Here is a 72,089-nt window from a genome sequence, read left to right as displayed (position 1 = left end):
TTGCTAAGCCACTAGTAATAATTTTTTACTGAACACGCCTATGTGTAAGTCACTTAAATACCTTATCATTTAATTTAAATCTCCAGGCTACCTGCAGGAAAGCATCACTACCCTCCTTTTACAGATGAGAAAACTGAGGTAGAATGACTAAGACACAGTATATATGGGAGTCAAATGCAAGATTGAAAACTGCTCAGAAGTACTGCCGTTCCATTGGCCCTTTTGCCAACAGAGTATCTGTGTTTTCACTTCCTGTGCCCCATGTACTGATCTTGGAGGTTCGATCCGATCTTTGGACTACACATTTCTGAACCCAGAGCACAGGAACCCATTTTAGTGCTGTGTGTACCGTACGAAATCATCTGTGTGAGACACTTTGTAAGCCAAAAACAGAGCAACAATGGGAAGGATGTAGAAATGTCAAGTTAAGTTTTTGAAGTTTAAATGTTTATTAATGCTCTTTGGGAACTGGCTGTTAAATATGACCATAAGGAAGGAAAAATCCCCCTGTCTTTCTGCCTTTCCAAGTCCCTCTGTATCACAGCTGTGAAATTTCAAGGGGGTGCGGGGAGGGAGTTTTGTAGAGAAGACATTTCAAAGATGGAATCTCCTGCAGGAATGAGGCAGTGTGGTCCCAGGGGGGTGATACCGAGGTTTTTTTCCTAATTGAATCCTCCTGTTGTTCATGTTCAGCCTCCCGGTATTGCTTTTGGGCTCTCCATCCGCCTCCCACTCCCGCCCCCAAGAGTGCAAAAACAACATCTATGGCACTTGATAAGATACATATTGGGTGGGATTCTTCCAGTGTTAAAGACACATTTCCTAGTTAAGGAATCTCTAGAAGCAGCTTTTCAAAGGACAGGCGTAGGCTCAGAGATGGATGAGCATACTGGATGTCCCTGGGGGTGACTGTAAGCTAGCTATCTAGACACACTCTGGTCACGAATCACTGAACATCAGTCTACCACCCCCGGACTTTTCACGGCACCTTTTCTCATTGTCTGAAGAGCCCATCACTCGTTAGAATGTAGGGTGGGTTTCCTTGTGCTCACTTGTAAAACACGAACACTCCCAGAAGTGGGGCTGCCACTCCCCAACACTGCGGTGCAAATGTATTCGGTCCATGTGCTTCCTTTCTAACACCTGCCTCTGCGCAGTCACCTCAAAAAGAGTTTGATGACAAAGCAGGTGTGGGGGGTGGGAGAGAAAGGAAAAGGAGCTGAGACACTGGAAAGAGAACAGAAGGTTCCTGAAGGGGAGGGTTCCAAACCATCCCGGGAAGTAAGGTTCTCTCTGTGTGTCAGAAGGCAGTCCTTCCGCCCAGGACTTTGCTCTAATATCCCACTGGGTCCTCTGCCCGGGCTCTGCATTCCCCTCTGGCTGCCACACGTCACCTCCATCCTCTTCGGGGCCACACTTTTCAAGATTCTGAGCTTTCTGACTCCACTGCCTCCCCTCACGTTCCCTCAACAGTGCAGGATGGTTCATTTGATCCCAACTGCTTCATTCAACTTACTTATTCCCATTTTGACTTCTCTACTGGTCCCCCGGTGTCATTTGTCCTCGCTGACCATTCTGTCCACTCTCTGTGTTTCCATGGTCACGTCTCTCCTGGTCTGCCCCCCCCATCCCCATCAGACCACCTTTTAGTTATTCATCTTAACCCACTTTTAGAGCTTGTTGATGGCAACGGTTGCATGGACAGGCCGTCATCCACAGCCAGTGCCCCCAATGTCTTGCAACAGCTGTCTGAAATCCATCCCGCAGCCTTCCAGATCTCCCATCGCTATAGACATCCTTCCACTGCCATGTGCCCTGAGGCTGTCCCGTGGCTTGTCGCTCGCCCTGCGGTTCATTCTCCACACAGAAGTCAGAGAACATCTCAGAAACAAAAACTGGATGATTCACTTCCAGGGCTTGACAACCTTCTGTATCATCCCAGCACATTTAGAACAAGAACAGACCCTTCCCACTGCTCCGTCCCTAAGGCCCACGTGTCCTCCGCAAGCCTCACTGCATGGCTTCTTCTCCCTGTGCACAGGTGCAGCACCACTGGGCACTTTTCCTCCAAAGGCTGAGTCCTCCCCCTCTCAGGCCTTTGCTCATGCAGTTCCCACGTCCTGGTCAGCATTCCCAGGCCCCACGCCTCAGCGCTGCCTGCCACGCTCCAACTCCCAGCTTAGCCACAGTCTCTCAGAGAGCTTCGGCCTGAGCAGCGATCTAAGACAGCTTTGCCCTCTACACCCCCTGTTATTATTGTGAATCACATCCCTCCATTATTTTCTTGATATTACAATCCGAATTTATCTCATTTAATCATTTGTTTGTATTCCATTTCCCCCAAACCCTCACTACAGTGTAAAGTCTCCATGTGAAACAAGTTTGTTTTTGTCACTTCTTTAACCCAGTCTACATTATGTATGGCACAGAGTTGTCTCTAAATGTATTTGATTGAATAAAAAAATATAAAAGGGGAGATGAGGATGTATGAAAGAAACAGACATGCCAGACTTGTCTTTTTTGAGGAGCCGGTACATACCAGCGGGAGCAGGGACTATGGCCTGAGGGCATCAAAATGGGTTGGTGTTGAATTAAAGACACAACATGGCCACAGGAATAGTCCTCCCTTCAAATATAAACTTTCAGTGCTTTGTTCAGGGACCAGAAATGCTAAATTTGAATGTTTGCTGGTATACATAATAGAAATGTGGTATTAAGAGCAAAAAAATAGCAACTCTGCACCCAGTATTCTCATCTATAAAACTGGAATATATGATCTGCTTTATGGGATTGTATAATTGTTCTAGCCTCCCACCGCAGGTTAGTAACAGAAGTGGAATGAGACGTCTGACTGACCTCATTCCTAGTCTGTTGTATATTTTCTGCCTGAATGTATGTGTGTTAGTGTGCCTGTAAGATACCACCTTCAAACAATGCTCGTGTATTAAACAACAGCTTAACCCAACAGGAGGAAGTGCGAGATTGCTCTACATCTCTGGATTCCTGCCCGCATACCTGAGCCAGGAACAATGAAATTTCTTATCACTGAAAACTCTTCTCTAATTCTTGAGACTTACACCAGATGGTATGAACAGCTGATTCTTCTTAGAAAATTGTTTTTTTTTTTTTAAAGGCAGAAAATAGAAGAAGACAAAAATATTTTTCCAAGTTTCAGGGTAGGAAACAAAAATTGTGCGGAATAGAGTAAAAACTACACATTAAGAAGACAAATGACAGAGGTTAAACTTGATGGGGAAAAGTATTTGGGGAAAGATGTAAGCGGCAGAGCAGGAGGTACCAGAGACCACTGGGCGCCAAAGCCAGCAACCAGAGGGTTGGTAGCAAATAGAGGATGTCGGGACACCATCAAACTCAGCAAATGCATGGACATCAGGGAACCTCCTTCCTTGCTCATTATCTCTACTTCCTTCTGAATATATTTGCCATGTAAAACCCTTTTTTTTTTGTTTTTGTTTTTTTTTTGCTTTTTGCTTTTTAAAATAAATGGTCATTTTCTAGTAACATAAGCTTTGGCACATCTCACTGAATGGTAATATAAAGAAAGAAGTGGAATCAGATGCTTAAAGTCTTGAGAACCAACATCTGCTGAGCACCTGCCTAGCACCAGGTAGCACACCAGGAAGCAGCTGACCTCTGCAGGTCTCTCACTCTCACATCAGTTCTACGAGATTGAGAGTCTTACCCCATTTTTCAGGTAAGAAGACCGAGGCTCCGAAAGGTTAAATTACATACTTGAGATGAAGTGATGAAATGGGATATGCATCCAAGTTTGTGCAATGCTGAAACTCAGGATCCTTTAATTTTAAAAGAGGTTCATTAAAGTAATCTGAACAAAACTGATACAGATGATTCTGAAAGAACTTTGCCCAGAGCTTTGCAATCTTCCTTCTCAAAACCGTCTCTACTTTACCATTTTGTGACTTTGCTTAGGCTCTTTGGGCTCCTTACAGAGATGTGAGGTCTGTGGTCGGAATGCCCACCAGCATTCCAGCCACATTCCCTCCATGTTTGGTGGAAAGTTGAAGTGCAGGGACAAGGCTGGGCAGCACAAGAGGTTAGCAAGCCATCAGCCAAAACTGGGCTCCAGCGGCCCATGTCTTGGGGCACCGCACTGGCAAGGGAACAAGTGAGTTACTCCTCTTCCAGCCTCCTTCAGGAACAGCGGGGACTGGGTGCCGAGAGCCAGCTGGGATCAGCTCCACAGCCAGAGGAGCTCTTCCTCAGACGACGCCACGCGGCGTGGGACGGCCACCTGCGCCTGGGGGTGGCCGGGACCGCAGCCGCCTGCAAACCTGTCCTCCAGTGCACGCTGGTCTCTCTAGTTTCCTTTCCTCTCTCTCCTCTTCTTTCTTCTTTTTTCTCTTTCTGTCCTATTTTCTTGTCCCCTCTCTCCTCTCTACATCTTTTATTTTCAGCCTTCTTGTTATATCCTTTTCTACAAGCTGCCTTTCCACCCTACTTCCCTCACTCCTTCCTTCCTTCCTTCCTCCTGAGCTTTCCTTCTTTTCCAGCCTTCTTTCTCTTATTTTTTCTTCCTTTAACCTTTCTGTTACTTTCTTTTCTCCCTCTGTCCCTCTCTTCCTTTCCTCCTTCCTTCCTCTTTTTCTGTCTTTTTGCTTGTTTTCTTGCTTTCTGAAACAACTACAGTGTTCTGCAAAACACATTCCCACATTTTACTTAAAAAAAGAAAAGAAAACAAACACATACAAAACATGAAAGGTCTAATCATATATATATATATATATTTTTTTTTTTTTTTAAAGATCCTAATGATCTTAGTTTCTTAGAAGCCATGTCCTGCTCTCTCTTCTATATCTCTTCCCTATGATTCTGGAAATGATTTAAGTTTCTCAGTCTCAGAATTAGGGGGAATCTTAGAGAATGTCTCCTTCCATTCCCAGCTGATGCTGGAATCACCTTGGCAATGCACTCAACAGGCATTCGGCAGATAGCAGTCAAATGGACTCAGGTGTGGCACAGAAGAGTCAAGGAGGTGAGGGAGCCCTCGCCCAAGCTTAGCACAGCATCCCGGTCACCTTGAAGAGCAGAGGCTCTACTGAAAGCAGCCGGCTCGAAGATGGACACCCACTTCTGATAATTACTTGGGTCCTTAGAGAAAGCTGAGCGCTATGAACATCATCGTGGTAAAGCAGTCTGGACATGCTAAGTGGCCCTAGGTTTTCTGTGGGGGGCCAGGGTAAGTGATCAAGGTGCTACTGTGTATCATTGAAAAGGCCCCCACACACCCCTCATTTTGAAGAAGAGCAGAGAAAGAGAAAGATATGTGTCAGTTTGTAGCTGAACCAGGACTAGAACTCAAGTCCCTTGACAGCAGTTTCTATCTGGGTCCATTGCATTCAGCTAAATCATATTATCCTCCTAGGCAAGTTGGTCTTGCCAGGAGATTTGGCTGAAGACCTGCTACACACGCACGTCTTGGCAGCCATCATCCTCGGCAACCCCACACATCACATCTCCTCCTTCTTCCTCTCCACCTCTTCTCCTACCTGGTCTCCACCCACCTGAGGCCCCCTTATCCTTGCTGATGTCTCAGATCTACAATGACATAGATGGCCTTTCTAGTCTAGTACCAATCAACACCCAACCAGATCCTCATCCTGGATATGAAGAAATGATAACAAGCCAGAACAAAAAGACAAGAGGCATTGCCCATCAGCACCAGCAAGGAACTCCAGAGCAAACGCTTATTCTGGGACTCCAGCGCCTCTGTGTAAAATGACAAGGCATTGGAGACTGCCATCGTTAACTCAGAGTTTCTGCAGGAGGAAGCAATGTGAAGACTCCATATTGCCAGCTTCATAGGCCTGGCTGTGAGTTTGGAGATTATCTACCCCAACACATTTTGGGATGTAAACACAAAGCCCAGAGAGGGAAATGACTTGCCCAAAAGTCACACATCATATATTGATGAATTGACACTAAAAACAAAGTCTGTCTCTCATTCCGGTCTCAAAGCACCCACCAGTGGGTGACATGCATAGGAGCCGTGAAGAAATGCTGGTTCCCTGTGCTCTTTGTCTTCTTCCTCCCTCTGTCTGTTCCCTCCTCTCCTTCCTCCTCATCAGATTCAAGCAAACTTGGTTTTTCTCCTGGGATTTTTCCAAATTTGGTTAGATTTACAGATCTATAATTGTCTCCTCTCACTCATGTCTATAAATGCACTCAAGGGCCTTCTGAGATCCTTTTTCTGACCCTCGTTTCTTACCATCCTAGACAGGCTGAGATGCTTATCACAGATGACTTCCCAGATCTTCTTCAAACCCTGATGAGGCCCCACAGGACCCTGAAAGGAGCACGGAGGAGCCAGATATGTTCCCAGTCTCGCTGCAGATGCCCGCATTGTTGGCACTGCCAGGCTGGGCTCAGAGGAAGAACAGGACGGGCAGAGAAAGAGTCAAGGGAGCTGGAGGTAGCAGGAGGGGGAGTTCCTGATTCTCAGTGCCTCTGTCAGGCTTTGTGAAGATGCCATGTGCAGTTGGGTTTGCCAAAGACGAAGGGGTAACACTGCCTATAAATCCCAGTGGACTGAAGCCACGTGAAAATCAGTCCTGGGCCACTGAAAGCAACAATCATCTTGGCTCCCTCTGCAGAGGAATTTCAGGTGTTCTTTGCCTCAGGGAAGTTGGGAGGGGAGCATTGAGAAGATTGTAACTGGGGGTGCAGGTCGTGAGGCACAGAGCGAGCATAGCTGGGCTTCGACATTAGAGAGACCTGATTCCAACCCCAGCTCTGGCACCTGCAGCCTGAGGAACCCCAGCACCCCAGCTGGCCTTAGTGCCCTAGGTCCATGCAACGTGGGCAGGCCTTGGGTAAATAACTTAATCTTTGCAGATTTTCTCACGTATCTAATGGGAATGACGGCACCTACTTAGCAGGATTGTTATAAAGATTAGAAATGATTAGCACAGTACAGAATAAGGGTAGCTGTTCTAATAATTCTTATGGCCATTATAGAGGAGAAAGGGAGGGCCATTTTACATAGTCCTCCATGGAAGTGGGATGATTTGGGGCAGGATACTCTCATAGGCCACTCAGCAATGGCAGAGTTAGTCCTTAGCTTCAGCCAAAGAACCTGCTGTACTCGTATTTGAGTTGTGTGCCTGAAGGGAAGCACCCAGAATGCTCACCAGATGGATGCTGTATAAATAGCATCTTTGCCACACTGTTATCACTTTCCAAATTCCCTCCCCAAGAGCTAGATTATGTCTGCACTTCTGGGTGCTCCAGCCTCTCACCCTGGCTGGCTGTGGCCCCTGGTCAGCCTTGAACATGCCCCAACGCGAAGGGTCCCAGGGCTCCATGAGCTGCATGTGGCCCCCTGGCTGTGGCCACCTCACCCATGTAGAGAGCAGCATGGGGGGATCCGGCAACAAGCCAAGCCGGATCCAAGTGTGCAGGCGCGTCTCCATCTGGCCAAACATCTTCTGTCTGGGACATGCCACCCACGCCATTCTCTTCTGACCAAACAGTTGGGCTTGCCATGATTCAGCCCCATTGCAGATCTGCACGGCCCGCTCTCCTCAAAGGCCTCCCAGGCCTGTCCAATGAGTGAGCAGGAAGTGTAGGCTGAGCAGCGTCCCAGCTGAGAGTCGAGAGCCAACTCACAACCCAGGCGTCCGAGGCACTTTCTCCTGTCATTACTATTAGGCTTATTAGCTTTGCATTGTCTTTGAGAGATGAAGTACAGGGAGGCACAGGGAGAAACAGACAGCTTGGCTGCAGGTTCTGGTTTTGTCGCTAGTAATTGTGTGACCTTGGGCATTTACTTTTACCTCTGAGACAGTTTCCTCATCTGTACAACGAAAATAGTACTGCCTGCCCATCTTACCCTGGAGGGTTGTTGCTAGACTCACACCAAGGATGATTATGGAAGCAAAGAGCTTTGTCAGCTGTAAAACACCAGTGTTTCATTATTCTAACTTACTAACCTCCTGTGGGGGGAAAACTTCCTTTTTTTTAATCCTAAAACTGCTCCTTTTAAAAGTCACTTGTATGTGGGTTAGAGCAGAGGTTGTGACAAGGGCTTGAGAGATTGGAAGGATGGAGAAGGCTGCAGGTCTTAGAATAAATGGAGACAAATTCTAGATTTCTGGAGTATGTTAAACCCAATCCCTTCTTTCCCATCTTCCCTGCTTCCTGCCGTGCCAGTACCCCTCTTCCAGGAGACTCTTCCCGAGAGTCTCTTCTGAGCCAGACACTGATGCAGGTGCCAGAGACACCATGGAGTGAAATCTCCAGGGAGCCAGGAGTGTTAAAGGGGAGAGAGAGGCAAAAATGAAACTCTGATGTGGTGTGCTTGACTGTAACAGAACCAGCACTGGACTCGGGAAGGCCGAGTAGTCTGGGACCTCATCGGTCTTGTGTGGAGGATCTCAGGGAACCCTCTGAGAGAGGCAAGCTCACCTCTATTTTACAGGTCAGGAAACGGATGCTCAGGAAAGCTGGATGACTTGCCCCAGGCTAAAAATCAGTAAGTGGTGTGGCCTGGACTCAACCCAATTGTGTTCAATGGAAAAGTTCATTCTCTTTCCATGACACCATTTTGGGCAAACTTGGCTGCACTGGAGGAAGTATGATGCTGTTAGAGATAAGGAAAAAACTTTTTCCTGCATCAAGATTCTTACAGCGAGGATGTAATAATTCTCTTTATAATCATCTAATTCACCTTCAAAGGACTTTAATTCCAAAAGCCATCCCTAGTCTAAGCCTTTATCTTAGATTAATTTAAAGATAAATAAATAAATAAATACTAACTAAAGTGGGGAAAGGAGAGTATGGCCTTTCTGGGTCTGGCTGCTGGTCTTTTCTATTCATACACATGCTAAAGACTCCAACAGGTCAGTACCTATAGGCTACCTGCAAATTCTTGAGCCCTTTGTGGGCTCTACCCCTCTCACTCCACTCTACCTAACACTCCCCAAACTTTCTCCCAAATTCACCCAACCAGAAGTGATCTCCGTTCATATCCCCCTGAGGTGCCAGCAGCTGTGCATACAAGGAGTGAAGGAAACAGCCTGCAGGGTCAGAAGGTCTGGACTCAGCTCCCAGCTCAGCCATTAATAGTCTGTCAACTTGAGCAAGGTTCCTGAGGTCTCTGAGCCTCTGTTTCTTTGTGTCTAGAATATGAACATTAACATTGACCCCATAGGCATATGCGAAGCTCAAGTGATGTGATTTATTACCGAAAGCTTAGCAAAGTGTAACGCATCTGATTGTTATGAGAATAGAGGGCGGCCTGCAGATACGCTTCTGATTCTGATGGGGGAACCTCTTTTTCTTTAAAGGAAGAACCTTGTTGAATGCCTTTAATTCTATAGCCTTCAGATCCGGCTCTTTTGAAACGATCATCTTTCAGACCCTTGCCCCTGAGGCTCTGAAAGTGTAAATCAATTCAATCTCAGACCTGGCTGCTTGCAATCAATGCCTAATTTTTCTTTTTCTTCTTCTGTTTCCTGCAAAATGTGTTTCTGTTTTCTAATGAAGATTCCCTTCTGATATTAGCTGTTTGGAGCCCAAGAATTCAGCACTTGGAATGAGGTTCTGTGAATACATGCTGGGAAATTTGGGCCCGGTATCAAGAATGGTTGCCTCCAGCACAGTCTAGACTGTAGACCCAGGCTCCAAGGGGAAGTGGTGGTAGCAGCACTGCCTGAGTCATTCAGGGACTGGGCCAGGATTCAGGCTCAGAGCAAGCAGCTCGCACATTGTCAGCAGTGCTTTCCAGCTGGCGGGTCCAGGCGCAGGATGACTTTACCAAGGCGGGCTTCCACCTCACATTTCTTTGAATCTTTCATTTGTATGACATTGCAACTAGCTGTGGTTTTCTCTGTACAGTTGCCCTGGAAGGTTTAGATGAAGAGAAGGAAGCCAATCTTTGCCAGTTTCTTCATTTTACCTGCCCAGTCTTTAAGCTCTCTAAGCTTCCATAGACATGTATGAAAGGCGTGGGAGGGTGGGCACGATGCTACCCTCTTGCTGGAAGCAGAATCTGCTATCTGGCACAGTTCACTGAACCCACTAGCTCCATGGTGTGTCTTAGTGAGAAAGTCTGTGTAATCTCCTTTCAGCACAAGGGGACTAGAAGGTCAGAAAGATATAGGTTTCATTACAGTGTCCATCACCTTAGGCTACAGACCAGACTCCCTTGAGCTTATGTCTTCAGCTGTCCAAAGTACATAATAATGTTACATATCATTCAATCCAAGATGCCATTATTTTATGCTGTACTAAGAAAGCAAAAACAATGCTGCCAATTAGACTGGCACACTATTAAAGTACATCCTGAAATCAAAGACGTTAAAGTGTTAAGAAAAAAAAAAAAAAAGAAAAAAGTTTCTTAGAACAAATAAAACATGGCACCTATCTCGAGGGTTCCTGTGAAGATTAATTAAGTTCATGCATCTGAAAGTGTTTTGAAAACTGTCAAGTGCTGTAGATACACTGTTGTATTTAATGCAGGCAGCACATTGCCATGGAAAAGCACAGGCTTTGAGGTCAGCCAGCCTTGGTTCAAATTCCAGCGATATCGCTTCCTAGCTGTGTAATCTTGAACCGTTTCTTTAACGCTTGTGGATCTCTATTTTCTACTCTACAGAATGGAAGTAGTCATTCCTGCTCAGCTTCTCCCACAAGGGTAGGATCACAAGTATGCACAGGATGAACTTACACTAAAAATTATTTATTTATCTGAAATTCACATGTAACGGGGTATCTTGCATTTTTATTTGTGAAATCTAAATAGGTTACATAGGCAGCCCTATGTAAACTAAAGGGATCAACAAATGTAAGGTGTAGGGTATTCTGGGTGGTAGGAATGAGATCCGGGGATTTTAAAAGGACAGGACTGAGTAAAGGTGAATGAATGGCAATCTGAGGCTAGGGACCATCACCAGCTTCCCACGGCGGGCTTGAGACAGCAGAGGGGCGTCTGCAGACAACAGACACATGAGACACTGCCTCTGAAGGCTGAAGCCTGGGATGGCAGGAGCCTGGAGGCGGATGCTCAGATCCACGCTTTGCCTGATGGTGTCTTACAAAAAGCCAGGAGCAACAGACTCCAAATAAATGTCTTTGAAAAAATGAAGATGACTAAGCGAGTAATAGCTGCAGGAAGAGAACTCAAAAGTTGCATTGAGTAAGAACGTGTTCCAATGTTTTTCAATAGACCAAGGAAAAGCTGTAAATTATTCATTTGTTATTTTTGTAAGGGTTTCAAATCTATGATATTTTTTTTCCTGTTTTGTCTTCAGCTTTTGTGTCCGCAAGAATGTTTCTTCTCCATCGTAAGTAATCTTTTGGCCAGGGCAGTCTCAAACCACACAGAAACTGTGAACTTGAAATTCATCTCTCCCCTCTCGGGTCCCGTTGGATGGAGTCCTGGGTAGACTCTGGGCTTAATACTACCACCTTGTTCTGAGGGGAAAGCAGTTTGTGTGGCGTTTGTTTATTTTGACTTTAGAAGTTGCTAAATTCAGGTCTTTGATATTTGACCATGTTTCTGAGCTATTGAAATAGACTTGGATTTTAGTCAGTAATGAATGAATGGCATTTGTGTTTTCTCAGAACACACTCATACCTATGAATTAGGTAGATTGAGGTTGTGGTTCCTGTTTTACCTGAGGGGATAGTGAGTCATATGCAGTGCTAGCCCAAGCTCCTGCAATGGGTTGGTGAGAGCTGGACTCTCACCCTGGTTCCTCTCGTCCTCACTAACTGTCTTGGCACTTCAGTTAAACCACCTGGAGCTTCATTGCTTCATCTAGGAAACACGATAAATACTGCCTGTTTGCAGGGGTATTTGTGAAGATCCTATGAAATAATATGTATGTAAGGGTATTGTAAACTGCAAAGCAGTATACCGGTATTAGCAATTCTTATACCTCTAGCTAGTTTATTAGCAGAACTATGAGAAGACTCTCAGCCTTCTTAGATGAAGCCTTTATTCTCCATTTCCAACATAGGCACCCTCATGCAGGTGGCATAAACAACTGTAAAACATAAAGTCTTGTTCTTAAGTAGGTATCTCTGGCCCCTTCAGTGGAGGCAGGGGAAGCAGACGGTGACTTTGAGATGCACTCTTACAAGGTGGGTGGGTGGAACAAATGTCTTTGACAACTGACAGACCCAAGAGAATGTCATAAAGAAAAGCTACAGAGAAAAAGAGATTCAAGAAAACTTTGAATCTTTCATTATTCCTTGTATAGTGAGGAAGATGGTTACTTATGAAGGACAAACTAATAGGAGTGAGGGATATTCAAAATCTTTCTCAGAGACATGTAAGTTTTGTTAAGTAAAACAGGAAAAAAAAAAGTATTTTGGAAATATAAGACTTTATTACCAGTTAAGACCAATTTCCAAAACCTAAATATGGAAAGCAATATTGTCACTTAACAATTAAATAAGCATATTTTCTAGAATCTATATTATTAAAATATGATCTAGATGTGGACATTTAGAGCCAGAAGAAATCTTTGTAATTGTATTCATCAGTTTCTGTTGCTTATAACAGAATACCTGAAACTGTGTCATTTATAAGGAAATAAAATTTATTTCTTACAGTTCATAGGCTGGGAAATCCAAAGTCCAGGAAACACATCTGATCAAGGCCTTCTTTGGTAGTGACTCTAGAGTGCCACAGGGTATCACATGGCAAGAGAGGTAGGAGCAGGAGTGAGAACTAATTCCTCACTCCCTTATGAAGCCATCAGAACCATGCCCATGGCTTCATGAATGTATCAGTCCATTCACAAGGGCACAGTCCTCACAATCTAATCACCTCTTAAAGGCCCCACCTTTTAAATACCATAATTAGGTTTCCCACCCTCAACACTGCTACAGTGGGGATTAAGCTTCAATGAGCTTTAGGGGGGACATTCAATTCACAGCAGTGATCATATAAACCAGGACTTGCATTTTATGAATTTTGAAAACAAAGCCCAAATAAGAAAAAGGCCACATAGCAAATAACAGGACCACATAGCAAATAAGGACTGAGCCAGAAACAGAACTTAGATTGCCTGGCTCTCAGGATCACTGATTTTTAGGTGCACCAGGATCTTTTTGCCTTTTCATAGGATTTTCATGTATTCACCTACCTGGAAAATAGAGGGATTACTTCATACTTGCATTTCCTGTCCACAGAATGATCATGCAGTAAAAATGTACTCGGCACTACCATCTTTAATGTCAAAATTTTCTAGAGATGACTTCTTCATCATGACTTTCCCAATCAAATTGACCTTATTTACAATGAGTTCTCATGGTTTTCACTTTCCTTATTGAGACAGAAGGAAACAATCCCTCTGAAGAAAAGATGGTTGTAGCTGGTCCTTTTTGTGTGTCTGAAACATCTAAATTGATAATTTGATCCTCACTCAGCACAGTCATCTTCCCTCAACAGCCTCCAGCTCTCTTAATAGCATGGTTCTGTCACTTGAATAAGATCTTTAAAAGATGCTGGATGCATGTGTTTGTCCAAAAACGCTTATAAAAGAGCCATCCATAGTTGCAGAGATTGGGTAGAAGAATTATCTGCTGGTTTGAAAAAAAAAATACATAAATACCTCATAGATAAAAGTATCTAAGACAAACTAAACTCAGATTTCAGTGTTAAAAAAAGTTTGTTACCCCTTGGCAACAAGCTGCTAACATTAGACAATGAGAATCGTGCACCCACTCTTTCCTTTTTTGCCTAGATTGCTAGAAACTCAAGACTAAGATCTTGTTCTCAGTGTTTATGTCTTTTCCCCATGAGGGTGTCTAGGAATAGTGTGATGATCGGTCCATTTTTGCCTTTTATATTGAGATCAGGGTTTTCTCTTTCCTGTGCTCTCTTTGGAGCTGCCTCAAATTATCTTTGCAATTAGTCAATACTGAAAAAAAAATACAGTAAGTAGAATAAAATAATAGGTTATCAAGGAATATATCTATATCAACTTACAAAAGAAAAACAAAGAATATAATAGACTTTTTGGTCCTCCCACCTGCACATTCTCATCCTGTCTTTCTATAAGACTATTCTGCCATTCTCTTGGAGTCTCATGGGACTGTCAATCATAACACCCTGTCCCCACCTCAGAGGTTGGCACCTGAGGACTGAATGATCAGTAAGAATGTCCTTGCACCCTCGGCTCCAGTGATTTGTTCAGAGACAAGGAAGGGATCCAAGCAGAACCAGCAATATTTTTTCCTGGGATTGCTATATAGGTATAGGGAGAGAAAATGTTTCTCTCTGCTGGAAAGATATAAATCTGAGGCTGCCAACAGCCATATCGCCTGCCATTTGGAAGTAGATGATGACTAATGAAGCCAAGCAGAGATCAGCATAATGGTGAGATAAAGAGAGGAAGAAAGAGAGAGCAAATTTGGATGCCTGTGTTTATGTTTTTGGATCTAGACTTATTTGAATCCATACAGAGGGGGAGAGCTATGTTGGTGTTTGAGCTTCCTGGCCTGGCGGAGCCTAAAACTTGATGTATCCAAAGATTTCCGATAAATTCTATTGTTTCTGTTGTTGTGGTCAAGATAATTTGAGGTGAATTTTTGCATTTACAGCTGAAGATTGTCTGAGTAATACAAGGAGACAGCACAAATCAGCTTAGTGGATTCTAACAAAATACCGTAATATAGGTATACAGATAGATACAGATACAGACGTATAGGCTGCTGTAACAAAACACCATTGTCTAGGTGGCTTATAAAATAACCCAAGGAATCCTGTCTTCAGATGAAATCTTACATGAAGTCTCAGTACAGAAACAGATGAAACACCATCTCTGTAGTTGACATGGGGACACATGGGAGGAGATATGTGACACCAACTTTAACTCCTTTGCAGCCTCATAGTAGACCTTGAGGCATCTCTGTGGGACCCTAGTGCTTCAAGTAACCAATTTAAAAACCATCCGTACAGTGTAGACTCTAGAGCTCACTGGATTGTAAACTCAGTGAGGGCAAGGACCTATGTGGTGTCTGTCTTGTTCACTTACATATTCCAGAACCTACACAGTGGCTGGTTGTAAGTGTGTACATACTGTTTATGTAGAATGAACGATGGAGCTAATTTCTATTTGTGTCTCCTTAACTAAGCGACCTATTTTCCTTCTTAAATATGAATTACTTCCAGAGCTGCTGAGAGGTTAAATTGGAACACGGTGTGTATGGTGTCTAACATGGTTCCCTTTGCCCCTCATCCCTCCAAAATTCTGTAGATGTCTGTTGCATTTAGTGGGAGGCACACAAGACCTGGAATCAGGAGACCTGTACTTTAGGTCCAGCTTCATAGCGGTGTGATTTTAGGCAAGTCCCTCTCTTCTTAGGGCCTCCATTTCCCCATCAGTAAAATAAGCTAGGCAAGCCCTGAGATTCCTTCCAAGTCTACCATTCCATGGCTTAGTATAGAGCAGGATATTGATGACTCATTTAGCAGGATAAACAAGTTCTCCCCATGTGCAGTCTGCTAAAGTAATGAGCGGAACTCTTTCTAAACAGAAAAAAATTTTCACACCAGACAGAGTCCAAAACCTCCGAGGGTTAAATGAGGGGAAGCATAATACTAAGCAGATGAATCCTCTAAAATAATATTGCAACACCTCCCGGAATCCCATCCCAGTTTCCATAGGATCTCTCCTGAGTGATTTAACTGCTGGGCATGAGGACACCTGAGGTCACCTCCAGTCCTGGCCCTGGACCCACCCAGTGCAGCACATACCCTTTGCATTTTGCTGCAGAAAGCTGCCTCCTGAGGAGACTCTGGATGAGACTCAACTGCAGCCAGTTTGTAATCTCTGTTCCTTTTTCTCTCTTCTAAGCAAATGTCTGTCCCAGAGGTTCCTAAGGTTCATAGGAAGCAAATTAAGATAGACTGAAAATAGCCATGTAGTATGTACTATTCCATGCAAACATCATGATAGACATATAAGGTAGGTAATATCATCCCCAAATTGCAGACGAAGAAACTGAAACAGAACTAATGTCATTCAGCTTCAAAGAGCTGGAGCCACAATTCAGACCAAGAGCATTCTACTTTGCTCCTGTCTTTTCAACCCCTGCCTTAACCCAGTCCACTCAGGTTGCTATAACAAAATACCATAGACCGGGTGGCTTATAACACAACAGAAACTAATTTCTCACAGTCTGGAGGCTTGAAGTCCAAGATCAAGGCACCAGAAGATTCCCTGCCTGGTAAGGGCCCACTTCCTCAAAGAAGACTATCTTCTCGCTTTAATTTCACATGGCTGAAGGGGCCAGGGGTCTCTCTGGGGTCTCTTTTATAAGGGTGCTAATCCCATTTATAAGGCTTCTTCCTCCATGACCTCATCACTTACCAAAGGCCCCACCTCCTAATATTGTCACCTTAGGGGTTAGGATTTCAACATATGAATTTGGGGAGGGATATAAACATTCAGCTCTTTACAAACTCTATTGTATCTGGAGGCACGTAGAGCTGTGTTGCTTTTCACTATATGTGGGAAAAACAGCCTTTCAAAAAGAAAGGGTGAAACTATTTTCTCCAATTGGTACAATAGCGACAATGTGAATCACAAGTCTCAGTGACAGCAGGCCATTGTGTTAGACCTGGGATCCAGAAGGAAAAGGAATCCAGTGGACAAAGTTCTGTTTAACTCTCTGAGCCAGGAACGTGAGATGAATTCACTCTGAAGGGCCCTACATTGGTTCTGCCCAAGCTGGGCTAATCTCTCGAGTTGCTCTGCAGCACAAGCACCCCCAAACTTGAAACTCGAGGCTGAGGTTCAGCTGTCAGCTAACCCAGCAGTAAGACTCACACATAATCCCTTTGAGCAGCTTTAAAAAAAAAAAAAAAAAAAAAAAAAAGATGACCGGTAAGGAGATCTTAACCCTTGAGTTGGTGTTGTCAGCACCATACTCTCCAAGTGAGCCACAGGCCAGCCCTTTGAGCAGCTATTTTAATCTTAGGAAATTAATCAAGGTTCATATCTAGAGGAAACATTTCCAGAGAGTCTTTCTAGATAGCCCCAGTCCCCATGGAATGCTCTCTTTCTGTTAAGCTTATATATTCTCTGACACGTGGCACAACCCATTTCAACGCTAAGAATGCACTCCTTAGGACCTTTGAGGGACAATAAGATGTGAGCAGGCAAAATCTGCGTCTTCGTTTGTGACTCGATTGATCCTGAGAACACTGTTTATCATATCCACTGTAGGCTCTTTAGAATTCCTGAGAAAAAAAATTCAGATTTCAATGACAGCAAAGTATATTTTTCCTGATTAATTAGTAATTTTTATTTACTCAGACATGATGCATTGTATAAGTAATTGTGTTTAGCTTTGGACAGTAGCTGCCTGGAACATACTGTAATCTCCTACCTATGGGCCTTCTGATAGCTCTACCTAAAAATCCCTCTTTGTGCCTCATACACTCTTACTCATCCTTCGGGACTCAGTTTGACCATGATCTCTCCCACTGAGCCCTCCTTTTCCTCCCCCAGGCTGGATGAGGTCCCCCTAACTCCTCCAGCTTCCCTATGTCACAGCAATTCTTGTGGAGCACTGTGACTGTCTAGGTCCATGTCACTTCCCCACTATACCTTGAGTTCCCCATGAACAGGAATTGTCCTTCATATCTGTATTTCCTGTACAGTGTGTGATGTAGAAGCGTTTACCAGGAAAATTTGCTGACTGAATGTCTGACTGAATAAATGCACGAAGAAAGGAATGTAAGAAAGGAGGGCTGTAGAAAACAAAAATGGAGGGAGTGCAGAACTAAGTTACGTTCAGCCCTACAGGTTACCACCTTAGATTTTTAAGCCATTTACTTTTTTCTCCTTTACTTTTTCCATCTTTGATTTCTATGCATAAAGTTATATATAATTACTTTATCAATAAAGAAGTGGAATAGCATAAGTAAATTTGTAAGTGTGTGTAAAATCTCTGCAGGATGACTTAGCTATGAGGACACATATGATGGCTAAAGCCAGGACGAGCCGCTCATGGAGGTGAATTGCTTGTGCACCCACCATGGGAGATAGGCTGCTGGCAGCAAATAGGCCACAGAGAAACTGAGTCAACAGCCTTCCCAGATAAGAATTGCAAATCACTAATCATCAGGGAAAATGAAAATCAAAACCACTTTAAGATATCATCTCACCCTAATCAGACTGACTATTATAAAAAAGACAGAGAATAACAAATGCTGATGATGATGTGGAGAAAGAGGAACACTTTTGCACTGTTGCTGGGGCTGTAAATTAGTGCAGCCACTATGGAGAACAGTGTGGAGGGTCCTCAAACAACTACAGAGAGAACTGCCATGTGACCCAGCAATCCCACTGTTGGGGATATTTCCAGAGGATTGGAAAACATCATGTTGAAGGCATACCTGCATTCCCATGTTTATTGCAGCTCCTTTTACAACAGCCAGGCAATGGAACCAACATAAATGTCCATCGATGGATGACTGGATAAGGAAATTGTGGTACATATACACAGTGGAATACTACTCAGCCATAAAAAAGAATGAAATTCTACCATTTGCAGCAATGTGGGTGGGCCCAGAGAAAATTATTCTAAGTAAAACAGCCCAGGTACAGAAAGAGAAATACCACATGTTCTCACTCATAACCGGGAACTGGATCCATAAATAAACAAATGTATAATAAAGAGAGACAGAGAGAAAGAAAGAAAATACAATCACAGTAATACGTTGAACTTTTAGAAAAGTAGAGGTGGAAAAGGGGGGAGCAGGGAGGGAGGGGAGCTAATGAGGAAATGTTCAATGAACGTAAAGACTGATTGCGCATTGTAATGATGAATAAGGTAACTATCCTGATCTAACCACCACACATTGTACCCAATTATTGAAAATCAATGTTGTACCCCATATGTATGTATAATAAATCATCTAAAAATAAATAAGTAAATAAACTTTTATCATTTCTCTGGGGTGACAACAACAACAACAACAAAAAGTACTGAAAAGCTGTGTCTTATATTAAAGATGCAACTTCCAGGCCTTTCTTCCCAGGAAAGCTATTTAAGCCAGTGGGAATATCAAGGGCTTTGAGACCATCCTTTGGAACGATTTTCAACTAAACAGCTCAAACTAAAGGAGAAAGCAGGGCCGGTGGTCAGGCTGGCCATTTCCCCTGCCCTTGATGTCTTCAGTTCTTATCTGTCACTCCCACCAGGCTAGTTCTGTCAACAGGTTATTTCAGAAATCAGCAAGAAAGTTATCAATATTCTAATTTTATACATGACACCTAGTCTCAGAGTCTAAGTGTGAGCCAAATTCACATATTAAGAGAGTAGCAGTGCTGGAATTTGAACCATGATTGTTTTCATTCTAAAACCCATTATCATTCTACATTACACTGCCTTTTAATTGACAAGAACTCCTGAAATCTCTGTGGGACTCAAAGATATGGGTTATTGAGTCCAGTGATCCGCTCTGGCAATCTGGCAGGTTAAGACTCATAGAGGCATTTCCCATGGAGTAATGTCAGAATTTCATCCGAGATGGATGATTTGTGTGTGGCTTTAAAAAGCATGTTAAATAACATAGAGTTTATATCAGGAAAAGAAGAGAAAGGCAGACTTAAAAAATGCAAACTGCAGAAAATAAAGTTTAACAAAAGTTTCCTCATAATGACAATAAGCTGAACATATATGCTTGGAGAAAAAGAATCAGAAAATCTAGCTAGATGGATCGGGCTCAGAGACTGTCAAACTCATCCAAAGGAGTACTGTCCTATGGGATGTTTAGCTACCAGGACCAGTGTCATATATACATGAGGCAGCACATCCTCAGGCCATATTCTAAGTAGTTCTCCAGATTTCATACTGATGCTGATGAACATTGTAAAAATCATATGAAAGAATCCTACTGACATTGAAATGACTTCTAAATGATTCTCCTAAATAACATCCTTGGCAAAAAAATATCACATTGCATCACCTCTGTGAATATATAGCAGTCTGGTAAGCACAGTTTTGCTCTTTCCACAAATATTTGTTGACAGCCAGCCATTGACCAGATCTGACATGAAAGTTCAGGAACAAATGTCACATGGCACCTGCTCAAAAAGCTCAGATATTTCAGATTTCAGTACCTTAACTGAAATAAAAAGCTTAGACATTCAATCAGATCTGGGCTGTTCTTGAGAATTTACAGCTTTGTACACCACCCTGGCTATCAGCTGGATTCAATATATTAAAAACCCCAAAGTCTCCCATGTTGTGTGTAATTGTTAAAAAGGATACTTTCTCCAACTCACCAGTTGTCCTTTGTTTCCCTCCCCCATGACTGTCCTCTCTCCCTTAGCATAGCCATTGGTACCGCGAGATCCTCATCCAGTGCCTGTGCTCTGAATAACTGCATCAGACATGTTTCTCTGGTTTGACCCTAGCCATGTCTCTGGCTTATCTTCGTTCATTCAACACACATTTGACCAGTACTGACTGCACCAGGACCCTCGGGGACCACTGGGAATATAGAGATGAATTCAAAAAGGACTTCTGAAAGATGTGGCTCCAGAGTGTTCTTGAAGGATGATGTGCTGAGAACAGCCACTGTATTTCTTTCCCTCCCTGACCTTCAGTGTCCTCATCCATATAAATGGAGGTCCATACTAGGTAATTCTTAAATTTCTTTTCCAAGTGAAGAATGTTTAGAATGAAACTGCACATTAAGGCACATAGAAGACTTAAGTGATAGTTATTATGGTTAATAAGGATGTTACATTTTTAAATCCCTTTTCATGCCCTAAGTCTAGTTCCTTTAGATAAATAGTATACTAGAAGTCAAAAGACCTGGCCCCTGAGCCTGGCTCTGCATCTTCCTGGAAAAGGATGCTGAACAGAGAGTATCAAGGGGCTGCTGGCCTCACAGGGCAAATCTCTTCACCTCCCAATCTCTGCTTCCCAGGGCACTGTGGGAACAGGAGTAGTGCTGCAGAAAAGGATACATGTCAGCAGTACGCATGAGCGGGGCGGGTCTCCTCCTCCTACAGCCCTTCCAGGCTCATCCCCAGGTCTCAGGCTGCCTTTCTAGCTTCCTCTAGGGCCTGAAGCCTTAATTTCTGCAGCCAGGGCAGAGGGAATGTCGGGCTCTCCCAATTCCTGCCAAGCCCATAGACCTCACACTTCCTTCCCCAAAGAGGAAAAGCTAGCCCAGGGATGTAACCCCATTGTTTCTCCTTCCTACGGGCTGGGTTGTTCCAGGAAGGATGTGTACTTTCCTTTGAAGTCTTCATTTATTATTACTTTTAATGAGGAATGATCAGAGACCCAGGAGTCCCATCGGCTCTGATGTTGTAATGCCTTAAACCTGTGTTTCTTCAACTAGCTCATAAGCTCCTTCAGAACATCAGTCATCCCTCATACCAGTCTCATGCAGAGGAAGTGATCAGGACATATTTAAATTCGGAAACCAAATCTTCAGGGTGATATTTACATTTTCCTAAGAATAATCTGCTTTGACCTACCCCACAAATGGTATGGATCAAGGTGGTGGACCCAGGAAGGTGTTGTTCAGATCCTCCTTCAAGAAAGGATATTTTGACCATGACTAGTTGGCCGGCTCCAGTGGTCAACTGTTTCAGGTCCATCTCAGCTTTGGAGCTGAGGCTGTGCTCTTCTCAGAGTGGCCCAGCCAATGACTGAGCATGATGATGGTGCAAGGCCCTACCCTCTAATGAGCAGTATTTTCTGTCAAGCTCCCTGTTGGGCTGATAGAGACTTCATCAGCTCTGCATCAAAGCCTGATGGCTCCTTCTACCCAACCCTGCTTCTTTGGTTTCCTTTCACAGGTATCTCTCTCCACCAGACCTCCTGAACATGTGGTTCCAACTTAACTTCTGCTTGGAAAAGGCCCAACTGACAGTGATACCAGAAGTAGGATGATCCAGAAAAGCAGGTGGTAAGATCCAGTCCCAGAATGGGGACCAGATCACTCACCACTCAACTGACATGAGGACCCCATACCAGGTGTTAGGTAGGGCACAGATAGTTCCTTCCACCTAAGGAACTGCAGCCATTTACTTGAGTAACTGTACACTGGGGACACAGGAAAACCTATATATAAAGGACCTTCGGACACAGGGCAATGTTGACATGGATACCGAAAACCTGCAGTGTTATCATGGCTCCATATAGCTTCTGGTCAGAGAGGAAAGGAACTACACTTCAAAATAACTACAACCATCAGCTAGCATGTGTTCATGGGAACCAGCAGCTATTTGTGGTTCTATATTTTAAAGATTCTTGATCAAGGGGACTAGGATAAGGGAGAATTTATTGACTTGGGAACATTCACCTTGGATATAAGATTTACCATCTGTGGTAGGAAGAATAGTGGCTCCCTCCCCCAAGATGTCCAAGTCCTAATCCCTAGCACCTGAGAAACATGGCAAAAAAGGAATTAATGTTGCAGAAGAAATCAGTGCTAGTAATAAGCTGACTTTAAACTATTCAGATTATCCTAGATTATTTAGGTGGGTCCAGAATAATCACAAGGCTTTTAAAAGTAGAACAGGGAGGCAAAAGAAGGGCCAGAGAAAGAGATACAATAACAGAAACAGGACCAGATAGATGCTGTGTTGCTGGAGGAGAGAAGCTAATGAATGCAATTGGCCTCTAAAAGCTGGAAAAGGCTAAGAAATGGATTCTCTTCCCTAGGGCCTTTAGAAAAGAAGGTGTCCCTGCTAACACCTTGGTTTTAACTCAGAGAGACCTATGTTTGACTTCTAACCTACACTATTTGTGATAATTTGTCACAGCAACATAGAAAACTGTCACACAGCCCAACAAGAATTCTAGGGGATGGTGCAAACACACTATTAGGGTCGTTTCTAGAAATCTGGAGAAAGCAGTGGCCAACACTGAGCCCAGCTGAAATGCCTAAATTATTTTGGCAAACAATGGATAAAGGGATCAAAGCCTCAGGGAACATGCATGCTGGAGTGGATATATTACGTGAGGCCAGGAGATCCACAGTGGAATTATATTTCATGGTGGCTCAAAGGCCACCCAGACCATCAGGAGTGCACTGATGTACCAGAGATATCTGGTACTGTAATGTGCTGGTGACAGGCATCACTAGGATCATGGTAGCTCTTTTCTAGAGGTCACAGCTGAGGATAAGAGGTTACTATGGGGTTAACTTGCAGATAGCAACAGAGAGCATGACACCCGGAGCTATATAGGTAAGGTGCTGGTAACTAATTGTCAAAACCCAAGAGGCCACGATTACCATGATGTCGGCAGGACATTAAAAAGAAAGTAAGAGGGATGAGCAGGAGAGACTGAGGCCATAAAATGACTCCAATAAAATTTTGCCCAGTTTCTGTATTTTAGTATGTTTTTGGATGCAAACCCATTGACATTAAAGGTAGCTGAATCCTCGGGAGAAAGAACTCTGAACACCACCACAAGTATATACTATGTTGATTCCTTAGTCCTTCCCCAGATGGAACTATAGCCATTTATTTGGTGAGTAACATTGAGCAAACAGGAATATTTAGACATGTTAAGGACCTCTGGACACAGGGAAGGACTGACACTGATACTCAGAAAACCAAGTGTCATCATGGCTCTCTATTCAAGTGGAAACATATGGGGGCCAAGTAGTAATGAATCCTTGCCAAAGTCCAGCTCAAATTGGGTCCACAGTCTCTGTAGATATACTGAATGGTCATTTCCCAAAATGTGTAATTGGATTTGACATACTTAGCAGTTATAATAAACCCCACATCGGGTCCTTGACTTGTGGAATAAGAGCCAGCATAGGAGAGAAGCCCAAATAAAAGACTCTGAAATTGATTATCCACCTACTCCACCCCCAGCCAAGAAAGTAAACAAAAACCAACATCGCATCCTCAGGCAGATGGTGGTAATTAGTGTCACCGAAATGAATGTAAAGGATAAAGGAGTGATTCACATTTTCATTAAATTTAGACATTTGCTTCCTGCAGAAACAAGATGTATCCTCAGCGATGCTTGCAGACAACCACGAGCTCAACCAACCATTAGCCTCAGTCAACATGCTTTGCTGGATGTGATATCATTGCTAAAACAGATTTAAATGGCCCCAGGTCCATGGTACGAGGCCACTGATTTGGTAAGTGTATTCTTTCCTGTCTAAATCATGAAATAAGGTCAGGAACAGTTTGCACTTACATGGAATGGACAACAATATATACTCACCATTTTTCTCAGCGCTGTGTTAACTCTACTGCATTCGTTCACAGAGTAGTCTGAAGAGATATGGACCATCTGGAAGTCCTATAGAACATCACATTATTCCATTGCACTGGTAACATTACGCTAATCAAGAAGGGTAAGCAAGGGCTGGTTAGCTTCATTAAGATGCCTCTAACTAAGAGGGTAGAAAATAAACCTTTAAAAGATTCAGGGCTTTTCCACTTCACCCAAGTTTTAAAAGACCCAATGGTCAAGCACATTATCTTCTAAGTAAAATATAAATGGCTGCATATTTTATCTCCTATTTCAAATAAGGAAGCACAATGTCTACTAGGTCTCCTTGGGTTCACAAAAGAATCAAAAATGGTAATAGCATCCATAAATATAAAGATGTTTGTTTATATTCTTTTAAATGTATTAAAAATAATCAATGATTACATGTAAAAACAATAACAATCCATTGTGGGGTTTATAACCTGTAGAAATAAAATGTTTGACAAAAAGAGTACAAAAGATGGGAGAAAACAGAAGTTTACTGTTCTAAGATTCTTACATAATATGTAAAGTAGCATAATATCGCCTAAAAGTAGACTGTTATAAGTTACCAATGTATACTGTAAATCCTAAAGCAACAGCCGAACTAAATAACAAAACAAATAGTTATAGCTGATAAGCCAACAAAGAAGATAAAATGGAATTATAAAAAAATGCTCAATTAATCGAAAAGAATGTTGTGAAAGAGAGAAAAGAAAAACAAGAGATGTGAAAAAGAGCAAATTCGTTGATTAGAGCCCAGTAATATCAATAATAACATTAAATGTTATTAAAAGGCAGAGATTATCAGATTGGATTTTAAAAAGCAAGAGCAAACTATAAGCTGCCTATAAGAAAACCACTGTAGGGCCGACCCCGTGGCTCACTCGGGAGAGTGTGGCACTGGGAGCGCAGTGGCGCTCTGGCCCGCGGTTTCGGATCCTATATAGGGATGGCCGGTGCTCTCACTGGCTGAGCGTGGTGCGGACGACACCAAGCCAAGGGTTACGATCCCCTTACTGGTCACAAAAAAAAAGAAAAGAAAAGAAAAGAAAACCACTGTAAACATAAATATATAAATAGGTTAAAAGAAAATTGATGGAAAAAAGATATATCATGATGGCACTAACCAAAAGAAACCAGGTGGCTATACTAATTTCAAACAATGTCAGGTTTAGAGCAAAGACTATTGCCAGTAATTAGGAAGGTCATTTTATATTTACAAAGGGGTCAATTCACTGAGAGAACTTAACAGATCCTAAACATTTATGTACCTTAATAACACAGCTGCAAAATACATGAAGCAGAAGCTGATAGAACTGCAAAGGGAAACAGAAAACCAACAACATCATTTCTCCATAATTGATAGAATGAGCAGACTGAAATTTAGCATATATCTAAATGGTGTCTGCTCTCACTATGTCTATTCAACATTGTCCTGAAGGTTCAAAACAGTGCAACAAGCAAGAAAAAGCAATTGAAGAAACCTAGATTGAGGGCCGACCCCGTGGCTCACTCGGGAGAGTGCGGTGCTGGGAGCGCAGCGGCGCTCCCGCCGTGGGTTCGGATCCTATATAGGGATGGCCGGTGCGCTCACTGGCTGAGCGCGGTGCGGGCGACACCAAGCCAAGGGTTGCGATCCCCTTACCAGTCACAAAAAAGAAAAAAAATAATAATTATAATAACCTAGATTGATAAAAAGTAAAACTGTTCATTTGCAGATAACATGATCATCTCTGTAGATAACAATACGGACTCTCCCAAAAGCTACTAGAATAAGTACATTTAGCAAAACTTCAGAATACTAGATCAAATTCAAAATTTAATAGTCCCATGGGTATAAACACGTGCCAAGCTTATCAAATCATATGCTGTAAGTATGTGCAGTTTATTGAATGTCAGTGGAACCTCAATCAATCTGTTTTAAAAAGACCTTAAAGAGAGACAGACAAACAAAAGGGATGAAAAAGTGGCAGTAGGGTGGAGGGACTCAGATTCTGACAGCTGCAAAGTAAGCCGAGAACCAGTTGAGGACAGAACACATGTGGCAAAGTATGTAATACTTGAAGTTCAAGTACACATACAGCACTCTTGCTTGCCCATAACATAGGACCTCTACTCCATAAAAGCATTATGAGAAAAGCCTCGTGAATATTCAGTAAATAGTAATTAAAGGTAGAGTCACACATGGTCTTGGGAGAAGGTAAGAGGAAGAATAAGGAGGGTTTTGTGCCAGAAAAAAGGGCTGAGCTGGTGAAAAGAATTTGCATGCTGATAAATGGGCTAACTTATGCCCACTGCACATATGGATACGACACGTACCTGGTGTGTACCCATTGCTGCATGTCACTTCTGGCTGATAAGCAATGGTGACAGTGTGATATTCAGAGTTCTCTTGATGTCCCCCCATCACCCCACAAGAGCACTAGTAGGAGCATCAGCCCAAACTATACTGCTTACAAACATGATAAGTATAAAACACAACTTTTGAGAGCAGAAACCACGTTTTATTTTTCTTGGTAGCCCTAGAGTCAAGCAATATCCCAGAATCACAGGAGAATCCCAGTTGTATTAGTTCCTAGAGTACCACAAACAGGGCAGAAATGCATCCACTCACAGTTGGAAAGGCAAGAAGTTTGAAATCAAGGTGCTGGCAGGGCCCCACTCCCTCTAAAGCCTCTAGAAGATGATCTGTCCCTGCGTTTTCCAGCTTCTGGTAGCCCCAGACATTCTTTAGCTTGTGGCAGCATCACTCCAATCTCTGCTTGCATCCTCACATGCTGTCTTCCCTCTGTGTGTGTCTATATTTCTTCCCCTCTTTTTATAAAGACACCAGTCATACCGGATAGGGCCCATCCTAGTTAAGTTTGACTTCATCTTAACTTGATTACATTTGCAAAGACCCTATTTTCCATATAAGGTCATGTTTATAGATATGAGCATATCTTTCTGGTGAACACAATTCAGCCCATAACGCCAGGAAATACTATGACTTAATTAAAGAATACATTAAAGAAGAAAATTTAAAGGTACTCTACTTTCCCTCTGTCCACATTCAGACAGGAGTGCCTAGAACACAAAACGAATAAAGAAGGGCTGGGGCAATTTCTTGAAGGTTCTTGCAGGCACGTCCTGGGCTAGGGGTCTGTGAGTTTAAGGTCAGAGACAATAGAGCTGGGAAGGCTTAGTCTGATGGGCCAGACTCTTTTCTCTAGAGTCTTTTACTCAAGCTCTGCATCTCAGCCTTGTCTGAGGCCTCAAAGCCTGGGTTCTTAGATTGGGAGCTATAGGGGGACCTTGAAGAAATATGCTCAGTGGTGCATCACAGTACCTTGGGAGGGGGAACCCCAGGGGCAATTGCCTACTGTTGCTAACTCACCTCTATGTGAGCCCTTGAATTTTAGTAGCTAAAAGCCGTAATATTGCTGAGACCATCTGTCCTTGTAAAAGCATTTGTGTATTACCTTACAGTTTATGCAGCATGGTAACTTACAAGAAAATAGTTACCTTTGCATAACCCTTTGTTTCAATTTTATATATGAGAAAACAGAGACTTGGCAAGTGAAGTGACTTGAGATACATCACCTAATAAATGACTGTAGAAGATTGAATGTCCCCCAAACTCATTGAAGCTTGAATTGTGTCCCCCAAGTTTTATGTATTAGAAACCTGGCCCGCACTGTGACTGTTAAGAGGGTGGGGAATCCTATTATGGAAATTGAAAGGTGGAGCCTTGAAGAGGTGATTAGACTGTAGGACCGTGCAGTAGTTAATGGATTAAAAATGGTGGTCAGGGGCATGGTTTGGTGGGCTTTAAACAGAGAGTGAATGAGGAGGTTTCCCTCTCTGCTCTCTCTGCTCTACCATTTTGCAATGTGATACTCTGCTGTCACTGTAGCCACTGCCAAGGCTCTTACCAGATGTGTTCCCTGGACTTCCCAGCCTCCCAAACTGTAAGCAGTAAGTTTCATTTTTCTGACAAATCACCCAGCTCCAGGTATTTTGTTATAAGCATCAGAAACAAACTAATACAGTGACAGAACAGGGAACTGAACACAGGAAGCAGGCCCTCACCAGACCCTCAATCTGCCGGCACCCTGACCCTGGACTGCCTAGGCTCCAGTACTGTGAGAAATAAATCTCTGTTGTATAAGTCACCCAGTCGATCGTATTTTGTTACAGCAGCCCCCGCAGACTAAGATAATGCTTACACTTTAAAAACTTTAGCAGTCTGGGTTTTTCTTTGGGGAAGAAAGAAGAAAGAGTCAGGTGTTCAAAGGATTTTGTCCAAATCTGGCTGAATTATGATTAAGTCCAGGGAAAGGTGAAAAATTCATTTAGCTTCAGTGATATTCTCGATTCCTCTCTATTCCCTTGAGTCTGGGAGCTACAGAAAACATTCTTAGAATGGGTGTGTGAGGGGCGGGGGTGCCCTGGTAATAGCTCCCATGCTTTAGTATTTAGGACACTGTGCTGAGAAGGATCAGCGAGGAACGGCTTTGGGGGTTGGGATATCTGGGCTCAGACACAGGATTTGTCATTTACTAGCTGATGTGCCCCTTCAGTTCATTTCATCTTCCTGAAGCTCACTTTGGGTTGATGTATGGGTTAAATAGATGTTGGTTCCTACTTGATCCTTCCTTCATCTTTTAGGCCAAGTCTTTGTTTCAGGTCTGGTTTCCTGCAGTGAGACTGTATACATACCCAGGGATTCAAGTGCACAGAATAATACAGACGTGACAAGGGTCACTCGTGGGTTCAATGAGGGACTCAGACTCCAAAGCTGAATGTCCTGGCCCTCGTTTGCTGTTGGGTCAGTGGACAAACTATCTGATGTGTATAAATGGGAGCAACTAAAAGCCACCCATAGTGAATAAGGATGTTCTGCTTAAGACTTTGATGTGTAACTAATAACTCATAATTATTGCAGATTATTATCTGACACCCACTGAAAACTGGTCACTGAGCTAGTTCCCGAAGAGGATGGGCTGGATCAGAGAAGAAGGCCACAGTGCAGAGGACCTAGGGTTGTAGAAGGAAGACTTAGGTTGATAACAAGAGCCCTGAAGTTTGTGGAGGCCATTGACTTATGAAGCTCTCACACACCTTGACCCTCCACCACCTGCTCCCTGGATGACTCTGGTCCTTTTTGGGTCTTTCCCTCTCTGGACCTTAGTTGCTTTATCAAAAAGTTTAAGTATTGGATCTGGTCAATGGTTTTCAAACAAATATGGTAGCAGAACCTTTTATGTTCCCCTGTGTAAATCCTCATTAGAACTACATATATAAAACTGATCACAGTAGGAGAGGGTCCCTCTTACCTCTCCTCGATGACTCCTAATATATCCCTAATCGTAAGTCACTATTGCAGCCTGGCCCAAGGCTAAACTCTTGACATATTTTAACTCAGTCAACCCTCACAACACTCACAGTCCTTATAAAAGTTAAGTGATTTGCCCACTCACAGCCAATAGGAGAGTAGAGATTCAGAGCCCAGGCTTACCACCTCCCACAACTCTACCCTCATTCCCCAGGCCCAGACTGGTAGGAAGGGTGAAGTTATCTATTCCCAAAGAGGTTAGAAAATAAAAGGTTTCCACTGGCTCAGTCTTCAGACATTAAGGAGGGGGTAGGGGAGAGCTTGCTGAATCTGGGTTGCCACCAAGGCGGAAGCTCCTTACATAGAGACTTGGAGTATGTGTGCCAACAACCCCCACCCCCAGCAACCACACATGCAAAGGTCAGACAGAACACAGTTCCAGCAGGCATTCAGTAAGCAATTGGCCCACTTTGCTCTAAAACAGGCAGGAAAAAAGCAGAGAAATTAGATCGGCTGATATGTGCCCATTCCCTAAATCCTTTTCTCTCTGGGCTCTGATGCAAATGGCACCTTTCTAGGACACCTCCTGACAGACCTAGACAGGAGCGGGCGTGCCCATCGCATGACCTCTGTGAATCCTGTGTGTTTCCCTCACCACTCACTTCTGAGCCTGCATTCATCAGGGGAGTTTCAGGATGGAGCTGAGCCTCTTGGGGTCATCGTGACTTCTGTTAAATGAGGTGGACGAAGGGTGGGATAGCTTGCACAGCCCATCCAGCCCTGAGTCTGTAAATCTCAGATGGAAGGAAGGGCCGTGGGGCAGACATTAGTTGCTGGGAATTGAGTGGTCTCTTTCTTGGAGGTTTCCAATCAGGTTTGCAGCACAGGCTGCCTCTCCTGGGAAATGCGTGGGGAAGCCTGGATTACTGGCACCTAGATAAGCCAGAGCTCTTATTACACTCTCCCTGAGAACCGCTGGGCTCTAACATCATAGAAAGAGTAAACAAGCTTTGGGATTAAACAGACCGAGGTTCCAGTTCTGGCCCCATCACTTTCAGGTTGCTTAACCTTGCACAAGGTATGCAACTTTCTGGGTTTATTCTCTAATCTATAATAGGAATGTAATATAATAAGAATGTAATTCATACCTTGTTGTGATGGTTAATCCAACGAGCTATTATATTTACATTGGCCAACACATGCCCAAGTACAATGAAAGGTAGCGTTGGCTTCTTGTGAACAGTTGTAGTGGTTCACTGTGAAAGAGTGAACACCGATGAAAATAATGAGTTCCTGGTTAGTGCGTGGTGGCCACAAATCATAGTTGGCAAAAAAACATCATTATCATTTTCCAGACCCCAGAATTTTAGTTAAATACGCACGATTTTATTGATTGAAGAGATTAGGACAAAAACATTAAACCAGATACAGGACAAAGCACCAGAGGCCATAGATTTCCACCGTGCATGTCACCAACCTTTCCTCCTACAACGTACTTAAAAAATAGGGGAGAGGGAAGAAAAAAAGGTCCTTCTTGACACAGCACCGTCTTCAGAATGTAAAAAAAAAACCTCTCTCCTTTATATCTTCCATTATCAAAATAGAATCAAGGGTAAATCCATGGCCGCCTTGTCTCCTGATTATGAATGGTGAAGCCGCCCTCCTGGGAACGTGGAGGACAGGGCTCCTGCTGAGCAGGCATAAAGCATCCAAGAGCCTGCACATACATGCCACATACTATAATGAAGCACAGATTCAAGTAACATTTACATACTAGAGTCCACGTGTTATCTACCCAAAAACATGACCATTTCACAAAACAGATACAGGCAGCAAAATCCAAACAACTGAGGTACTGGAAACACAAATATTTATGCCAAAAGAGTTCTGTATCATACAGCAATAGAAAAGCCATAATAAAAAAAAAAAATTGCCACTTAAAATCAAATAAAGCTATCTAGAGAAGCCAAATAAAAGGTTATTTCAGAGACAGAAATACTCAACAAGAAAAAAAATTATAAATGTTAACTACAGCATGTAACATGTCATCCCAAGTCAACCCGTAATTGAAGTACTGGCTTAATACATCACAATGTGACATTTTCCTTAATAAATAGAAGAGTTCTTGAAAATACAAAGGTGCGTATTGGGATAGAGAGCTGTTTTTATCTATATCAACTTAGCTTTCAGCTTATTATCCTTCCTGCTTGTCTTTACTGAGGGCTTTTGTCCAAACTAGAGGGCCTTCCAAGCCAAAAGGAATATCCTTCGTAAAGAAAACTAAATAGCTGCCCTGTATTTTATACATGTGGGACAACCTGCTTCGTTTCATGAGTTTCCTATGAAACGAGGACAAAACATCTAGTGGAGATGAGAGTGCTGCAAAAGCATCAGACTCCGGGAGCTTCCTGCTGTCTCCGAGCACTGCAGCCTCTCCGCAAAGAGGACGTGCCTGTAGTGCAAACCCTCATCACCCAAAGAAAAAAACTGAAAAAGGGGTTGAATTTCTCTTCTCCTTTCCTCTTCCCCTTTTTCTCCCCTTTAAACTATGATAGCAGTAATGCATCTGGAAGTTTGACTTCTAATAGCTTCCTGCCACAAACCAATTGACATAAAACAGAAGAGCTTGTTAAAGGACAGATTTTTTCCCCTTCAGGGAGCGAAGCATTAACATGTCATTTCCTGACCAGGATATTAAATAGTTTATTTAGAAGAAATGAATTGAAGAGAGCAATTAAAAGACACAAACCGGACTTTTGTTTTCCTTTAGTTTAGCACCCAGGTTTCATGTCAGTCTGTGTGCACCAAATTTTTTTAAGTGAACCCCATTAATGATCAAATAGGTGGTTGGCTTGTTTTTTTTTTTTTTTTTTAATTCCTCGGTGGCCAATTGTTCCTTCCCTGAATCATAACAAGAAGTTAAATGCTAACAGTGCGATGCCAAGATGTGTGTTTGAGGCAGAGTTTCAATTCTGTCAGAATCTGCAACTATTTTCGAACCAAACAAAAAGTGGGGTAGGTGGAAATGGCCCAACTGGCAAGGGGTGGTCTCCCAGGGAAGAGAAACTCCAGGGGGCTCCCGTCCACCTTACCCCAACCCCCATCCCACGTCTGTTGACCCCATGCTACAGGTTAAGTCAGCTCCTGGAAGGTTTGCCTTCTCTGAACCAAGAAACGTGTGAGTTTGAGTGTCTTTCCTGCTACCCCGCCAGGCGGTCTGTGTTCCCTGGAGGAACTTCCCGTGGCCCTCTCTCGCTCCTGGTACCTGCTATGTCTCTGTGGGGGGTGAGCAGCTCAGTTAAAGAAAGGGTCCAAGTTCTCTTCCATGTTGACATCTGGCACCAGCTGGTCAGACAAATCTTTAGCACCGTATCCTGAATTCGAGACGCTAAAATCTGTAGAAAACCAAGGATGGTCCAGAATCTCCTGTGAGGTCAGCCGCTCTGAGGGCTCCCGCCGCAGAATGCTTCGGATGAGGCACTTGGCCTTGGGTGACAGAGTCTCTGGAATGTTGAACTGGCCACGCCGGATCTTGCTAAAGAGAGAACTGGGCTCAATGTCATGGAAAGGGTAGCGGCCCACCAGCATGGTGTACAGCATCACGCCCAGGCTCCACACGTCGGCCGCTTTGCCCGAGTAGCTGCCGCTGGTGTTCAGGATCTCGGGGCTGACGTAGGCCGGGCAGCCATGCTTGTCAGACAGGGAGTCGTCGTCTCCCCGCAGAATGTAGGCATCTTCCAGGCTCTCCAGCTTGACCCGAGTCCTGCAAGAAAGGGAGGAAACATGAGCTCCAGAGGAGTGCACATCGTCATAACTCAGCTCCTGCTGTAATCATGGTTTCTAAAGACCCTCCCACACGCATTCCCTCGTTCATCTGACCAGCCAAAGACCACTTACTGGACACTTCTAGTCGCCAGACACCATTCCAGGGCTGGAGACGCACAGGTGAGCCAGACTGACAGGGTCTTTTCATAAAGCTTACAGTCTACTGGGGGATGCAAACCTTTAGTAAACAAACCGTAAATAGCGTAATTATTTCCTCTGTCTCGATCATGAGGGAACAAGAAATTATGTGATTTTCTCAAAGTCACATTTTAGTAACTAAAGGGCTTCACAGGATTCTAACTCAGATCTGATCAACTGAAAAGCCCACACAGATCAGCTCACAACTTCCGACGGACTTTTGGCTAACATGGTATGGTATAACACAGTCTGCTAAGACCTTTCACGTTAATTGAATTTTGGCCTCGCAACAGGGTTTTTGCTGATACGCAGGATTTTACTATCCCATCTTAACAGATTAGAATATCGAGGCTCAGAGGGTTTGAGTAACTTTCCCAGAGCCTTTTTAGCTGGGAGTTGGAGAAGACTTACTTCCACAGCTTCCTCAGCCCTGTTGCTCTTTCTGCTATACCAGCTGCCTCTGCTTAGGCCACAGGCAGAGGCACGGAATGTTTGAGCAAGAGAGGGCTCCCAGAACCTCATCCTTCCTCGTCCTTGCCGTGAGGTTGACACCCTCACTTCCAGTCCATCTTCCTTCCCAGACTTCCTGCTGAAGTTGTCTTCCGTCCTGCCCATCACATACTCATAGCCTGGTCCTCAACCTGGTACATATCATGTGACTTAGGTTACCTGCATCTTCTGCCTGTGCCATGCACCTGATTGCGCAGTGAGATTATGATCGCTCACGTGTGTGTGTGTACACGTGTCTGTGGGAATAGCATCAGGAGCCCAAGTCCTTCTCAAACTATTCGCCCTGTCCCCAGTCTTCCCCTGCCATTTAAGGACTACCATGGTGGCTGGCAAGAATGTAGGACTCTCTCGGGTGTGCTGGGGAAAAGAGGTCGAGACATTCTGCATTCAACTCTGAGTCCTGGAACCCAGCCTTCATTCTTACCCAGCAAGGCTCGATGTCACCATTGGGCATAAAACAAGTGAAGTGCTCAGTAAACAGTTTTGGAAATAAGCTGAATTCTTATATTAACTATACCTAATTTACTCAGGACCAGGTCACAGTGCCTTGTTCAAGGTTGCTCTGAAAGTCACTGAGAGCTGTGCTCCCCCCACAGCCCCATGCTCCTGGTCAGGCCTTGTCTCCTTAGCCCAGATGCTTCCCGAGAATTCCTGTTTTCCTGCTCTATCATTCTGGAGAAGAAAATTAGGAATTACTGCCTTCCAGGTTTTGAAACTGAAACCCTCCTCCTACTCTCCTGGCCGGAGTACCGCCCTGCAAAGGGACTGTAGTTTTCAGGCCCATGCACTCGGTTGATCCCAGCCCCCTGCACTGACACTGCGAAGGTGACGATGGATGTGGGGGAGCTGGAGCTCGGGTTCAGACAACACTTCCAAGGTCCATGCTCTTCCCACCGCTTGTCCCCTTCAGCTCAAAAGGAAACATCCAGCCTCCGTCCATGTGCTCGGAGTGGTTAGGAAGCTCACATGAGCAAAGACTAGGAAAGTGCTTGGGAAAACTACACAGGGCCGAACCCGAAGTCGGGGCTGGTGACTCAAGCCTGTCTTCTGCTGCTTCTCTTCCTCCCTCTGCCTGCAAGTCTTAGCCTTTCAGGGTGACCACCACAGCCACTAAGAAGGCCACAGAAGGGAGACAGTCTCAAATTAGCCAGGGGAGAGTTGCAGGAGCTCTCTAAAGCAAAAGGTTTGGTGAAGTCCTCGGCTGATTCCAAGATCTCATATTTGGACTGCAGGAGTTCCGCAGATCAAGGACCACTACTTTCCTGGGCTCATTTCCACTGATGAGCAGGAAATGGTGTGGTTGCAGGAAAAGGTGCTGGGCTAGGAGCTAGGAGGGCAGTTTCCAGGTCAGGCTCCATCTCCCACCTGCTGTGTGGCTGTGGCTGAATCACACAACCTCTCTGTCTCTCAGCTTTAAAGAAGAGCATTGGACAAAGCAGTCTTTTTGGTTTTTTAAAAATTTTTTCCTGTGGTAAAATATGCATAACATACAATGTACCATTTTAACCTTTTTTAAGTGTGCAGTTTATATACAATACATTCAGATTGCTGTGCAACCATCTGGACAAGGTGGTCTTAAAGTCTCTGCCAATTTTAACATTCTGGGATTCTGTACTATACAGCAACACATCTTTTTCTTTTTTGTTTGCTCATCCATATTTTATTATCTACAGTACACATGTTCTTCTCCTGCCCCTATAGCTAATGTTCTGTAAATATAGGAAGGATGTAGATGTGCTAATCTGGAATTGAGCTGATTAAAAACAGATCTCTTTCTTCCTTTTGCTTTTTCTAATCTAAGGTGGCAGGCGGAGCTGACCCACCAGCCTTACTAGATATTCTAAGATCGGAAGGAGGTGAGTTGGTGAAACTCAAGGGACAGTGAGGACAGGAGGGGAAGGGAGTGGATCTGGAACCACAGGTACAAGTGGGTTTTTTCAACAGCAGCCTCCACCCACCTACCCTCAGCCTGAAAGCTCTTGTCTAGTTTCAGGCGCAAGCCAGGCTCATCAGTCCCAATTTCACTGTCTTGGCAGCAGAGTGGCCATGGGAATAATTACCACTGTGGAGCAAAAATAATAATAATGAGCCCCCATCTGTGTGATGAGGGGTGGTCTAGTGGAAGCAGCAGGAGCCCTGGGATCAGAGGATTCAGGTTTGGGGCCAGGTTCCTCTGCCAGAAATCTCCAGTCGTGTTTCAGCCCATGCAGTGGAAGCTGATGTCTTTGCCATAGCTGCACAGTGACCACCACGGCCCCTCGACTGCCTCTTCAGCCACACTCCCAGCTTCTATCCCAGCCTCTTTGCTGTCCCTCAAATGCACTTCTTGGACACGGTCCTTCTGAGGGCTTTTGCCATGTTGTCCCCCTATCCAGAAGGCTCTTCCCCCAGTTATGCAAACAGCTCACTGTTTGCAGTTCTCTGCACCAATGATCTTTATTAAAGAGGCCTTGCCTGTCCATCCTACATAAAGTAGCATCTCCCTCACACACCCCTTATCACCATCAGAAATACTACACACCGCCAGGAGCTCATGGGCGTGTGGTTGAAGTCACTTTGTACATAGAGAACAATACTTACTTTCGCTGCTGTGCCTTGATCACCAACACAAGTACCTGGCACAGAGCAGACTCGATACAGAAATGACAGAGACAGTCACACTGTCAACCCTCAGAGCTTCCATGTGCTCATGTGGAAAGGAACAAGGGCCCCAGCTCTGCCTACCTGGCCAAGGTAAAGTGGAGGTCAAGTGAGAGATCTATGGAGACATTGTCAATTACAATACCAGGTGCCTGTCAGGGTCAGGGTAGGAGGTAGGTATGCATTCTGGTCTTTAACTGCTCCTGGCTCAGCCCTTTCAGGAGACAAACCTCACCACCTCAAGCTCTTCATGCAGAGCCAAATCTGAAGCACTTTTCCTTCTTATCCCCTTCCAGATCTCAACTTTGGATTTTGACTCTCTCCTACCCCCCCCCACTCCACCTCTAGGCTGCAGTGTCCCCACATTCAAAGTACCCCTATCTTTCTTCCTAGAACCTATTCCATGTCATAGACAAGGGCCTTAGAAAATGGTTAAGACCCCATATTGTCATTTAATACCCCCCCCTTCCACCTGGGGTTCACCTTTCTCCTCCCCCAGCTTAAGAAGAGGGTTCAGAAGCTACGAAGACACTTAATAAATTTGAGAATAAAATAAAAAGACCATTCCACATGCTGCCGAAGTTCGGCTGCCCCTGAGCTGATCTTTCCGACACTTCAGTCTCCTTTCTCCTTGTAGAGGCTGGGGCTTTCATGGGGAGGGTCTGGGTCTGCTAAGTCACATTTGGTTCAGGGTGTGCTGCTGTGGGGGGGGCGGGGGGCAACTACAGAAACCAGACCTGTTCAGAGAACAAAGCAGTGTCATGAAGTCATGGAGACATGGGTTCAATTTCTGGCCTTGAGACTTACTAAGTACCAAATGTCAAACACCTATGTCCCTAATGCATGCTAAGCATTTTCATATATGTCCTCTTTAAAGTTTATGAGATAAATTTCCAAGGCAGGTATATAACTCCTTTTTATGGACGATGAATCTAATGCTCAGAGAGGATGAGCGAGCTCCTGTGGCTGGCGAGGCTGGTCATTGGCTGGTGCTTGCCCTTCTCAGGCCTGTCCCCACCTACCCCAGCAACTGGCCTGGCAAACCAGGGTCAGTAGGTCGACGGGCCTCCATCAAAGTGGGCAGCACGTGCGTGCCTGGGGCCAGGGAGAGCCGGCTTTGGGGCAGGAGCCCGCTCCTTCTTCATAGGAGGAGACGGGGAGGTAACAAGAAGCTGGAGAAAAGACGGAGTGGGAAATGCAGCACTGGCAGGGCTTCTTGTGACCTTGCCTCCTCCTCAGAACATCCTGGACTTGTTACATCATTTGCAGGCAAGGGTCAAGGCACTTCATCTAGATTATGTCTTTAAACAAGGACTTTTCAGGTTGCACGCCACACTGGGGTAGCAGAGGGAATTTGGACAGGCCGGGTTGGATTCCAGCTCTTGTCCCATGGACTTGCTCTGCAACTGCAGGGGAGCTGCTGAAGGTCTCTGGCCTTGGCCTCCTCCCCTGGGAAATGGGGCTGCCACCCACATCTCTCAAGACTGTGTATGGAGAGTGCCTAGCGGGGCACTGGCACATGTCAGAAACAGGAGCAGAAATGAGTGAATGATCTTTCAACTTCTAATGTCCTCTAAAACAGTCTGGGGATCAGGAATTCTCCAGGCAAAGGAGATGACTTCCATAAAAATCAACGGAGCCTCTGGAGACCTAATAATTCAAATGCCCCACTAACCACTCAGGCATTTAAAAGACATTTATTGAGTATTTACTCTGCTTGAGTTACCAAATGAGGCTCTGGGAATGTAGACATGACAAGGAGCACCTGTCTGCTTAGGTTTCTGGAGGATTAAATGAAATAATGCAAGAACAGTATCTCCTGAAGAGCCCAGCAAGGCAGATCCATAAAAATGTTGGTGACTATAAGTACCGATCTTGTTATTAAAATGAGGCCCCCATCCTCAATCCCAGACTCTAGTGGGGAAACCAGGTGAGTGGGCACAGATGCAAGCCCCAGCAGAATGGAAGTGGGTGTGACTCGTGACCGTGTTGCCTCTCGGGCCCTTTGCACTGCTCTTCCCCTGCCTGGAATGTTCTTCACCCACCCCCCACGGGCCCAGCTCAGTCCCCTCACTTCATTCAGTCCTGACTAAGGTAATCAGGATGGGCTTCATGCAGGTGGTGGTATATGGTCCATATAGAATAAAGATAAGTGACAAGCGGGGAATGGCGTGGCAATTTTTGTGAATGGAAAGCTGTAAATGTCCGTGGTTATCTCCTGCAACTTCTCAGGGGGAGAGACAACTCCCTGCAAGCCATGAGCCTGGGGCAGTTCGATTTAGCCAGAGAGACTGGATTCCTGCATGCCTTTTGCAATCTGTCCCTGGCATAGGAAGGGAACAGCCTGCTTTGCTTTCAACCTGCTGAATGAACAAGGCTTACACGTGGGCAGCCTGTGTACTCAGTGACGGCCCAGCCCAGTGCCAGGCCTTGTGTCACCAGATCCCAGTGCCAGGTAAGGACGCCAGAACCAGCAGTATGTGGTTCCTCTCCCGGTGTCTGTGGAGCAGCACAGACCATCCCTGAAAGCCCTGATCCCCCTACCCACTCTCAGCACAGGCTTGCAAGCTCCCACGGCCCAACTAGCAGTGTGACCACCAGCTCTGTCTCCCTCAGTTTCCCTTCCATAAATAAGAACAAACAGCCACACAGCTTGAAGCTTCTAGCTTCAGACTCTGATTTTAAAGTTGCCTCTAATTCTTAAGCTATAGTGATTACAACACTTTCTGTATGACATCCTAATAAAAATGATAATAATTAAAGTAATAATAATAGCAATTATGTATTAAGCATCTACTAGACACTAGGATTTTTACAGCCTACATCTTAATTTCACATAACAGAAGTGAAAGACAAGTACCACCATCTGTGCATACTTTCTAACTAGGGAAACTGAGGCACAGAGACTTAAATGTCCTAGGCCATACCGAGGGTAACTGAAAAAGCCTGAGATCCGAATCTATGTCAGGAGGATTCTAATGCCATTGCCCTCTCCAAAATACATCCTGGCACCAAAATCACAGGTTTACTTAGTGTCAAAGAAAGAGACACTTTAGAAGGGAGACCCTGAGGTGACGGAGACAAAGTTGGTGCCGGGATAAGGAGCACCAGATCACACACAAAACCATCACATAGGTCATCTAATTGCTATAGCTCAGGAGGTAGACAGAGGTGGCTGGACCTACCCATTTCCTAGATGAAGAAACTGAGGTACAGAAAATGGATGTGACTTATCCACATCCACCAAGCAAATGAGTGTCAGAGTTGGGATTCAAAACCAGCTTTTTCACCTCCAAGTTTAGTGCTCCCTCCACAATATTAGAAATGGCTTCCACAAGCAACTTCTGCTTTGCTTTTAAATCTTTAAGCATCACCCTGGGCTCTTGGCAGGAAGAGAGCAGGGCAGGGTGGGCGAGGGTGAGCCAGGGTGGGGCGGAGCTGGGACTTCAGCCAGACAAAGTGGGCCTGGCAAGGATGGGAAGTCCAGTGGCCTGAGGTCAGTGAAATCCAGAGAAGTCATTGAAGGTCGCCTGGTTGCAGGGGTGGGAGAGAAGGAGAGGAGGGGCTCCAGGCAGGCTAAGAGTCAAGCAAGAAAGGTCAGCTGCGAGCCAGGTCTGGCCTCTCTCTGCCTGTTACTGAAAAAATTCCCTTGGCAGCCAGTCCAGTTGTGCAGGCAAGGGTCCCCCCTGGGGCGACTGCTCCAGGGGGCGCAGGGAAGAACTGTCCAGCAGCATCCTGCTGATCCGGCAGCCCCCGCTGCAACCCAACAGGCCACTAAACTATGCCAAATAACTGTCACTCCTTTAGTTCTCTGTTTCATACATGCGTAGATTTTTCCAACAGTCACCTCTGAGAGCCACCTCTGCACCAGGTCCTATGGATTCAGTGAATCGAACCAACTCCTACCTCAAGTGGCTCACAAATTAGCAGGGAGAGCAGCAGGAAAGCCAGCAAGGGGAACATGCCAGGGAGCAGGGCGGCAGTCCATAGGGAGGGAGCTAGTTAGTTTTGAGAGGTGAAACAAACCTTCCACTGCCTCAGAACACCACGCAGTCTGGGAGGAGGGTGTTCCCGCAACGACCACTGCTGCTTAGAAAGATGAAGGAACTTGCTAAGAAATAGCACAGTTGGGATGAGAAATCCAATCCGGCTCAAACACCCAGGTGTTTTCCGCAGCACCTGCTGCCAGCCACGATGGAGCCCCTGCGTTGTCAGCATGCAGGCACATTTGCACACCCGCTCGCCATGGCCACTGGACAAACAGGGGAAGCCATTTGCTTGGAACGCCTTCCAGCTCCCTCAGGAAGACACCACACCAATGCAGTCTGCAGGCCGCAGGGGCTTCACAGAGGAAGTACGTCCTGTCACCATAGGAACAGCCAGGGAAACCCGAGAAAGACAACTCCACGCTGATGCTGATTGGAATTCCTCATCAATACTCCATTTGCTGCTAGCTCCCTGCATTTAGATGTGGCTCCCAAAGGAGCGCTTCTCTCCCAGATCAATGGACTCGCCTCTCAGAAAAGCTTCTGTAGGCTCAGTGCTGGCCAGGAGAATCCAGAGGTGCTACTTAGACTGATTCAGGGTCTAGAATGTTCCTATCCATGCCTCAGTGGTGAGGCGGGAGCAGGGCTCAGGGAGTGCTGTGGGCACATCTGTCCATACACATTGGGCCAGACCAGATGGGGATGCTCCACTTGGCAGAGAGCCCTAAACAGGGGCTCCCCACAGATGGCTCAGGCATATACAGAACAAGCCCAGAGTCAGAAAACCTGGGTTTTGCTCCTGGTTGGGCCACTAACATGTTTGGGACCCTGAGTAAGTACCTTCCCCTCTGGTTTCCTTTATCTGTAAAGCTAAAAGGGTGGAGCTTAAATCCCCCATGTACCCACCCATGCCTTCAATCCCACTGCCACGGTCCCAGTTCAAGCCGCATCACCCTGAAGTTGATTCCCAGCTTCTGGTCTCACCATCCAAGGTCCAGCCTTCACGTGCACATCCGGAATCAAAAACCTGGCCCTGTACTTGCCTTATAGAAAAACCCTTCCGTGGCTCTCCCTGGACTTCAGGTCAAGTTCGAGGTCAGGGTCATGTATCCAAAACCCTAGACCTCTGCATTCCTCATCTGTGCCCTCCCACATTTCCCTCCCCACGCACAGTGCCTCTGTGAGTCACGGCTTTGCTTATGCTTTTTGGACCCTCCCCTTCCCTACGGCACTCAGATCAGCCCCATGCAGAAGCCGAGAACTTCCCTAATGGATTCATTCTCCACACCCTGTTCCACTGGAATCTTCAAAACACTATCACACTGTCTCTTCCAGTAGGTAAGGGCTCTCTTGTACTGATCCTTATACCACTAATGCCCGAGTTAGGATATGGTGGGTGCTTAATACATGTTTGCAAGACAGGGTGATTCCCAAGTCTGAGATCCCCCAGCTCCAACATTCTGTCTGGAGGTCAGGGCACCTAGGCAGGATTCTACTTAAGAAATCCAATGTATAAGTCCAAAGAAATTTCAAATAGGCTGGACTCTGTTCCATCATTTAGAGGAACTCCCAAGAATGCCGAACAAAGGACATTTAAAATGTGTTTCCATCCACTGCCTTCCACCTTCAACACAGCTAGGGGATTTTTCTTACAATATTTATGCCTCTGGGCATAGGGGGCTATTCATACCTCCATTTCATCCGCTGTCACACATTCACTACATACTTACAGGGCTAAGTCCTTTGCTAGGCATGGGGAATAGAAAGATAAATGTATCCCATCTAAGAGTTCTGTGGGGGAAACAAAACCCACCCCATAAAATAGAACAACAGGACATATTGGGATTACCCATGGGATTGGTTAACTGGTGGCCCAGTCAACGACTGCCATGACTGTTCAGGAAAACGGAGTACTGAGCTCCACTTGGCCTCTGGCTGGTCAGGTGCTCCGGGTGCACACATGTTGCCCATTCTTTCCAAGGGTTGGGCACAGAGGTAGTATTTTGCCTGCTGTCACTTTCCTGAAGCCAACCTAGTATTTGAGAGCCTAGGCTGCAGACAGTCGTGGCATAAACCCCAGGTCTGCCACTCATTAGCAACAAGATCCTGGGGTTCAATATTTTCATCTCTACAACAGAGATAATAAGAGTCCCTAACTGATTGGGTTTAAATTAGTTAACTTAAATATAGTAGCTAATTAGAATTAAATTACTTAATTAAAGCAGTGTAGTTAGAACAGGGCCTAGTACATGGTAGACCCTAGACATGATTTCATTGAAATGTAAGTCTCATGAGAGCAGAGTTTCTGTCTCATCTGGCACTGTAGTATCCACAGCACCTAGAAGAGTGCCTGACACATAATAGGTGTTCAATTATGTGTCAGGTTGTTAGGTTATGAGGCTCAAAGCCGTCAGATGACAGTCGATAGCAGTAATGACAGGTATGTTTCTAAATCCCTGCAATGTACTGGGTACTGTTCTGAGTACTTTGCACACATTATCACTAATCAACTTCAGGAAGGTAAGCCAAGACCACAGAACTATGTGGAAGAATCAGAAATCTTACCACTGTGTCTTCCACTTGGTAGGCCCCAGACTAGCCCATCAGAGAATTTACTAAATACAAGTAGTAAACAGCCCAGTCAGAGACCCCGCTGAAGAACGCCTATCATTTACAATACTTCTAAATATAGAACCCAGAGGAAGCTCAAGCTCTCTCCTCTGTAATTGTGATTTAAAAGCCCTTTATAAATAAAATTACAGCCTGCCATTGACACTAAAATCAGTGTCTTAAATAAATGTCACTTTGCATAAATCATTAAATCAAAATGGGAATGATGGGTTAATTTCTCACTTGATGTAGAATTTTGAAAATCGCTGTCCTTGAAAAGGTGTCTCCATGAGGGATTCATATGTTGGGTGGGCTCCTCTTCTAGGCTATGACCTACATGCTAATGACCTCTCCTTATCCTCGCCTCTTTCTTCCTATTGTTAGAATTCAATCTGAGCTGCTCCTACCCAATAAAGGAGATTTTTATTCACTCAACAAACAGCAATGCCCACCATGATGCAGAAGCAGTGAACGTGAGACAGCCTCTGTCCCTGGGAATCTCCCAGTCCAGACAAGGACAAGGACAGCCTAGAGATACAACATGAACCATCAGAACAGAGCAGATCAGTTGCGATAGAGAAGAGGAGGCGATGTGGAAGGGGGACTACCCACCCACCCTGGGGAGCAGGAAAGGGTAGGCCCGCCTTCTTAAGGGTTGGCAGCGCCTCAAGTACAGAAAGGGGTCAATAAAATAAGAGAATTCCAGGAGCTTTCTTTATCTGCTTAAGGCAAAAAGTAAGGTAAGGTACTGTCTGAAAATACAAGGAGCCTACAACTTGGAAAATGTACATAGCTATTAATGAAGGAAAAGCCGAGTCTGGTCTCCTGGGCTCCAATGCCTGATTTCTGTACTTTGTTAGATACTGAAACCTCCACAGAGGCAGGAGCTACTTGAAGATCTAGAGGAGCCAATACAGATACCAACACGTGAGAAAGATAGCCCTGACATCCCCTGTGGGGGAGGGAAAAGGCCTCCACCCAACAAGGAGGTGCCAGTCTGCACAACTGGGCAGGTGGTTCTCATTACATCGGAAACCCCAGGGCTGCTGAGTTCCTGCAAAGGGTCCCCGCTTCCATCCTGCTCAAGCAGGCATTGATCGGCTTCCACAAAGCAGAGGAAATGAAACCTGCCACGTCAAGAGATAAAAATCTTCTAACCAAAGAAGAAACATGTAACAAGGCATGTTTCTAAGTTCACATGGGGTATTTCTGGGCAGAGAAATGTCAACACTTAACTGAAACTGGAGGCAGAGAGAGGGGATGGGGGGAGTGACAAGAAGATTTGTCCCAAGGGAGAAATCCAGCTGGGCCAAACCAAACAGAAATTGCAGTAGGAACAATACCCCTCCCACTTTCTCTAGGCAGCCCAAGGGTGCACCAGCTTACAGGGCTGTTGGCATTCTGAGTTAGTCGGGGAACTGGTCTCGTGTGACCACAAGAGACATGACGTGCAGAGGAGGCTAGGCTCAGCAGGAGCTGCCACTTGCTTGATTATGTGCCAAGCATTGGGTTCAACTGTGTTAATTCATTTAATTCTTTGAGGAAAGTTTTCTTGTCATTTCCACTTCACAGTTGAGGCAATCTGAGCACAGAAATTGGATAACTTGTCAAGGTTAAGTTTCCTAATAAGCGTAAGAGTGGGGATTGGAATCCAGATAGGGAGTCTGACTTTACATGGAAGTAACAGGCCTTCCTGCAAGCTCAGACCTTCCTTTGAGGTTCGAATTAAAACACAGCCTCTAAGAACAGGCAGATCAGGCGGGTCACCCCAATGCCACAGCAGGGAAAAGTAGGCTGAGTGGGGGGGATGGGACACAGCCTTTGGGGATTTGGGTGCTATCTTCTGTCAGATTCAGGGCCCCAACCTGCACTCTGTCCTCTACGATTCACACACACCATCTCAGATTTTACTATAGGAACTGTAGCTGCAAAGGGTATGTCCAGGGTGAGTCCAGTTGAGTCTGGAGATTAACTTCCTCAAAATGTTGCTTACCACCTGTGGGTCCTGAGGTTTTACTCTTTCAACAGTGCAAACAAAGGAACCAAGGCTCTGCCCTGCAGAAACATCCTGGGAAACGAGGAGGAGCAGCAGCACGGGGCTGCGACACAGTGGCCAGTCCAGGCTTGGTGGGTGAGACCTTCATGCCGTGGATAAACTCATGGCCTTCTCCTGCATACATCTGGTCGACCTTCTAGCCTTTCTTGCATACATCTGGTCGACCTTCTAGGCTTTCTGACCTTCGGTTTCCACATCAGATGCACTTGACCTGCCAGTCACCCTCTTAGCATTGATTTGGTGATTATAGTTAAACAAAAGAAAAAAAGAGGAGGGTGTGACCTAAATCAGAACCCCTACATTACAAGGCTGCCCCTCTTCACAGAAAAGGCTGCCAAAGAGATCACCTTCATTCTTCATAAACACCCTGAGTCCTGGGAACTGCTCACCTAGGATGTTACTATTTTATCAATGACTCTAAGCACAGCTGTCATTTAATGAGTGCCTGCCCTACCCTGTGAATCACAGAATCATCTCATTCAACCTTCATAAGCACCCTACAGGAATGTTATTATTACTTCTGCTTTGAAGAAACTGCAGCTCAGAACATTAAATGACTTATCCAAGATCAGGTAGTTACAAGTGGTAGATCCAGATTTGAATCTAGAACCCAAATCAAAGTAAAGCAGAGGCAGAAGAATCTGAGCTGCTGTCAACTCAACACAGCAGCAGAACACTGGCATCATGTCCGAACACAGCACTGGGTGTCATCTGTGTGTAATGTTTGCAAAGCTACCTGCTGGGTACAGGACTTAAGACACTGGCAGTTCCACTAAGACTGTTTCCACGGACGGCCGTGGGTGCAAAGTCGCACGTGGTGCACAACCTAAAGTCTGTGCATGAGAAGTTAGCCTGCAGGCAGGTCTCCTGATCACCAGGAGGAGCTCAGCCTGCACCTGCAATCATGGGCCAGAGCATCAGAGAGCAAGACCACATCCCCGAGAGAGAGAAGCCCCATGTGCAAAAGCGGTGTCTAATGATTTGAAGCTTAATAAAGCAGTACTTCCAGAAGTTTCTTCTATGCTTTTTTGTTTCCCCTTATGGGGCCAATGCATAAAGGGTTAAAAAACAGACCCAACCTGCACAGTTCAATCTTGCAAAAGACTTTAAAATTTAACCTGTTGTTTCCTCACACTTTTGATGTTGCAGAAAGAGAAGGAAGAGTTAGCTCTGCTGAGAGTGAGGCAGTTGGGATGGGAGGGGTGGCCGCCAGCAGCCCACCCAGGTGAGGTCCCACACCATTCCCACTATTCAATGGCTCCTGCCTCACACTATTCCCCTCAGGCAACGCCGGCGACCTGCTTCAGGTGGGCCCCTATGCAGGCCAATAAGAGACTTTCCTGCAAAACTCAATGCTGCCAGGCGGCAGAGAAGAAGAAACATGTTGAATGACAAAACACAAGTCTCACATTCTAGAACCAAGAGGTTAAAAAACAAAACCAGAAGAAGGAAAAAGGCAGCTAGGCACTGTTTCCCTCTCACAAAAATTTGGGTGAAAAAGTTGGGTGAAAAAAAAGAGTTCCTATCACCTTCTGATGAGAACATTTGGAACGTCCTCGAAAACAGAAGCATTCTTCTCAGAGCTGCCCGGACATAGACATTTTTCATGTTCTAAAACGGCAAGCCCACTGGGACCTCAGCATGGTATGGGGTGGACAAAGAGCTCTGGAGCGAAACAACAGGATTTCCAAGTTAGCTGCATCTGCAGACTGGCTGTGTGACTTTGAGCAAGGTTGCTTAGCCCCCGTGCAGCCCAGTAACCTCACCAGTCAGATGGGAGAGTCATTATTCTCCCCGAGGGCCCCACGGGGCTGTGACAAGCCTGGAGCTATCCCTGAGGCAGCAGAACTGTGTTTCCCTAGGTAACTTGATGATGACCAGCCAGCTGCCTAGCAGTCCCTTACCTTTTCTTTTTAATTTGGAAAATGCTCTTTGAAATTAAGAAGCATTTCGCTTTGACATGTTTGCCCCAGTGAGTTGTTTGGGTTTCACATTCACATTGGATACTCCTTTTTGGTTCTCTCTGGAATGGGTCATGCTCTTTCGCAAAGATCAAACAACTCCAGGCCGAATGCCAGAGACCACAGTCCTTAGGCTGGAAGCTTCTTGCACCTTCCCTGGGCCCCAAGACATCAGGGATTCTGGCTCTGCCACATCATGACCTTGGCACTCTTACACATCTTCTCATAAGGGAGAAGCAAGGCCTGGAAGTGAGAGCCCTGAACACTGACAGTGAGGCCTGACCTGTCCTGCTATGTGCTTCCAGCTAACCATGCACACACTGTAAGAAGGGCCCGTGCCTCTGGAGCCCTGCCTCCTGGCAGCCAAATGAGAGGGCTGAGGCTAGGACCCCCTGGAATCTCCGGGGTGCACTCCTGCTCCAGTGTTCTATGACTTGGGAACATCCCCGCCCTACCCCGCCTTACTTCCTAAATCTGTATTTACTGTGGGGATGCTAGCCTTGGACATGCCACACCTTACACTCACTGAGGCCTGAAAATTCCTCTGTAAGGAGGTGAAAATCAACTACATTGTATATCAGTAAATTAAAAAATTTAAAAATAAAAAAAAAGATGATGCTTGAAAACGCAGACCCCCCCTGAGAGAGGGCATTTGTCCTCACGCCCTCTGGCGGGCAAATGAATTTCTTGATAGCTGACTTACTAGAGAATATGGCCTTACTTCTTCTGCTCTTTCCTGTCTATAACTCTGAGATGTCACCATGCTGCACTTCAGAGTCCTCATCTATAAAACGGACATGATAATACTCACCTCTTCAATATGCAGAGAGATTAAGTTAAACTGTAACCTTACAGTAAGAGGTCAATAAATACCTCCTGTTATTTTTGTACGCAAAGTTATTAAATCTCAAAGAAAGATGGAACACAGATAGGTAAGAAAGATCCCTTTGTCAGTATTCTGCGAGGGGGTCGATATATATTCACCTTCTAAATGAAAATATTCAAGCAGGACGTACCTGAATGTTGTAACTTAAAAGTCCTTAGAGACAACATTAGAGAGCCATGACAACAGGAGGATGAGAAACGGCGGTGGGGGGTGGGGGGGAGCGGAGCAGAGACCAGTGCAACATTACAGAGAATATCAAAGGCAAAACCAGGATAAGAACCTGGGTTTCCAGGCTCCGAGGGCAGAAGAAGCATCTGAACTGAAGAAGACAGACAAGAAGACTCACCCACACTCTAGACCTCAGAACAGCTCCTACTCCTCCAGTTTGTTAATAGCTGTAAAGGCATCCACCATCAGAGACCAGGATATTAGCTGCCGCAGGTGCCTATAATCCCTTCTCGTGGGTAAGAATATGGAAAAACAACCAATCTCTGTAGGTCTAGGAAGCCCAGAGGCCCTCTGCACTTTGGATTCTCAGCTGGATTATAGACCCCCATGAAATTATTCCATTTGGGTTAAGTAACAACAGGCCCTTTTCCTCCAATAACTCCAAAATGCTTCCCAGACATCACCTTCTCAATTAGTTCAAACCATGGAGATGAAAAAAACCAAAGTGCACATCCTTAGATCTTGCTCATGTGGATGCCATCAGATTTCTATAATCAATAGCTTGAAAAAATCACAGCTAGGTGGCAAACTAACTGGAAGGCAGAAAGATTTGATTACAAGATCTGTGCCAGACACACAGAAGGTACTCAAGAAATGTGTGTTGAGTAAGCGGATAAATGAAGTGTACTAGCCTTGTAATCAGACTTAGCTAAGGTCCCTAAGAGCTCTGTGACAATGGATCCTGTGCCTCACTGACCTCTGTCCCAGGAGGGGATGAGGATGCTCAAAGCAGTCGTGAGAATCCCACGACATCATGTACGTAGAGTCTCCTGAACAATTCTTGAAATACAGTGAGCAATGAAATAAATTCATCGCCTCTATCCCTCTAAAGAAATCACATTCTTAAAGTGAAAAAAGTGCCTCATAAGAGTTTTTATTCAAAGTCAGCTGGGAGAGAAAGCAGGGCCCAAGCGGGGTCTGCTAAGTAGAATGTAATTTGTTAACAGCAGAACCGTGACTAGAACCCAGATGACCAACATCCTGTCCAGCTGTTTCCTAAAATAAGCAAGAATTTGCCAGTGCCACACATTTGCACTGGCAGTTTCCTCACCTGGAATGCCAATCTTTCCTACATTGCCTGTAACACAGTCACCTGTCAAGTCTTGGCTTCAAAATCGCCTCTCCTATAAAATCTTTCTCGACTCTCCAAGTCCTAGTCAGAACGGGCATCTCCCTCACCACCCCAGCTATCACATGACCTAGTGCATATCTCTATTTTGGGCCTGTAACACTTCCTTTATAAGACTGCTATCTAATTCATCTCGATATTCATAGTACCGAAAACTGTGATTAGTACATAATAGTATATGCTTAGAAAATAGCTATTAAATCACTGGCTGAATGAATGAATTATAAATGACTGTTTCTAGACAGAGTACCCTGAAGGTAGAATTTTCAAAATCCTGCCTTTATTGACATTGAAAATGCCACATAGGTTTGCAGTCACCTTCAGAGTTCATGACACCAAACTATTCACAGGGTCACAGAATATCCCAGTACCTGTCCTTTGAGCATTTGGTGACACCTTTAGAGTAGTAGCTATTTGTCTTCTAATGGCAGTTAAAAATTGCAATATTCACCTTCCTCTGTCCTCCTAAGTTTCCTTCCCATCACCTGGACAACAGGCAGCAAAAAATGTTCATTCCAGCCTTTCAAGCAAACTGCTAAGAGCAGCCTATCACAGCACACAGGTCTGGACAGGAATGGGCCTTACCTCTCTTCGTCCTTAAAGATGAATTTCCGCAGCTTGAGGTCCCGCAGCACCAGCCCCCCGTCGTGGCAGTGGGCCACAGCCGAGGCGATCTGGTAGAACAGTCTGGCCGCCTCCTCCTCCCTCAGCTTCTTGCAGGTACGGACAAAGGAATGCATGTCCCCATAGCTTCGCTCAAAGAACACATAGGCTTTGGTCTCACCCAGGATAATTTCGGTGATTTGGTTGATGTTGCTATGGGCAGACAGGCAAAAGCATGGTGCCAGGGACTCCTGGTAGCAGCTGATATCAAAGACCTAGGACAGGATTAACAAGACTGGAGTCAGAGGTGCCTCTTGCACAACCAAGTCACAGAATGCTGACACCTCTCACAGACATGGCTTTGGACATGATAGAAAGTGTTAAACTTAGGCCCAGACCATACCAACCCCACCTTTTACCAGCTGTGATGCACTGGACAAATCACTTGACCTCTCTGAGCCTCCAAGTCTTGATGTGTAAAATGGGCAAATGACCCTTGACTCACGGGGTTGGGAGAATTTTATGAGGAAATGAAGGTAAAAGTGCTTTGCAAAATGTAATACGGCACACAAATGGTAAATTTTATTATTTTTCTCTCTAGCCCAATTGCCTCTGTTTATAGAAGAACTAAGGCAAATTCTGAGAGAAAGTGACCCACGCCTAGTGACATAGACAAAACCTTATTTACCTTTAAGAAAAAATGCACATCAATAGGCATTATACAACATATTAGCAATTAGCAGATTAAATATCTTGACTTTGCCTAATGGTTCTTTAATTCAATACATTCATTTTACAGATGTGGAAACTGAGGCTCAGAGAATGAGCCAAAACTCAAGTCCCCAGAGGCAGACGTAGGACTACGACACAGTCCTTTTTAATAGGGAAGTAGACTGGCTTCTTCCGCAAGCCTTCCCTCCACAGATATCTAACTCAATGAACCAGTTACACAATGATTTTTTTATGAATCAAAATTAGCCTGTGAAATGCTACCTCATTGTGGGGTTGTTTAAAAGGAAAATGCACCATCAATATCTTTCGAAATAGAGCTAACAGATATAAACACTACAGAGAATTTTTGAGGTTATAAAGAAAAGCTTTCATCCATTTCAAGACCTGCACTAAATCAGGAATCTAGACCCTGGGTTTGGAATGTGGTTTTCCTATCTGCCTGGGAATGTGGGTAAGATGAATCTATTTGTCGTGTGGGTGAGCGAGGGGCAGGCATGAGTGCGCTTTGCTGGAAGGCATTTAGGGCAGGAATGCCTTAACAATACACTTCATGTTATCAGTTCACAATCATTCAGCTTTTTAAACAGCTTTTGAATTAGTTGGAACATACTTTCATTTTCCATTTTTTATTTCATTTTGCATCGTGGTGGGAAAAATGCTGTCATAGACATCACCAACCTGAGGCTCTAATCCTGGCCCTGCCACCAATAATCTGGATGAGATGAATAAGGCACTTAGGGTCGCCTCCCTCCGCTTCACAAAATGAAGATGTTGATTTAGAACACTGATGACCTTTTTTGGGTCCTGATCCCACACGAGCATCTGATAAAAGCTCTGTTCTCTCTTGGCTGACAATGCCCATTCTCAACTCAAATACACAGACAATATTGAATTCATTTTAAGGGGATTTATAGGCCTTCCAAAGCCCATCCAAGGACACAGGCTGTCATATAAGAATACATGAGTTAAGTCGCTCTAAGCTTCAAAAAAGAAAAAAATCTGTGAGTCAAACAGGGATAGTAAGAACCTCAAGAGGGCTGGCGCTAACCAGGCCGGGGAAGCAAAGTTAACAGCAACATTGTGAATGAACCATAATGAGGCATCTCAGGAAAGCAGCACAGCTGCTGCCACTATAGCCTAGAATTTAAGAATGAATACTTCAACATCTCCAGAGACCACAAATCATGCCCTGATACTGTCAAATGATGACCTAAGAGCACTGACCTCAAAGGCCTGTTCAATTAGGCATCTGAAATGCTGGATCAACTTTAACACCCAGACTGCAGGCAATAGAAACCCGGGTAAGCCTCAGAAATTTCAGAGTAATAAGTGCACTGCAGCAGTGGCTAACGTAAACACTCTGTATTATATAACGAGGGTGATGTGTTCTGAAGCACCAGACTGCACGCACTGTTGGCAGAGCTCAAAGAGCTACGATTATTTATAATGTACTTCCTGTTTGCAGTTTCGTTTTTAAAAAATAAAAGGTGATTTTTGGTCAACACTTTTAGCCTATTATTATTCTGCCCCATTGTTGAAAAACTGAAAGGACATAGAATTTAAAAAAAAAAAAATTCAAACATATTCACGGCAGCTTCAAAATATAGACATACTCTTTGTAGAAAAGATCAAATTCCAAGATGGTGGACAGAGTGTAAAAAATAAAACAAGTACTTATGTTTTCCCAAATGGGAAGGAGCCAAACTTTTTTATTAGTAGCTATAACAGGCATTTATGGGCTTGGATTGGTATTTAAACCATCACCTTCAAGTGCAAAATCAAGTCACAAGCCTGGTTGCCAGTTTCTTTTAAATGTTTAATTTGGAGCCTTAGTTATATAATGTGACAGTTCAGATAAGGCAGTAAGATTAGGCCATCATTAATAATATTTGCAAAAAAAAAAAAAAGTGCCTATTCTGCCAAGATAGTAATTATGTCAATCTGCACAGTAGTTACCAGCATTTCCATGAAAACGATACAGCTAAAGACCCCCTAAAGCTCCTTCCTGCATGTGCCCAGTAAAAGTAGGCACAAAGAGACAATAAACAGGCTTGACTATTTTGTTTAAATGACCCTGGAAACTCTCTTTCCCCAAATAGTGTCCTATATAATTCTCTATACGGTTCTCTGTAATAAATAGCATCTTTACATTTGATCTGTTTTTACACAGACTTTTTTCTTTGGTCAACACAGAGCTAGGAAACATGAACCCTATATTCTAAGACATCAAAAGGAACTTGATTCAATGTGTAGATTTCACTGAGCCTTGAAGTAAGCTAAGAGCCCACAGTATATATATCTTGGGGTACTGCATAGAAGCAGCCTTATAAAACTCACTTGAAGCTTCCCAGGATATATACAGCTATGCTTGTGTAAGAAGTCACCCACATCACCTCTGGTAAAAAGTCAGGAAAACAGAAGCTGCTGTGTCTTAAAGGGATGACCTCTGTCAAGCAGAACAATGATACTGCACTTAAATCCACTTGCAGCCACACTGTAATTGGTGAGGGGCTGATTCAATCTTGGCAATAACTAAACCAGCAGATTAAGTACAGTTTTAGGCCAGAGAGCAAGTCTGCCAATGACACTGTAAGGTCAGCCCAAAATGAAATGTGTCTTGAATCTGAAGGGAGAAAGCACAGAGACCAGAGTCACCTCTGATTTCAAACAAAGAAATAAAAGCAAGATGCTTCTGCAGAATCTGGCTGCAAAGTTCTTTACTTAAAACCATCTCCAGTCTTTGAAAAATATTAAAATGCTGTACTGAAGTTGAGCAAAAGGAGTGAAAACACTCACTGCTGGGTGATTGTGCATATTTCATACAAGAGTGGCAGCTCTGTGGAATTCATTCATTTCAAAGGATGACTATCCTATTGTGCAACCTTGTAGGACTTCTGAGAATTCAATCCAGCTTTGAATAGCCTACTGAATTTTGGTTAACCGGGCACAGTTGCTGGAGGTCTCAGTTACTTGGAGAAGATGCAAAATACCAAATGCTCGGTGCATGCAAAAAGCAATATTTAAACAGTCTCCAATTTCCCCCAAAGGTCTGAACTGAACAATTGCAAAACTGACTGTAGATCTCCACTGAACCGAATTTTTGCAATAAAATGCTCCAGTCCAGTATAAAATAAGGCAAGTCCACAAAGCAGTCTGTGGTTTATGGTAAAAGTGTGATGCATTTATTTGTAGCATAGCTGTGCACAGTGATCATGTCAAAGGCAGCACGGGCCCTGACTCCCCTCTTACTCCACCCCTCCCCCCCACAAAAAAAGCACAACAGTGAGCATATCTAAAATTAAGTGACAATGAATTCTTGATCTATGTCCAATTCTGGGTAGCAGTATGCAAAACTGCAGTTGTTTTTCAACTATCCTCCTCCTTGCTCCCTCGCCTGGTGACCTGTGGCTGCATACAAAGACACACTCACACATACACAAAACAGTCACTGTTCAGGGTCAAAGACAAAAAGGAAACCGAAGTGTCCATCTCAGTATTAGCACTTTAAATCCCTGGAGCTCCAACACCAGGCTCTAAACCTTCCAGGCTAGTGTGCGTGTTGGGGGGGGGGGGAGGAGGGGTGTGTGTGGGCACAGAAGTCTAGAAATGAGAAGAAACGGGAGTCCAGAGGGGAAGACCCAAAGGATTCACTATTTACCCAAAGGTGCACTGGAGGCTTTGATTTCCACCCCAACCCTCCTTTCAAGTCTCCAGGCAGAAGAAAGGTCTTTGTAAACTCCTTCCATGCTCTGGGCCCCCCCCGGGCCTCAGCTGGAGGGGACACCTTTGTGCGTCTCTTTTAAAGGGCACCTTATGAACAAAGGTTTAACACCTGCATGCTGCTAAGAACAATGGCTGCGAAAGGAACGAAGTCATCAGTGTCTTCAAATTAGAGAGGGATTCCCGACTCCGTGTTGGAAGAGGAGGGGGCTAGACAGGGACAAATCCCCCGGGCGGCGGGACCCGGCCTCGCGCACGGGAGCTGCGCGAGCCTCTCGGAGCACGCGTGTCGGTGGCCCCCGCGCGGTCCCGCCGCCCTGCCCTGCCCTCCCCTCCCCTCCCCGGGCTCTCCCCAAAACGCCCCCGCTGCAGCCCGCCGCATTGTCTGAACCGGTCTAAAAACTTCGCAACTAGTCGAACGTGAACTAATAAATAAATAAATCCATTTAACGAGGCCACAGATAATTATACCGCGAATCTCCCTCCCCCAGACTCGGGGACTCAGGGACCTCCCGCCCTCTCCGACCGCTTCCAAAGAGCCGAAGAATCTTTTTTAAAGACAAAAAAGCAAAACCCCACCCCGGGCCCTTTACCTTGCACACCAGCTCCTCTCCGCTGTGCAGATGCACGGCACGAAAAACGTGGTCTCCCTCCAGAGGTTCCAACAATAAGTATTTCCCGATGCAAGAAACGCAATGCGACAAGTTCGGAGTCTCGGGCGGGCTCGGGGAGCCGAGGTTCGGGCTGAAACTCTGGCTGGGCTCAGCGGACCTTATAGACGACAGCTCTTCGAAATCCTGGGTTTTATTCCGCGATCTCCCATATCTCGCTATTGTGATGGGGGTAGACCTGTGTATGTTCATGAGTGTGGGGATCGCGCACGACAAACAAAAAAGCCCGCTGGAGAGATGAGTCGCTGGCGAGTGCGGCTGCAGGCGCCTCCGTGCCGCGGATTTAAAAAGGGGATGAGAGACGAGGGGACGGGAAAGGGGGGCTGTGCGGAGAAAGGGTGAGGATTCCCCAGAAGGCGCCGCCGGGCACCGTGTATGCTCCGAGTCCGGATCCCGGTGCGGGGACGCGGTCGGCGGGCAACTCGGGTCCTTTTGTTACCCCCGAGCAGGCAGCGATGTGCAGCAGCGCCTCACTTTTAGTTTTCCTCTCTGTCTGTTCCCACCGTGGATCGAGATGAGTAACCGGACTGCTAAGGAGGGGAGCTGCGGCGCCGGGTTTCCCGAGGCGGTCCCCAGGCAGGCTTCCCACTCGCGGACCGGGCGGAGGAGCCCCGCTGTAGTTTGTGCGTCTTCGGGGAGCGCACGGTGGCGGCTCGGTCTCACCGCGGTGGACACCCCAGAAAAAGGAAAAGGAACTAAGCACGGGTCCACCGGCTCGCGACGCACGGCGGCCAGATCCGCGCTGCACCCCCTTTTTTGGTGGAAAGGGTGGGGGGCGTGGAAGTGGGGGGGGAGCCGGAGAGGGCAGTTACCTACGTTTTAACTGTAGATGGCGTCTGAGACTTTTCCAAGATATATCAAGAGCTCTCCAAAAATTCAACAAACAAACAAAAAAAAAGGAAAATAGCAAGAGAGCATTTAACTTGGAGCGGTCAGCGCTGCCAACAAAAGATTGCAAAGGCTGGGCACAGAGTGGCGGCGCGGGCCGGGCGCAGGGACGGCGACAAAGCCCGGGGCTTGGCCCGCCGCGCGGAGGTCAACACGGGCTCATGCTGTCGCCTCTCCCTCGAGCTCCGGTTCTTCCTCCGAGGGAAGCGAAAAGTGCGGGCAGGGTCGAGGGCAGATCGGTGGTCTCCGACTTCCCAGGCTCGAGCCTCCGGGGGTCTTGCGCGCTGCAAGGGGATGCTCCCCGGTGCTGCCAGCCCGCGGCGTTCCTCCCCGCTGGAGAACTGGATCCCGCCTTGGAGTGATTGGCAACCACTCGGTCTCCCGTGTCCTGAACCCAAATTGCCGGCGGGGGGTTGTTTTGGAGAAAATTGACCGCTTTTCTCCTTCTTAATTTTATTTTATTTTTTTTCTTGCCCTCCAGAGCGGGGAGAGGACTGGGTATTTAAAAATGAAAGGGGACGGCCGACGGTGCCCGAGGCCAGTCCCCGCGCTCAGCACGCCCGCATCTCCCGGCGAGGCGGTATGAACGGCTCCTTACGTGGCCGGGGATCTCGGAGCGAGCGGGGCCGTGTGTGCGCGCGCGCCTGGCTCGCGCTCGGTCTCCCCATTCAATGTCACCGACACATTTCCACGGAGCCTCCGCCCCCCCACCCCCCGCGCCGCACCCGCCACTGGCTCAGCCCGGAGCCGGCCCCGCCCCTCCCTCGCCCGCGCCCTCCTCATTGAGCCGGGCGCCCGTCAATCAGCCTCGTGTCTGCCAGTCCTCGGGCGGCTCCCGCGCCAGCGGCTGCCACTGCCATGGCAGCTCCCGGCCGGGGGCGCTGGCGCTGGCCTCGCCGCGGCCTCGCTCGGTGCCGGCGAGGTAAACAAAGTGCAATATCCTTCCGCGGCCCGCGGCCCCGGGTGTCGCCGCGTGCCTGGTCGCGGCCGCGCGCCCCGCTGCAGGCGGCTGGGCAGGGGTTGCCGGGGCGCCGCTGCAGACCGGTTCCCCCCCGCGACGCAGCTCCAGCGGCGCCAGGGCTACTTCTTCCTGCCTAGTTCACCCTCCCTGGCTTTTTTGCATCCTCTGAGCACCTGGCCACCTCTGCTCCGATGTGGCACGGAGCGAGTAGCTCTTCTCTTTTTGAAGAATGTGCTTGCATCGGTGTTGCTGCCTGGAGTTTCAAGAATTACTTTCATTGTCTCTCTCCAGCACCCTCTCCCCATTTAGCAAGAAATCTGTTGCTTGTGTTTAGGTGGGTCACCGCCTCCCCCGCTTAAACTTCCCCTATTGTCAGCAGAAGACTAGATGAAGGCTCCTTTTGCCTAAGGCCAAATTGAATCACTAATTCTTCCACCTTGGAGGCCCACTGAAGCAAACCTTTGCACCCACACGTCCAGGGAGCGCAGTTGGCTCCCAGCCAAGGTGCTGAGCTTCCCAAGTCCTCTTTTGTTAACCCCCAGTGCTTGGGCCACACGTACATTCAAGGTAGAGGGTCAGGGGACTGTCTGCAGTTTCACCCTCGAATTATTCTTGACTTCCTCGGGAGGTTGCAGACCACTGGCTTGGGCAGAAACACAGGCGGAAAGGAGCTTGAATTCAGGCAGAGGACTCGAAATCCAGTTCCTGACCTACTGGTAGATGAGCAGCAATCTAGTGGGGGGACAAACGGGGGTGGGGAGGAGAAGGCCAAGTGACTGAGGACAGGGAGTCGAGACCACTCTTGGAGCTCTTGGAGCTTTCACATGCGTGCAGCAATTGGTTAGGGAGGGACAGGACCATATTATTTACTGCTCACAGTAGAACGCTTCTGAGTAAAGAAAGATAACTATTTATAATTCTGCCTGCCTGGGACAACGGAGTCCCTGTAGAGACCAGGAGTTCCCGGGAAGTTTGCCAGAGATGGAGAGAGGACACTGACTCCACAGTGGACCAGGCAGCCCCACAGGATTTGGACAGAAGGTAAACAAATGGCCCGTGCCATCCTACTGCCCGCAAAGCTGCCCAGGACTCAGTCCTTTATCTTAGGGGAATGGGTCTATTCTCCTAGGCTGTCGCCATGAGCACTGATTAAGCAGCGTCCCTCTGCTAATGGGTCAGAGGGAAAGGTGCCTGGACTCCTCTCTTCAGTGGCCACCAACACAGCGTTGTAGTAATGAGGGCTTAGGAGACCTGTGGTCCAGTCCTGGCTGGTCCTCAGATTCCAAATGGAAATTGAGTCAACACATATTTTTATTTCTTCCCTGGGTCCCTATTTCTTCATCTGTAACATGAGAAACCTAACACCTGCCCTGCTCACCTCATGCGATTGCTCTAGAATTATATTTTCAATTCCAGGAAATCTATGAAGGCTTACTATAAGCCAGGCCCTGTGCTGGGTGTTAAGGATCCAAGTATGAGTAAGATTTGGTCTCTGCCACCCAAGAGCTCAGAGTGTAGTCCCAGAGAAAGACCAGGAAACAAATAATTTCATTCTATAACAATGTGACAATTAGAATATCAAGACCTCAAGGGAGCACAGAGGGAACAACTTTTTCTGGATTTCAGGGAGTTTTCCCAGAAAAATGTGATTTTTTTAAAAACCTCATATTAATCCACTATTTATTATTTATTTATTGAAAACTACTCTGTGCCAGACACTGGATGTGAAGATATGATTTTAAAAATGTATTTCCTTTCTTCGTGGTCCTTGAAATAGTCGTATGAGTCATAAAATAAAATGAATAAGAGATTGTTGTTGGCATTTTAGGCAGAGAGAAAGAATGTGCAAAAGCAAAGAAGTGGGATGTTCTGAAATTTCTAGTATCTCACCATGCCCTAGTATTGGCAGCTTGGGAGTACTGGCCATGCATGGGGCTGGCAAAGTGAATTTGGATTAAATTGGGAAGGGGTTGATAGACACAGGTAGAGACTGTGGTCTTTGAAGTAGAGATGTGGAATCAAGACTGGCTTTTGAATTGGGAAGTGACGTGGTTGTACTGAGGATTTTGAAAGATCATGCTGGCAGTCATATGGAGTAAATACCTCTGGGCTTCCAAAGGAAGAGAGAACCCTATATCCTGAAGAGAACAAAAGAATAAACTGAGACTGATAGTGAATTTATTACTTCTGTTGAAATTTTTCCGTGGTCATTGTCCTGTCCATTCTTAAAGGCCAAACTCATGGCTAAATGCTGGGTTTGTTGGTCAAATTCATGAAGCTATTGCAGTGCAGGATAAATTAGATAATTTATACCAAGTGCCTTACACATTTTTGCAATAAAGATTATATAATTACAAGAAGATACATTTTAACCAGTCTGCTCTGCAATAGGACAGTCAAATCCAGTTGCCTCAAGTCAGTAGCCTAAAGTGCATGTTATCTAGAACACTCTATCCTGAAATGTATTTAACTACGTCTTCATTCACTTCGTTGCTCATTAGTTCATTCATTAAGCAAACATACAGTGAGTACCTGCTAAGTTGAAGCCCTAAGCTAAATGCTGTGTCTGTGGATCAAATAAATTGTTTTTGAGGAATGACTCGTAAGGCTACTATATAATTTTAAGGATGGTATCTACCTAAGATGTTGACATTTATCTGTCTTAACTCTTATAGGAGGTCATGCCTAGGCTAAAAAACCTGTGACAAACATCCAAGATGAGTTGTAGAGAGCGCCACCTCATGGTGATGTGCAAACTGTGGCCTGTGCAGCTCCAGAACATTCTATTCCCATTGAAATCTCTGTGAATCACAATGCTGGAGTTTTGTGAAATGCATTTGTTCAAACTTATCAAGGTACTGGCAGATTTGATGTCTGGTGAGGACCCGAGTTTTGATTCACAGATGGTGCCTTTAGGCTGTGTCCTCACCTGGTGGAAGGGGCACAGCACTCTTTGGGGCTTCTTTTATAAAGGCACTGATCCCATTGCTGAGGGCTCTCGCCCTCATGACCTGATCACCTCCCAAAGGCCCCACCTCCTAAAATCATCACCTTGAGGATTAGGTTTCAGTTTATGAATTTTGAGGTGACACTAACAGTCAGACCACAGCAGCATTCTTCTCAGCCGTACATGCATCCTTGGGCACAACTCGCTGGGCTGGACCTGAAGAACTTCCCAACAACTTCCTCTCTCCTTCTTGGTTACACACTTTCCACATGGCACCACTCCCTGGTCTCCAGGTTCCTACTTCTGTGCCTGTGACTTGGATCATACCTTCCTCCATGTTTGGTGCCCCTGTTTCCCCAGAATCCTTTCCAGGACATTCCTTCTACCTACTTTACTCCCCCAGCTCAAGGCCACATTTTCCAGCTCTCTTGTTTGGTTCTGTGAATGCCTCAGGTTTTAAATGACATGTTCAAAATCAAGGAGGCATGGGTGCCCTTGGCCAATAATGAGGTTTGTCGTGTTAATACCTGAGTTGCAGTCCAGATACTCCCAATGATGGAATCTATAGATTGCTGAGCGGCAGAGTTAGTAAAGGTAGCCAGGAAGATAAGTGCTCCTACTTATTAATCTCAGACGAGATTTAACGAATCAATGTATGGGAAACCAAATCAGGAAACTGTTCTAACCCTGCTTTAACACCGTCTTTAGGAGTTAACCCTGTCTGAAGCTGAGTTCTTCATTCTTGGCTTAGTTTTGCCACTGGTATTACGTTACATTGCGTTCAACTTCATATCCCCTGTTGCCCTCCTTCAACATTCTGCTAACTCTGGAAAGGGTTTCTGTCATCCATTTGTATAAAGGAGGAGGAGATCGAGGATGCACACCTCTCTAGCTGCAGCCTCGGAGGGTGCATTTGACCAAGTTCGCATGATCTTGTGCTTTACATGTAGCCATGATATCCACTGTGGGCAGTGATGAGGCCTGTGGCTTGCTTCTAGACTTTAGGACATGTTGAATATATTAACTCTATGTCATAAATCGCTCTGTTACTTTGAGAATCTTCTTCTCTATTGCTGACTTTAATAATAGTTATATTGAATTATATCTTTTAAATGCTAGACCAGTCACTTTCTTTTTCTCTAGTTCTTATACAGCCCTTGAAATTATCTCCCCCACTGCGCAGAGGAAGAAACCAGGACCCAGAGCAAATAAACAATTTATCCAATGGTAGCCCATCACTCAATAGCTGTGGAGATCATGTGCGGGGTGTTGGGAAGGAAGGGGACAGGGCAATTAGTTTATTCTGAAACTATATGATTTTTTACTGTATCCAGTTGCTTGTCATCAGGCTTTCTAGAGTTGACTAAACTTTTAGCTTGAATGGCCCACTTAAAATCCTCCCTTAATGGTGATTTCCTTTCTCATTGTTTTTTTTTTTTTTTTTTTTTTCTTCTTCTTAACAGTTCATTTTCTGGAAGCAGCTGCTTTTACAAGGTGCATCCAAGTAGTACCTATTAAGAGGTACTTTTTGTTTGCTTGTTTGTTTGACATTTTTTTACCATGGCTAAGCAGGGGGTGTGTTTTTCTCTTTGGATAAATGGCCCACTGGAAAAAGTCCAGTGTTTAAATACAGAAGAGATAACCATGTTGGAACCTTTTTTTTTTTTTTTTTTTTTTCCAGGTCCTGGCTTTGTAGCTCTTCTACTCACACAGGAAAATAGTTATTGAATGCTCCAAGTGAAATGAGATACAAGGGAAGTTTTGTTGTTGTTCTTAAACAAGAGGAGGTTAGCCCAACACATGTGATTTTTCTGGGTATTGCAGATTATCTACCATCCTGGTAAGTATTGCTGCGCAGCTAACAGAGAAAAGTGAAAACAGGTAAAATGAACCCGCTGGTCCAGGAAGTGCTGCAAATTTACATATTATCAAGAGTGCAAGGTTACTGTAAAAAGATTCCATTTGAAGGGTGTTCTGGTAAATCTGGTGTGTGCTTCAACACCTGGCACAAAGACAGACCTCAAGGGAGCAGGCAGACTTGGGTCCAGATCACCGCCCCCCTTTTACAACCTTTCGGGCCTTGAATGGCTCTTAACTTCTCTGACCTTGGTAGCCTCTTGGGTAGAATGAAGATAATAATACCTTTCTTACAAATGGCATAGGCTAAATCAAATGATCACTTAAGATTCCCTTCACCTTCTACATTCCAAACTTCCATATGGGAATGCTGGGCATGTCATCAGTAGATCCACATCTGAACAATGATGTGCTGAGTTTCCATCTCACTTGGGCCCTAATTCAGCCAATTAGTAACTTGGTCTTGGATAGCTCTGAGAGCTCAGATTAAGATTTATAAGAATTAATATGTGTACCGGGCTTGCCAATTTACAGAGAACGTTTATGTATTTTGTCTCGTTTAATCCCCATGAAAACTCCTTACCGGAGGTTTTATTATTAGATTCCAAAGAAGAAACTGAGTCTCAAGGAAGTTACTAGCCCATGAGCTCAAACCCTTTGCATAGACATTCATTTGAATACATTGACAGTTGCAAAACAGGAAAGCATGTCTGAACGAAAAGGTGATGTGTCTATAGAATGGAAGTTTCCAACTTGTGAGCCCTCAGTGCTCAGGTAGGCTTGCAGTATGGCAAATATTTTACAGAGCCTCAGCTCTCCAGGAAGCAATCCACTCAGTAGACTATGGATGGAATACATAATAGGTCCCACCCATATCTGCACAATCCCCTTTCAAATATGCAAATGCTTTTGTGGTTCATAAAATATAAAAATGTACACCAAAAGCTGATTTTGTATTGTCGTGTTTCCCCCCCCCCCCACTTAGGCAATTAAAAAATGTCCCTAAGTGTAATTGGTGTAGTGGGACAACATGAAATTTTATATCATTCAAATTTTATACTATTCAATAAAAGAGCCTGCTAACAAATGGGATTAAAGGGGGATTTTGACTTAAGGAAGTAAACAGCCTTCTATATGGCACAATTGCTTTGGGACTCCAAAGCTTGATCTCTGACAGATCCTGGGAAAACCACATCTAGAAAAGAATTCAATGGAAAAGTCAACCAACCATCATTCAACAGGTCAAGAAACATCTCCTGAGCCCTTCCTCTGAAGTCTAGTAGCTCTGTGATCTTATGTAAACTTCGCAGTATCCCTAAACCTTAGTTTCTGCTTCTTTAGAATGGCATAGTAACAGTGCAGACCTCGTAGAGTCATGATGGTTAGATAAGACACGGGTGAAGCACTCCGTTTGGTGCCTGGATGGTAGTGAGTGCCAGCTGTTCACTGCCAGTATCACCACCACCACCACCACTGTCAGTACTACTAGGATAAATTTCTTCTCCTTGCTGTCCCTGTGCTAGGCAAGAAAGTTAGAGGCATGCTGAGATCCCACGTCTTCCCTCCAGCTGCTCTCAGCCTAGTGGGGAGAAACAGGAACTCAACATACAGGTGTCTAAGGCAGAGGGTATGGCTGGGATTCCCAGCCAGAAAACAGGGATCCAGCAGGAGCTTGCAAAGCCTCATCTGGGGCAACCCTGGGTGCTGCTAACACATTCCTCTTCTCAAAGTTCACTAAAATTTCTCAGGGAAACACAGGCAAAACACAGGTCAAAACTGGCAAATGGTCACATTGCAGAAATCCTTTATTTAGCTCATCTCCACCCTTGCTGCTAGGGCTGCTTCCTGGGTCATTTCAGAAAAGAAGAAGGAAAAAAAAAAAAGTTTTACCCTAATGCCTATAAGAAGGCTTTAAGTCCCCAAATGATGAGAGAAACATCCTACATTGCAGACCAAAGAGTTCTATACACAGCCCACCAGAATCTGGGGTACAAAGATATTTTGCAGTTAGAGATATTTAAAAAAACAATTCTGGTCAGCATTCTACCCAGGCAAAAGGAGGATTTCTGATTAGTTACGTAGCTGGGGCCAGAATTAGGATATGGGCAATGAAGCACTTGTCTCAGTGCTTTAAATTTAAAGGGGATGCTGCCAAAATTTAAAGGGAATGCCCCCAAATCAGTAATCGAGAGGAAAGATATTTTAACACAATATTTTTAAAAAATTAAAATTAATGCAAAAAAACTATCATAAAAAATATATCCAGATTTTAAATAAAGAGTAGATTAGTATTACTGATTTTTCCTTTTGCCTCAGGCTCCAGATGGCTGGCCTGGCCCTGTTATTGATCCTGTTTCTCTTCTTGGGGAGGGAGAAAGAAGGAAGAAAACAAGCAATACTTTTGTCTGCATTTAGTTCATGAGACGCACTTTGCAAAGACTACCTCAAATCTTTCTCATGGTAAAAGTGAGATGTAGGGAGAATTAGCCCCATTTTATAGAGAAGGAAAACTGGGGTTCACAACAGTGAGTTGCTTTTGTTGTCTGGTAGCGTATAGGACAGAGACAGAATTCAGACTCAGATCATCTGAGCCCACTGCCCATGACTTTTTCATGCTGCCATGGATATACTGAGTCTACAGCACTGCTTGGCTCAGTTCTTCCCAAATGAGATTGTTTGTCAGCTCAGTCTGCCATAAAAAAAAATCCCACAGACTGGAGGACTCAAACAGCAGACACTGACTTTCATACAGTTCTGGAGGCTGCAAGTCCAAGATCAAGGTGTTGGCTGGTTTGTTTTCTCCCGGGGCCTCTGACCTTGGCTTGCTGATGACCGCCTTCTCACTGAGTCTTCACATGCTCCTTCCTCTGAACTTGAGTGTCCCTGAGTCTCTTTCTCTTCTTAGAAGGACACCAGTCCTATTGGATTAGGGCTTCATTCATATGACAGTTTTTAACCTTAATTACCTCCTAAAAACCTCTGTCTCCAAACACAGTCATGTTGAGGGTTGGGGCTTTGTATATGAATTTGTAAGGGGACATGACTCAGTCTATAGCAGACAGTCACTGTGCTTTGGGACTCTGTTACTTACAGACATCATAGAGAATGACTGTATCTGAACCCCTCAGAATATCTAATTGAGTTGAGGCACACAAAATTTACTTAAAGTAATTCTACAATAAAGTCAACTACAAAAACTACAATTATAAAATATGAACTAAATAAAGGCAGGGGATTTTATTTGCCATTTCATCCTTTAGAATAGTCCTTGGCACAAAGTAGGGAATATATATATATATATATTTCATAAATATACACATATACACATATACATATACACACACACACACACACACACATGCTTTGGACAAAAAAATAATAATTTTTTCCAGCCAGAAGATTAAGCAAAAGAAAAGCATTTGAGCTAGCCTTGAAATCCAAGCAGAATATCAGCAGTTCAAGATGGAAGAGTGTTTCTGAGAGAAGATACTGTGCCAAGTACTGGAGACAGGAAGGCACAGGCCTGCTGGGATGAAAAGTAGCAGTCGGGTTTGCCTGAGGCAGAGGCAGAAGCTGCAGGGAAGGGAAACAAGGCTGTAGTCAGACCATGGGGACATGTGACTGCTGAGCTGAAGCACTAGGACTTCCTTCCTCCAGTCACATGCTCCACTGGCCTCTGGATGAAAGATCTTTACAGGCCAGAAATCACATGGTATAGAAAGTAGAAAGTGCCGTAGAGTGGGAGATGAGCTACTTCGAATTTTATCCTTCTTTTATACACTTGTATTAGTTACATGTCGCTGCAGAACCAGCTACCCTTCAATACATGGTGGCTTAAGACAACACAGATTTATTATCGCTGTGGATCAGGAATCCAAGCATGGCTTAGCCAAGTCCCCTGCTTCAGGGTCACTCACAAGGGTACAGTAAGGGTGTAGCCAGGCCTGTTTCTCATCTTGAAGGCTCAGTGGGGGGAAGGATCTACTTCCAAAGTCACTCATATGGTTATTGGCAGGATTCAGGTCCTTGAAGGTTGTTGAACTGAGGGTCTCATTTACCCCCTTGGGTGTCAGCTGGAGGCCACCTTCAGTTCCAGGCCACATGGCCTCCGTGCAGGACAGCTCACAGCGTGGCAGCTTGCTTCATCAGAGCAAACATGTGAGAAGAGCAAGGGAGAGATTATAAGCTGATGGAAGTCACAGACTTTTATAGCCTCATCTTGGAAGTGATGTCCCACATCACATCTGCCATATTCTTCTCATTGGGAGCAAGCTACCAGGGCCATCCCAAACACAGTAGGAGGGAATTGCACAAGGGTTTAAATATCAGAGGCAGGGCACATTAGGAGCCATTTCAGGAGTTGCCTACCACGGCATTCTCCCGAGGGGCATATCAGAGCCTTGGGGTAGAGATTATCATGTTTAATGGGAAGGGGTGGAAGCTAAATGTTGTTGACCTACACTGAGAGGATTGATATCCTTCTGATATATTTTGAGGATTCATCCTTTTGGCTTGGTGGCTCCATGGCTCGACAATAGGCAGTGACACCTAGGTATTTCCTTGGACTCTAAGAACAGGCAGAGAATGCCCCAACGTAGAGATAAACAGGACCTCGAGACCGAGGGCCTGCATTATTTCCCTGTATGCCCAGCGTGCTTAGGATGATGATGGGCACATGGTGTTTGTCATCATTGTTTGTTGGATAAATCAGCCTATGGGTGGCATTCTTTTAGACCCCTGGTGCTATGGACAGAGACTGGGCTTTGTAGTGGGCAGAAAGTCCTGGAATCAATCCAAGTTTGCCAGCACCTCTGCTTCTTTGTGCCCAACAGGACCCTCAGCCTGTACCTGAGTGAACGGGGTTGTGTCTTGCTATCCAGCCTTCAATGCTTGTTGGCTCTTTCTAAATGATTACTTTTTGAGTCCACATTTCACAACTCAAATGATTCCATTGTGCTCTGAAAATCTCCTTAATTGAATGTTCTTTTTGTCAACCCAATAAACTGCTAGTTTTGCAATAAGATTCCCCTGGCACCTTTCCTAGGAGGTTCAGTATGAGAAATTCACTCACGTAACAATAAATGTAGTAGCAAACTCCTGTCAAATAGCTCAGTTCTGCTGACTGATCACCTTCTATGTGCCGAGCACTGTGCTAGGTGCTGGGCACAGGACAATGAGTCTCATGGGACCTCACAGTGTAAGGACAGAAGCCTCTCATAAGCTGTACTGTTTCCTCATCTGAGATTTTGGTTTGTTTTAGATCATGTTTTTACTTTGGCCATGAATCAATAAGCTTTTCTCACACACATGAAGCAACCACAAGTAGAGAGATAAATGTGCCAGGTTAAATATGGCCACAAATTTTAGACACTTCTCTCATTAAGAAGTGGAGTCTGTTTTCCCTCCCCTTGAATCTGGACTGGCCTGAAACTGCTTGGACCCATAGAGAATGGCAGATATGACACGTGGCTAGTTCTAGGCCTCGGCATAGAGAGAACTGGAAGCATCTGCCTTGGTCTCTTAGAGCCCTGAGCTGGCAGGCAATGAGTCCAACCATCTACACTGCTTCAGAAACCACAGGGCAAGACCCAAGATTAGGTGGAGGGGGAGAGGGGCTCAGAGGGGCCCAGCAATCCAACCAACCCTGACCAGGTTCCAGGCATGTAAAGGAAACTATCTTGGTCCCTCCTGACAGTACCAGCAGCCAACAGAAAACCACCAAGTAACCCTAATTATGCCTCTTGCCCCAATAAATCATGATATAAGGAAGTGGTGGTTGTTTTACACCAGTAAGTATTGGGTTAGTTTTTCACTCAGTGATTGATAACTGGACCAATACAGTACAGTTGTCTCACATGTTGTACTAGGGGGTTCCTCTAAGAAGCCGTACCTGGAGGAGTCAAAAAATCCCTATGGTAAGATGCTATTTGGTAAGCGTACATTGCATGAATCTCAAGTCCCCCTTCTCCTGACATGTCTGGCTAAGGAAATATCTCCTTTCTTGATGTGCATAGCATGATTTGGGGATGATTTTATAATAAATTCTGATTACTCTGTCATTGTTGTAGGAGGTGAACGTTACTTTTGCTCAATGGATCAGGAGCTCCCTGAGGGCAACCACCTTGTCTTGCTCTCCTCTATGTAACAGCAGGTATCACAGTGTTGGGTACATATGCATGCTGAGAGAATGCAAACCCATTAAGAAAACAATCACTTCTTTTGGCCTAAAGGCCTTAGAATGCATCCAGTTTTTAGAAGAGCCTTTGTCTGTGATTCAGGGCACCTCATATCTGTATTTACTCTGCCACTAGTTTGCTAGGTGCCTGTGGTCAAGTTCATCTTTCTCACTAGACCTCAATCACCTCATCTGTAAAATAAGGACATTAGATTAAATGATATTCAAGTCTCTCTCTTCCATCTCTGGAACTTGGTATTGGTTCATTCATTCATTTTTCAAACATTGTAGCCCAGCTGTGGCAGAAAACTCCAGTACAATACCAAAGGCAACACCATTTCTCCAAGAATGCAGAGAGTGGATTCCTTTCCTTAGGGATTTGAGAGCTAAGGGGCATCCAGATAAAGTAGGATGGCTCTTTTCTCCCATTTCTAGTAAATTCAACATTTTACAGCCAACCATTTCCCATGGAGATAGGCACAGCAGTTGCCACAGGGGCAGGGAGAGATGAGTTGCTGCTGCAATAGCATAGGACTCTCTCAGAAATCCTTTTTATTTATTTATTTTTTTTTTTAATTTTCAGAAAACACTAATGCTGTAGTAATAAGTCGTATTTTTTTAATGCTGTAAATATGGCCATATTTCCTGCCACTTTATGCCATGCATTATATTCTCTGGTAACTAATGCTCATGCTCTTCACTGTCAAATAAATACCCTTCTCACCTCCATAAATCTTGCTGATTATGCAAGATTGACCTTAGGCACCAGCTCCTTCAAGAGCTCTTGTGTTGGGCTAAGAGCCTCTTTACTGTGCATAACTCTATCATAGCCAAGCCATATTTTACTGAAATTATTCCTATTTTCAACTTGTGTATTCCTATTTTCAACTTGTAAATTTGTTGAAGGTACAGACCACATCTTGCTCGTGGTGAACGTATATACAGCTTAGACAGTGCCTGCACAGCATAAATGCTGACCTGGCCCTTGCATGCTAGATTACTGTTTATAAAGGGTTCTCATTATTATGCCTGTTGAACAATTGAACTGAGGCTCAGAAAGTTACTCTCTTAAGATCACCCAGACATAGGGGCCCCTCACACACAGGCTTGCTAATTTCTTCCCCAAATCCTGAGAGTATAGGGCATTTCTCCTTGGGGGTAGGAAGAGAGTGAGCTCGAACCCTGTCCTCCCCATGGATACATGTCCTTTGTTTTCAGTGTCTGGGAAATGCCCCAGGATTCCCTGCTGTGTTACCCTGAGAGACTATTGCTCAATCCCAGCAGCTGCTCTGGAGGAACAGAAAAAAGCAGACATTCTGAATGTATCATACATACAGTGCAATATTGAGCAGAACATCGCTAATGAGCGAGAACTCTCTTATTGTGCAGTCTACTTCCAGTGAGGTCTAGCTCTTAATTTTCAGTGGGTGTAGCAGGAAGTACTAGTGTAAAAAATAAAACATATATATTACTAATACCATTGCTATATAAAACAATGTTTGGCCAAGATGGTTAAGATATGATTCAGTCCTTGTTCATGAAGTTGCTAAATATTATTCAGTGAGTGGTGTTACCATATGGTATAACTGAGTTTTCTGGGGAGGCTGGGTAAAATACTGTGTTGGAGGTAGAATCTGGAATTGTGCATGTCTCTGGTGGATAGAGTCTGGATCAAGCTGCAGACTGCTAATTCCATTAAGCCCTCATGCAAAGACATCACTGCACAAGGTGGATTTCTCTCAGAAACTGGCGAAGAGTGGGCAGAGCCACACATCTAGACACAGATGCAATCTTTAAAGAAAAATGTGTGTGGGCAAGTACAGTACCAGCTGGGAAAGTCTAAATGACTGAAACCTATGACTCAGAAATCTTAAATTGCCTTAAAATTAATGAAGCTCTGTGGGGATGACTCAGTTCATTCATGTCCTTAGCTTGCAGGCTGGAAAGCTTGCAGAAGGAGCCATTGTCCAGAGTTTCGAAGATCAGACCCACAGAGGAATCAGGTGGCCCACTGTGGGGGTGACCTGGGTTGCCTGTAATAGGACCATGGGCTGGAGAGGCAGGTGAGCTGTCTCTCTTCCTTCCCAGAGGCTGAGTGACTTCTGGCAAATGAAACCCTCTCTGGGCCTGAGTATTCATCTCTGCAACATAAAAAGGCTTGGATTTCTAAATTTTCATCAGCTTTGATGTTCTGATTAGCAAGGGTTCCAGTAAGAAAGAAAAATTTCCCTGGAGTGTTCTAATGAAGAGATTTTAATGAAGGGACACCTATCAGAGATATGTGCCAGGGGAAGAGAAAAAACAAAAAAAAGATTAAGGCACCCGGAGACTAATCAAATAATCAAAGCAGGAGACATTCCCACCACTCCACCCCACCCCATGGCTGAAAGAAAAAGGGAAAACGGTGTTACTGGAGCCCAGTGAGAACTGGAACTCTGGAGGAGAGGCCCCCCCAGAGGGAGCCATAGTCCTGGGAGCAGGAAGCCCCTGCCAGGGACACAGTGCTCCAGCAAGGAGCGAGCAGAGAAGAAACAGCCTGAACATTCTCTCTCCCCTTGTGCCCAGATGAAGCTGTCCCCATGTCCTCATGTGGCACAGAGCAGAGCAAAGACGGGTGGAAAATGCATCTGGAGTGGCAAAAAACAGAGAAAAACCAGCACATAGACTGTGCCTTTATGGATTTTATTATGCTTCTGTGTTAGGGAAAAGAGCATAGCACGTTGTTTTCCTGGAGTAGCTGAGAAATGATTCTTAAGTAACAGAGCACCTGAGGGACAAGGGCCAGGTTTTGCTTATTTCTTTAACCCATCAGAATCTATCACAATGTTGGTCCCATAGTAGATAATCAGGAAATATTTGTTGAATCAAAGCCTAACTACAAACCAACATTTATAAGTACCTGTCAGGGTGTAGGGCATGATGCATGTACAGGGCATGTATACACCTCAAAGGAGGCTTCATGATTGGCCTCAGTAGAAGAAACTGAGTCTCAAGGAAGTTACTAGCCCATGAGCACAAATCCAGGACTTCTAATGGCAAATACTATGGTTCTCTTATGATACACTCCCTCCCCGTCCCCCTTGTCCTCTCTTCTTTTGTCACTTTTTCTCCTCTTTCTATTCCCTTCTGTGTCAAAATATTATTCTAAATTTAAGGCAATTTTGATTTTTGTTTGTAATTGGCACGTAATCATTGTACATGTGTTATAAGGTACAGTGTGATGTTTCAATACATGTATGCATTGTATAGTGATCAAATCAGGGGAATTAGCATATCCATCACCTCGAACCTTTATCATTTCTTTGTGGTGATAACCTTCAAGATCCTCTTTTCTACCTATCTTGAAATATACAATGCATTATTATTAGCACTATGCTAACGATGATAGGGCATAATGCGTAGTGGATGCTAGCTGAATATCTGCTGAATGAATAATGAATGTGTAGGTTCAAAACAAATTACGTAATCTTTCGGATAAAAGGTTCTGCAAACCTCAGGCAAACCCTTGGTGTTTTAGTTCTCGCAGTCATTTTGAATATGACTTATGGTTGTCATTGCACAATCTGTGTAAAGTTCTTGGACTATGAAAGTGGGCTGTACAGTGTGAAATAACAAATAAATAAGAAAAGAAGGGCGTAAAAGAGACGTTTGCTGCCTATTGTCAGTGTTAAGCTTTACAAGCAGGAGTGCTTGCAAAAGTAGAGTGTTTAGCATATCCATATGCTCATGAAATCACCTCCTGACATGTAGCTTTGCTAAAGAGAGATGTGCTTTCCAGCCAGACAGTCCAGGGATGGACACCTGGCTATACAACCTCTCAACTCTCTGGCTGGAGACAAGTACTTGTCCCGGTGAGCCTCAGTTTCCTTTTAAGCCTGCCTCATAGGATTGGTCTAAGGGCCACATGAGATAATGTGTATCAAGTTCCTAGTAAAGAGCCTGGTGTAAAAAAGATGCTCACTTTCTCTCGGTTCCATCTTTCTAATGGGGTCAT

General features: G+C 45.0%; 1 protein-coding gene across 1 annotated transcript; it reads right to left on the bottom strand.

Annotated features, from left to right (window-relative positions):
- Positions 1 to 30,968: 30,968 nt before the first annotated feature.
- On the bottom strand, positions 30,969 to 56,795 carry TRIB2 (tribbles pseudokinase 2). Its single transcript, XM_063078298.1, has 3 exons — positions 55,190 to 56,795; positions 50,127 to 50,419; positions 30,969 to 33,335 (listed from the first exon to the last, which is right to left on the bottom strand). The coding sequence occupies exons 1-3, from the start codon at positions 55,457 to 55,459 to the stop codon at positions 32,867 to 32,869; spliced, it is 1,032 nt and encodes a 343-aa protein (XP_062934368.1). The 5' UTR covers positions 55,460 to 56,795; the 3' UTR covers positions 30,969 to 32,866.
- Positions 56,796 to 72,089: the final 15,294 nt, after the last annotated feature.

Source organism: Cynocephalus volans, chromosome 14 (assembly GCF_027409185.1).
Source record: "Cynocephalus volans isolate mCynVol1 chromosome 14, mCynVol1.pri, whole genome shotgun sequence".
NCBI lineage: Eukaryota > Metazoa > Chordata > Mammalia > Dermoptera > Cynocephalidae > Cynocephalus > Cynocephalus volans.
Note: the sequence above shows the minus strand (reverse complement) of the source record. Positions and strands in the feature narration are given on the sequence as shown.

Excerpts from the sequence above, each read along its gene's own strand:
- TRIB2 (XM_063078298.1), bottom strand. The coding sequence starts at position 55,459 with ATGAACATACACAGGTCTACCCCCATCACAATAGCGAGATATGGGAGA. Across the intron at positions 50,420-55,189 it reads GAGAGGAGCTGGTGTGCAAG|GTCTTTGATATCAGCTGCTA; the intron begins GTAAAGGGCCCG and ends ATCCTGTCCTAG. Across the intron at positions 33,336-50,126 it reads ATCTTTAAGGACGAAGAGAG|GACTCGGGTCAAGCTGGAGA; the intron begins GTAAGGCCCATT and ends CCTTTCTTGCAG.